This window comes from Adiantum capillus-veneris, chromosome 17 (assembly GCF_014529385.1).
Source record: "Adiantum capillus-veneris isolate H3 chromosome 17, ASM1452938v2, whole genome shotgun sequence".
Taxonomy (NCBI): domain Eukaryota; kingdom Viridiplantae; phylum Streptophyta; class Polypodiopsida; order Polypodiales; family Pteridaceae; genus Adiantum; species Adiantum capillus-veneris.
In genome coordinates, this window is record NC_140947.1 from 137,004,238 (window position 1) to 137,076,326 (window position 72,089).

At 42.0% G+C, this 72,089-nt stretch overlaps 1 protein-coding gene across 6 annotated transcripts; it reads left to right on the forward strand.

Annotated features, from left to right (window-relative positions):
• Positions 1-8,015: 8,015 nt before the first annotated feature.
• LOC147438152 (glycerophosphocholine acyltransferase 1-like) lies at positions 8,016-45,894 on the forward strand. Of its 6 annotated transcripts, XM_086487487.1 has the most exons (11): positions 8,016-8,290; positions 8,640-8,713; positions 8,820-8,883; positions 8,966-9,052; positions 9,380-9,437; positions 9,509-9,609; positions 9,949-10,044; positions 10,143-10,236; positions 44,653-44,890; positions 44,984-45,045; positions 45,131-45,894. In XM_086487487.1, the coding sequence occupies exons 2-11, from the start codon at positions 8,697-8,699 to the stop codon at positions 45,268-45,270; spliced, it is 957 nt and encodes a 318-aa protein (XP_086343613.1). In that variant the 5' UTR covers positions 8,016-8,290; positions 8,640-8,696; the 3' UTR covers positions 45,271-45,894. The 6 variants fall into 6 exon arrangements, with proteins under 6 accessions (XP_086343613.1, XP_086343612.1, XP_086343610.1 ...); XM_086487486.1 differs by having other exon boundaries at positions 8,018-8,290; positions 8,640-8,883; XM_086487484.1 differs by having other exon boundaries at positions 8,027-8,290; positions 8,579-8,713; positions 44,984-45,894.
• The last annotated feature ends 26,195 nt before the right edge of the window (positions 45,895-72,089 follow it).

The following is a 72,089-nucleotide window of genomic DNA, read 5'->3' on the forward strand; positions in this document are numbered from 1 at the left end:
CATGCCAGTGTTTCTTCCTTTGTTGGACAACTTCTTGTTGCAACACTTCATTTTTCATATCTCATCCAGTCGCAACAACTCGTCCAATCTCTGCTTCAGATTGTGGTTAAAGTCCATACCATGTTCAATTGCCAATCTAAGGAATTATCTTTGTGAGAATGGTCTTGATGGTTTTGTTAATGCTTTCTGCCTTACCATTGCTCTTGGGATAATAAGGAGTAGATTTTTGGTGCTTAACTGAAAAGATGTCAGTCAGTATTTGAATAATTCCATTAATGAAGTGCGTCCCTTGATTTGAGACAATCTCGATTGGGCCTCCATATCTGCATATGATGTTTTCATTTAGTGATCTGGCAGTGTTGTCTGGTAAAGCTTTGGCTTCAACCCACTTGTTGACATAACATGTGGCCATAATAATATACTTATTCTTCCTTGGAGTAATCTTCTTAAATGGCCCCATTAAATCCAAACCCCATTTCATGAATATACCCAATGGATGCATTGCCACCAAAGACCTGCTTGGAGGATCTTCTTATACATAATATCATTTGAGTTGTGAGCTTCAATAATAACTTGCATTAGTCCTTTCATAGACACACACCTTCAAAGTACACCATCAATGCCTAGTCTGTATTGGGCTCCTTGTTCTAGGACCAGTCTTCTGGAAATCCCCCCATTTGAAGGTAATTGTAGATATCTTGCCACTTTGGATCTAGTCCATCATCATCTACATTCTGGAAAAATACAACATCTACTGGTTCATCTCGTAGTGATGCTTCAGAATGGCCTTCTATGCCCTTGGAAAGAAAATCAACACCACTATGTGTTTTACCTAGTTTGTGGAAGATTTTGAATTTAAACTCCATCAAAAACATCATCCATCTAATGAGCCTTCTTTGAATGATCACTTTGTTAATTAGAAAGAGAAGTGCACGATGGTCCACATAGAAATAAAACAACTTTCCCAATAGATAATGCCCGAACTTTGTAGCACATGAATACCATTCCCAATGCTTCTCTCTCAATGATTGAGTAACCTTGTTCAACAAAACTAAATGTACAACTGGGAAAGTAGATTGGGTAGTCCATCTTCCCATTAGGTTGAGCCTGTATAGCCCCCATTGCCATTCCAAATGCATCAACATGCACATGGAAAATCACATCCCAGTTTGGCTGGAAAAGAACTGGCCCCCTGCTAATTGTATCCTTTAAGCACTAAAAGCTTTGCTCACATTCTGGGTCCATATGAATTTTTTTCCTTTTTGAGTTAGTTCATACAAGGGTAGAGCTTTTGCTGCAAACAAATGAATGAATCGTCTATAAAAATGAATATATTCTTAAAAAGAGCTTAGCTCAAATACTGACGTTGGTGCTCTGGCCTGCTGAACACACTTGAGTTTGTTGTCATTAGCCATTTCAATCCTGTTTCTAGAAACGATATGTCCTAGAAGTTGTCCCTTCTGGACCATAAATACTAATTTGAAGATATTCTCTTTTCTCTACACCTCTCGAAGAACGTCTCCAGAGATAATAAATGCATTTTTTTGGTGGAGAAAATAGTAAAGTCATCCACAAATATGGCCAAAAACTTATGAAAAAACTCACTAAAAGATTTCATCATGCATCTTTGAAAGGTCACTGGAGCATTACACAATCCAAATGGCATTACCAGATGCATAAATGCTCCCCATTCAGTGTTGAACGTAGTTTTGGCCGAATCTTCAAGTGTTATTCTTAGTTGATTGTAGCCACTATATCCATCCATAAAACTGTACATTTTGTGGTCTGCAATCTCATCTATATCATATCTATAAAGGGTAATGGAAAAGGATCCTTAATTGTATGTGCATTTAGCTTCTTATAGTCCACACATACCCTCAAGTTTCCATTGTTTTTAGGGACTACCAATAAAAAACAACCAGTGTGCTTTGCTACTTTTGTGATGAACCCCGTCTTGAGAAGATTATCTATCTCCTCCTTAACTTTCTTTCCATAAATGGGGTTCATCGGATACCTTTGTAATCTGACTAGTCTGGCATCTGGCTTCAGTGGTATCCTATGTTGACACACTTCTCGATCCACTCCTTTCAAGTCAGTATATTCCCACGCAAATACGTCTTTGTATTTATATAACAATGCCTTTGCTTTGTCTTTGATCTCTAGCTTTAGATGCTTATTGATTTTAATCATTGAAGGGTTTTCTTCTGAGCCGAGATTGAACTCTTCAACTTCCTGATCAGCTGGGAGTAACCAATTCGGGACTCCTCCCTTTTGTTTAGCCATGGATTCAACTTCTTTCTCAGTTCGGATACCAGTCACATAATCGTTAAAGGGATTACCTAGTTCTAGTGAACCATTGTGAATCTTTGCTTCTTTGATTGCCAAGTTTCCTTCATTAAAATTTGCTTGATTGTTATCCCTACTGGTCTAAAATCCATTTTGTTTGGTACTGGCTATTTTGGTGGCCGACCATCCAGTCAAACTGACCTCTCCGCATAATTCAACTCCATGAACTGAACTGTGGGTATTGTTTCCTTTGTCTTCGCATGCTCCTTGTTCATTAGCACAATGGTAAAGTCTATCCCTGTGAGTGGGAAGATGTTCATTGAGGCAAGCATCTTTTCTATCTTCTTTGTTCCATGCTTCTTGCATAACTCTTCAGGTCTCAAATCCTTCTTCTAGCTATGAACTGGTATGGGTGTTATTTCCTTTGTCTCTCCACCTGCTCCTTATTCATTAGCACTACACTTCATGTCTATCTTTGTGAGTGGGAAGATGTTCATTGAGGCAAGCATCTTTTCCATCTTTTTTGTTCCATACTTCTTGCAAACTCTTCAGGTCTCCCCCTTCTTCCACCTTCTGATCTTGTCAATTTTTATATGAATCCTCATGCTGGCTCCTTGAATTATCAGTGTTTGATTGGCGTAGTTGTGTATTGCACCAATAGTCCTAAGCCATGGTCGACCTAAGAGCATCCCATATGCTCCTTGAACATCCAATACCAAGAAGATGATTTTGAACTTTTCATTGCCCACCATGATCTGCATGTTTTCAACTAACCCAGTGGCCTGAACGACCATGTGGTCAGCTAATCTGACCATAAATGGTGTTGGTTTTAAGTCTATGATCCCCAGTTTTTGCTTTAGATGTTCTCCCAAAATATTAACACCAACTCCCCCATCCACTATGTCCCCTGACAATGTTTCCCATTGCTTTCTCAGTTTATAGTCCACCTGGATTACCGGAACCTCATCGTCTCAAATGGCTACTAGGTCCATTGCTCTAGCTATATCCTTAGCTTTTCTCTTCTGTTTGATGAGCTTCAAGGCCTCTAGTAGCGTACATCTAATGTCATCCAACTCTACTATTAATTTCTGGATGTGTACACATACCTTCACATAGACTTCATCTTGCATATTCCTAGAACTGCTATCTGAACTTGAAGATTTTTCTTCATGACTATCTTTACAATTCCATTCAGCTGGTTTCTCTTGTCTGGTTGCTGGCTAAATTTGAGATGGATCCCCTGATTGGTCCTTCTTTAGACCAGTTGACTCCAACCTCGACCAAGTATGATCTGACTTGCCATACCTCATTAATCAGACCTTCTACTGTAGCAATCACGGACTCATTTGGTCCAGATGGTGTCTTCTCACTCTGGTGTTTCTGTCCTTCTAAAGACTGGGGTGGTAGCTTATGAATCGTGTGAGATTTAGAACACTCTAGCTCTTGTGGCAGTTTCTTACCTAGATTCTCATTGATCTTTGTTGCAAGCTCACATTGTTCTTGCCATTCATCCACTACCTTTTCCTGCTCTCTGCTACTCCCACTTCCTGGTTGACAGATTTGTTCCCTTCTTAAAATGGTGGATTTTGATGCCACAATTGTTCCATACATGACCATAGACTTTGCAGTAGATACATTGTGAACACTCATCTGACCTATGATCTGTTCCCTTCTTAAAATGGTGGATTTTGATGTCACAATTGTTCCATACATGACCATAGGCTTTGCAATAGATACATTGTGAATGCTCACCTGACCTATGATCCATTTCCTTCTTAAAATGGTGGATTTTGATGCCACAATTGTTCCATACACGACCATAGGCTTTGCAGTAGATACTTTGTGAGCACTCATCTGACTATGATCTCTTGACCTGCACTTTGAGCACCAAATCTCCATCTTCTTTACTGATGGTCTTGTCTTGGCAATTTTAGCACCGTTTTGACATTTCTTCTAGTTTCCTGTTCCACGATCCTTTTTTCTTACCTTTGTCTTTGTCATCTGATTCACTTTCAGATGTACTGGAACTAATACTGGAGTTTGATTCGTCAGTGGATGATTCACTATCACTGTAATGTTTTTTCTTATGCCCTTTCTCCTTCTTGGCTTGTTGCTCAAGTTTCAATGCCCTTTGCACCAAATCATTAAACTTTTTAGTTGGTGCTGGAACCTCCAATCCCTTGAGCTTTTTACTTCTAAACCCATTTAGAAACCAAACCCCATTCAGAAACCAAGCCCTCATTCTTTTCTTTGATGGAGGCTCTTGCAATTGTCTAGTTAGTTCCTTGATTTTCTCTACAGAACTCCTAACTGACAACTTGCCTTGTTTAATATTATCTAACTCACAAAGGATATCTTCATCCCCCCTATTGTCTAAATGTTATAGTCTGAAAGCCTTGAAGAGCTTATTGTATGACCTGAGCTAGCAAGTGGGTAATGGTGGTACCATTTCCTTACTGCCTCCTTGAGTGTTTGGGGAAAGTACTCTCCCCTTTCATCTTCATCAATATCTTTAAGCTCAGCGTACTACTCAAATGCTTGGTGTGAACATAAAGATCATCCTTTTTGCCTCCTTTGAATAATGGGAATGAAATTTTCAGATTAGTGGAATGCTCGTGACTACTGGCTCTGATTATGAAAACTGGCTTATTTCCTTTTGATTTTTGTTTGTTGTAATGGTTCGTATCCACTTCCCCCCAGACATTGTTAGTTTCAAATTCAGTCACCATGTCTTTCATTTTTGTTCTTTGTCGACTTGTGTCTTGCAGAATGATGTTTTTCTTGCTTCCCTTGCTTTCGTCAGCACCTTTCTGGCTACATTGAGATCCATGAGACCGATTGCACCGTTCTGCTCTTTCTGCATGCCTATGCTTGGAACGAGACGAGTGTTGAGAATCCCTCGATTCATCAACTGTTCCTAGTCACGAAGGAACATTTGTTCATTCCCAGGTTCTCGCTCTGACTCTTTTGGAATTGTGTTGACGTGTTGCACATCCTCCATGAACCTCGTAGCTGGCCTCTGCCTCGTGCAATTCCTTTGGGTGGCATGATCAGTTGTGATGGCTCTAAGACGAACTAGGAGATAACTTGACTGTCAAGAGCAAAGTAGCTCAAGCCACTATGATCGCCAAAATGGAATGAGGTGGACACTTATAGTCAGCTATTCCAGGTTGGTAGTTAGAGTTAGTTCATACTAGTCAAGACTTCAGCTCATACAAGAGACCTTGAAAGGCAAGATTGAAACTCGAAATGATACTGAGCACTGGTCCTCGAAATGGAAATAGACACTGAGACTGGGAACTAAAATTGGGATTATGTAGTCAGATAAGAACAAGTACAATGTTGAGACGTAAGCTCAATGTGTATTTGAATTACAAGAGCATGTAGCTCCAAGAAGCACAAGGAATAAAATCAACCCAATATCGAAAGTCCACCAAGAAGTCGTCCCAAAATGATGTAATGCCCCCGTATTTATAGGCTTCGGGCTGGGCTCTAACTTCTTGCACACTGTATTAGTTATTGTGGTAACTGTCCATAATTACAATCTCTGGAAGCTTCTAATCCTGTCGCCTGTCCAACCGCCTGCTAATGGTCGTTCCCGCCATCTACATGCTTGTTTTACTTTAATACTACTATGAGAATCTGGAACATTGGCTTGGACTATTGATTCATTTATCAATCAAGAGGAAAAAAGTTTTGACTTCTGAAAGAGGTTCACTTTGAAAACATGGATTGCTTTTGATAGGAGGATCTTTGAGAATAAAGTGGGGCGATGTAGAAAGGATTCAAACAACCGTTTTTAATTTTAAAACATAATTTCTATAAATTATTAAAACATTCAAAAACTTCTTCAAAACTTAATTTATTTAAGGAAAGTAGCTAGTCTAATATTTTTCGATATTACATGGATCACAACTAATAGGTTCTTTTGACACGTGTAAAATGTATTCAAAGCTAATGAATCTATTTTCTTGTTTATATGGATGCAAGTGAGAATTCTATCTTTGCTTAAAGAGGTTCAGGTTTATTGCTGTCCGACCTTGAAGATGATCACATATTTCATCAATGGTTTTATTTCTTGTTTGATCACTAGAATGATACCTCGTTCAAGACCATATTGTACAGATGTTTCAAAGACCCAAAAGTTTTTGTACAAAATTATCTTCCTAATGTTTAAAGCTAATCATCTTTTGAACGAAGTGTTCTTTTAAGTATCATCTTTTAAGCATCAACATACAAAAACACCATTACATGGAGATTCGTCGAGTATCTCGAGGAATAAGTAAGATTGTCTCCATGTCTGGGAATACTAACAACCTTTCTATGAGGGATGTAGACCAAAAGACAAGGCAAGATATTTTGTCGATGATTAGAATTGCCACTCCACCCGTCCTCCCTTCCATGGATCCATTCCAAGATTCTTGATTCAAATCATATTTGATATTTTATAACAATGTGGAAGCTTTAGGATAATGAGATTAACGTTAATCATGTCGTACCAAACCAAATGTAGTTATTTTGGGAACAATTATTAAAACTTCAAGCGTTTTTAGAGCTCCTAAGAGTACATTTTGTAGCAAATTTTAAAACATGACAAGTTCTAGTTTATTGACATAGTATTTGTACACATATCTACTCCAATTATGGACGCTATCTTGAGTTATGTGTGGAAGTTTGCACCACCCATACTTTATTGAGCAGATTTAGTATGTGAAAACACTCTTAAAACATGATTGTGGCATGTTGTTAAGGACTTGTTCTTACCAATATTTGATTGAAATGCAAGAAGTCACTTCTCATAAAAGTAGGGATCATTGATTTGTTGCTCCTACCCCCCCTCCCTCCTCTCATTATTGTCTATGTATCCTTTGCTTACATGCACTTTACACGGGGAGAGAGAGAGAGAGAGAGAGAGAGAGAGAGAGAGAGAGAGATCACAATGTGAACCATTTTTTCATTTCCCTTTCTGTTGTACCTTGGGTGTTCATCCATTTGCGAAAGTGGAATTTTTTTGGTCAGTAAGGTAGTAGAGATACAAGGAGAACTAGATTTTATTGAGTAGATGATGTTATAGTCCAGGATGTTGTAGAATAGAAGGATCACTTCAAGTTGACTTGATTGAGTTCTATTTTTTGCAAGTGAATGTTGGTTTATTATCCGAGAGAGAGAGAGAGAGAGAGAGAGAGAGAGAGAGAGATTGTGGGGTGGCTCAAATGTAACTCTCCCTAATAACACACCACCTTTATACAAGACAACAAGGAGCTTTCATTACTTTGAGCGTCTTTGTGTGCCAAGTGGTATTGAGAGGTGGGGTTCCGCGACGCCACCATGGGAAACACCATGTTTGCATTGGACTTTGAGTGATGGATGACGGTTTGAGCTACCGCGTGGTGAACAAGAGTAATGTGGTGCCTTGCATGCCAAACCCGTTGACATACCCCGTCTTTGCCTCGGCCTACAAGCATATAGCTTAGCCCATTTGCTTGTTCGAAGATGCGCTTGATCAAATGTCATCCCGCAGAGAGGGCCGTCGTCCCAACAAGCTCAACTTGGGCTTCTTTGACCATAAGATAGTGTTTTACATATCCTCCACTAAGTGCGATGCTTCAAGCTTACTAGTTAACCATGAACATATAATTCTAACCATTCTGTAGCAACCATGGATAGATAATTCCGGCCATTGCAAAGTGTCAGGTCCCTTGGTAAGAGCAAGCAGCATGTTTCCATCAAAGCCAAAGAGAAAGAGAGAGCATCTCCCAAGGTTCCGAATTTTTTGACCGGATACACTTGCAGGAAAAAAAGGACGTCTTTTCGCTGGGGGTGTCAGACCAATACACATATGCACTGATGCAGAGTGCAGAATCTGCAGATGCAAGCGTAACCCCATCAGCATGCATATCTTTCGTGTAGGTATGTGCAAATTGTGCAATGCAGGGTGTATGCACGCACCGTGGCGTGAGGGCGCGACTCATCTTCAACTTCAACTACAAGCTTGCTCACAAAGGTACATCGACCATTTCCCTCTCTTATCACTCTTTGCCCACACAAAACACAGCACGATACCACACAACACACACACACACACCCAAAACGCATCTTTGCTTCTGTCTTTTTACCATTTTTCCCGCTGCTTGAAGCTGCTCTTCGCAAAAAGGCTAGATCTAGCTTGGCAAGTATGATGATCTCGATCGTTCCCGACTCCATGCTCATCTGAATGCTAACCCTCACAGATATACCTTCTCCTTCTCTCGTCAAAGCAATGCCTTTCTCTGCTGCTATTTATTTTGTACAGGATAATCTGGCCTTTGATCCAGCTCACGGTTGCTGAAAACATCCTCCATTTCGCTTTTCAGAGAGCCCAGCTAACTTGAGCTTGGCCCTTTCGAGAATGAAATTGGAACCTTTGCGCAATGGAGCAACTTTCAGGGTATGTGCTGTACCCCTAACATTGGCAACATCTTAAAGGACCAGTTTGTTCCAAGGAGGCCATCTCTTTTCCCATCGAATCAGTGCTGCTTTAAAATGGCTCCCAGGGAAATTGCAGATCAGCCGTATTATCAACTCCGTAGCCATGCACAACGCTCACTTCCTCCAAAAGTAACATCTGGGCATTGCATCTGCTACTTCAAGACTTCTTGGGGCACCTGCATTTTGCTCAGATTTCTTTGAATTTCTTCAGGTTGTATCAGAAACTAAGGAGGCTTTGAGAAGGCAGGCAGTGAGGATGGCTAAGCATGCTGATGAGCATGCACAGTTTATAAACAAGGTATCCCAAATTTCTTGTCTCTTCTGGAACCATTTGTAGTTTGACTTGAGAAGGGACCAAATTACCCTCGGAAACTTCTAGTTCGTTGAATTCTTTGCACAAACTAATGGTGGTAGATGCACTTATTGCTGTGCTTAGCATGCACTTTGTGTAACACTTAGCAAATACAACATTTTAATTCTCTCTGTAATTAAGTTGTCAAAATAAGACCACCTTCAATGTGGTGGTAGATGCACTTATTACTATTCCTCATATGTGTCTTACCTGTTTGTTATATGCGCTTTGTGTAACACTTGGCTACGTAACACTTCAATGCTTTCTATACAGATAATGTATCTATGTGGGGTTTTGAGCTTTGGGACTTTTTGCTTCCTGCTTGGTTCCAGTAAGTTGCAACATTTTACTGTTTCTTTTAATTCAGTTAATGCTCTGCCTTATGTATTGCTTCCGATACAGGACCGCAAGACATTCCTCTTCTGTACTGCCTGTTTTTCATAGTCGTAGTCCCTTTGAGGTGGATCTACTATCGCTCAAAGAAATGGCACTACTATTTACTGGTATGCATTTATCTGTAATGGAAAAACTTCTCAATGATGTAGATAGCATCCATCTGCATTTACTTTTGAATGCTCATGTAACCACTGTCGTAACATTGAGTGCTAAAGTGGATATAATTAGTTTATATGGCTATTCTTTGTCTTTATGCTACAAAGCCCCCCCAAGTTTGAAGATTCTTTAAGGTATTCAGGGTTTTGAATGCTCATGTAACCACTATCGTGACATTGAGTGCTAAAGTTGATCTAATTAGTTTATATGGCTATTGTTTGTCTTTATGTTACAAGGGCTCCTCAAGTTTGAAGATTCTTTAAGGTATTCTGGATCTTTCCTTTTTGCAGGACTTCTGCTATTATGCAAATGTAATTTTCATGACTATGCTTCTGTTCTATCCCAACAATGAAAAGCTGTTTATGGTCTGTTTTTCCTTTTCTGAGGTAAGGTCTCACCGCGCATTAGCTTGTGATCATGTTGCTTCTCTTTATCTTTGAAAGCCTGAACCTTTTTACAAACTGCTTAATATTTGATGCTGCAGGGACCTCTAGCATGGGCACTTATAATTTGGAGATGTAGCCTTGTATTCAACTCTCTTGACAAGATTGTAAGCGTGCTGATCCATTTGCTTCCAGGTATGTGAAAGCTCCTTGCTTAGATTCATTTCTTGTTATGTTTATGGTAGAAGTGGTACCTCTCTTGGATATCATAGTACAGTGTACATCTGCACATGTAATGTTCAGTTTTTGGCTCTCTCTCAGAGAACTGGCATTTCTGCTCCTCTGTCTCGGGTCTCTATCCTCAAGTGTTGTGATGAGGTACGGATCTGCGTATCCATGTAACTGGATCGGATGACGAATCCATCCGTGGACAGCTGAAGAAAGTGATTGGTAATGTGCCATCCTCGTGCCATGAGGGAAAGGGGGTGTGATTATGGTCCTCTCTGTATTCCGTCTGATTATGCTTTGGTGTGGCCCTACATGCTACTGTTGAAGGCACCACATTGTCCCTGCTGTCTCACGCTGGAGCGTGCTGCCTTCACAGCTGTTGACCCTTTGTGAAAATGGTCACTTGCCTTGGTTCTCGGGACTGTTTGCCACCCTCACCTTGTTGCGTTACAGGAACCCCCCCCCCCCCCCCCCCCCCCGCTCCTTGGTTTTGCGTGCTGTATTTTCTAATTCAGTTTTGATTCAGGTTTTGCGCTTTTCTTCTATCGTGACCCCCTTGGTCTCGTTGTTTCAGTTTGTTTTGTGTATGTGTGTGAGTTTTACGTGCTTGTATGTATATATGCCTAAGGTGTGCTTTCTTAATTGAGGGTGTGTGCAGTTATTTAGGTGTTCTTCCTCAAGCTTAAGCATGTCTTTGGTGTGTGATTATGTGTACTCTTGGTGCATGTGTGCGTGTGTGTTGGGTGCGTTTGTTGATGTGGGTGAGTTTGGGTTTTAGTCTGGTCAGATACAACACTCTCGCTGCTTCACCTTGGTCTACGGAATACTTGTATGGCCAGTGTCTCCTTGGTTGGCCACTCACTGCATAGCATTTAGGTTGCATCTCTGCCCAGCTGGCCACTTTTGGGCCGGTCACCTGTCTCATTTCCGGGGGCCCCTTCATATTCAGGGCGCCCCCATTTAGGTTGGCCACCCATTGCATAGCGTTTAGGTTGCATCTCTACCCAGCCGGCCACTTTTGGCTGGTCACCTGTCTCATTTCCGGGGCCCACAATAGGCCCTCCATATTTAGGGCGCCCCCATTTACTTTTTGTTGGGTTATTTGCCCTGCCTCCTCCTCCGACCCCTGTATATTTAAATTTTAGGGGCATGTGGGAGGGTGTGGGTTCATAGTGGTCTCGTACGGTCCCGTACGCTTTGTACGCATACGATGATGTGCGGTACTAAACGAACAAAATTTTTTAATGATGTACGATGCCGTTATGTACGTTCAAATTAAAAAAAAACAAATAATTCTCAAGTCTAAGGCTTAGGCTTAGGCCTTATAGAAACTTGACATTTGTATAGAATCTAGATTACAAGTTACAACACTACAATGTAAAGAGTATGAGCATTACATAAACCAAAATGATCATTGAAATTTGATAAGTAGAGACTCGAGAGTTAAGACTCAAGATGATACAAAAAAGCGGGGGACCAAGTGGCAATGGCTACAAAGTACTCAAAAAGTGGCACACCATAATAGAGAGACTATATAGTAAAGTCTAAAGTAACTAGTCTAAGAGCTTCTAGTCACTAGTCACTAGTGCTCTCATCATCTTCCTCATCTTCCTATTCTCCGCCTTGCTCATCAACATTATCCTCTTCCTCACAAGAGTCAAAGGATGACGGCTCATAATCTCCATCACTAGTGAGGTTGCCTTCATCATCATACTCTGGCTCTCTAGGCTCTCTATCCTCCATAGTGATGGCCGCCACACAAGAGCCTCTTCCGGAGCCTTGCCGCACATAGGTCCTAGGAGCCTCCGTGAGTGTTGTTGATGCTCTGTCTCTACCTCTTTGTCACATGACACATCTAACCCTGTGTGTCAGTGGACAAGCTACAGCATGATCAGGGTTCAGTCAGTCCTGAAGTCTAAATTAGCAGTGATCTGGCACTTTTGTGATTCTATTCGTAGACCGTGCATGCCCAGTCACTTAGCATAGATGCATATCCTTCGGTTGCACACAACGTGATCATCAGTATTCCCTTCAGAATCCATCAGATTCAGTCAGGTGAATTTTCCAGTGCATTTAGCCTATTTTTGATATTTTCACTTATTATTTTTAAGTGACTTTCCAACAAAAGTAGGTAGGGCGATTTTGCTAAGTTAATATATAAGCAAACCCAAGTTAGCACAATTGGGCAGATGAGCAAGGAGCACAGCAGGCTTTCCAAGCAACAGGTGTTCCCTCCCTCTCTTAGCAAGAACCTCGTCAAGGTCGCTTGGTGAGGCCCCTCACTTCAGCCCTTGCGTTTTTTGGGATCATCAGCCTTTCTCCATCCTTGGCGATTTCCCCACCTCAGCCTATCGCCAGCAGAGCCATCACCCTTGGTGTTGCAGAGCCATCACCCTTGGTGTTTTCCCCTACCCAAAGGCAGCCTTTCCCTAGCGTTTACTAACGCTAGCAACCTTAGCAAAGGATCAGCGTTTTCAGCCACAAAAACGCCAGCAATGACCTGCAACTCTCAGCGTTTTCAGCCAGCGACAGCAGCCCTAAAACGCAAATCTCCAGCAGTAAAAAACGCAGATTTTCAGCAGATGAAATAGCAGCAGATCAGCCCTAATTGGTAGCAGAAGAACCCCCAATTTCAGCCATAAAAAAGCAGCCAAAGCAGTCATTTTCAGCCACCGAAACAATCCCGAAAATCAGCAGTTAGAAGACCAAGATTTCAGCCATCAAGTCGTCGTCGTCATCACCGCCGTTGTCATCGGCATAGTCTAAGTTGCATCAGTCCATTGCGTACGCATTGTACCAATTTGTGCAATCATAAGTAGACCACTCTCGCCGACGAGAGTGGGGCCTTCGGAGGAGGGTTTTACGTCTCTGGTGTCGTATCTCTCTTCTCTCTCTATCTCTCAGTCGCATACACTTGCACGCACATTGTCCATTCACTTTGTTTGTGATCATAGCACTTTCCATTAAGAACGGAAGGCTCTCCCTTTCATAAGAACTAAAAAGAACCTTGAGCACAGTACGGAGCACTCATCTTGAGCAAAGAGCAACAATGATTCCGTTGCACCTAACATCGGTATCAGAGCTTTGGCAGTGTTTTGTATCACTCAAGGAAAGAACCACAAGAATTTTTTTGCTTGTTGAGGTCGCACAAACCCAAGTTCGCTTGGGCGTGTCAATTCCTAATCGTGTTTTGTTGAAGAGTGACAGGAATCCCAAGAAAGAAGGGCTTGTCCAGCCTCCCATTGTGTCTCTTTTCACTCATTGAGAGCGGACCGTGCACTTAGCGGCCGGCCAATCGACGTGAGCCGGGAAAAAGCAACCTTGGTGTGAGCGCAAGCCGCCAAGAGGTGCGCCCGTAGAAAGGAGTAGAACTCTTGTGAAGAGAAGATCCTTCTCCAACGAGATTTGCAAGCGAAAGAAAACCTCAAGAACCTCAAGAACCTCAAGAACCTCAAGATCCTCAAGAACCCAAGAACCCAAGAACCAAGACCCTCAAGAACCCAAGTTCCTCGTGAACTTAAGAACTAAAGATCATAGTGCATGGTCGTCACCCGAAGCGGAATGGATACTTTGCATACAGGTGATGAGCATGAGAGAGGCGGCGAAGATTTTTCCCCGCCTGGAGACTTTTTCGACCCTCCCCCTTCGCCATCTACGCCACGAGTTGTACTAACTTTGATGGAGATGATGGTCAAGTCAATGATGGACATGATGCTGGCACAATAAGAAGCGACTTGCGTCACTTTAGAAGCGAATCGTGTTGCGGTGGCACAACAAGAAACCAATCGCCTTGCTTTCGAACGCGAGCGCAATGAACGAAAAGCAGAAAGGGACGCCGAGCGTGAAGCTCAAAGGGAGCTATGCACTCGAGAATTTATTTCCCAAGTGCTAACCTCGAAGACCGAACCACCCAAAGATCGTGGGAGTTCCTCAAGTGGTGCAAGCCACGATGCGGATTCCAACGACCCAGTCACCAAAAAGTTGATCTTCAGTAAGTATGATGGTAAGATGGATGCTACGGTTATTCATTCTTGGTTGCATCAATTTAATGCTTATTTTGCGACAACTAAGAAGACAGGAAATAGCAAAGTTTTGACGGCAGCTATGTATCTTGCTGGTGATGCCATCAATTGGTACCACGCATGGCACGAGGCATAGCTAGCCGCACACCTAGAGACAGCCGATGGATTCACGTCCCTTTCCTTCGATTGGGCTGATTTCCAAGACAAGCTCAAGGCGCGTTTTATGCCACCTCAGTACCTCGCACGATTGAAAGACGATTGGCGCTCTCTCAAGCAAAATGGTATGCCAGTCATGTCCTTTTCTAATCGTGTTTTGCAGCTAGGCACTCAATTACGAAAATCGGATGATGAGCGTAAAGAAGCTTTTCTCTTTGGATTGGACGAGTATATCAAGTACGATGTCGAGGTACTCGATCCAATCGATCTTAACAAGGCGGTAGCGATTGCTCTCGCACAGGAGATGAAGCACAACAAGGGAAAGCCTAAGGAGAACAAGACTTCCACAAGTACCTCACAGACTTCTCAGAACCCTCAAAACGGTAAGAATGGTAAGAATGATAACTCTTCTAACCAATCTTTCAACAGTCTCTCATTAAAGAATTCTTCCAATGAATCTAAGGGTAAGGCTAATACAATTGCTAAACCTAAGCTTACTCCAAATGAAAAGGTAGCACAAGGAATTGTAGGAGGATATATCACGTCGGAAGAGCAAAGCACTTATTCTAAGGAAGGTCGTTGTTTTCATTGTCACATTAAGGGTCACATAAAAAGAACATGTCCTAAGCTTGAGTCAAATGAATCTAAAGAACCCACAGTACCCACTTCCTTGTCAATGCAATGAATGATAACACGAGTGTGCCCCAAGTTTCTCAAGACCCTTCCATTGATGATTCTCTCATTAAATGTTATGGTCGTACGTCGGGGCACCGTTTTGTCATATTGTTTGACCCAGGTAGTATGCATGATGTGATCAGTTCCTCTCTTGTTGAGAGAGCCCGCCTCGAAGTTAGTCCGAGATCTCCTATCGAGGTCTCTAGCTTTCGTCCTGGTATGGACGCTCTCATCACAGAAGAGTGCCTTGATGTGTTGTTTACAATTCAACAGACTGCCTTCACTAGAAGATTTGTTGTTTCTCCTCTCTCAGGATGTGATATGATTTTCGGCATTCGATGGTTTCGTGAGACTAACGCTCTCATTGATTTTGAGGCTAACACTTTAACTCTCAATGCCAAAAGTGATTCTCCTACTGTCATTCATGGAGAGGACTTTGCTCATTCTCCATCTCTCATTGCTAATATGCAGGACAAGATTGAAAGTATTCGGGATAAGGAGACACTCTCAGTCTCTTTTTCTCCACAGCATGACACACAGAACTTGCATGATTATGAGAAGCATGATGATTTGAATGATAATGATTTGCATGATGGTTTGGATGACAATGACAAGCATGATGATTTGCATGATCAAGATGTGATTTCTCACAAGCATGATGAATTGCATGAAGAAGATGTGATTGTTCACAAGGATGATGTGTTAGTGGATGCTTTTTCTAGCGAAGCTAACCTCGTTGTAGATTCGATCAATCACGAAGAATCGATCTTGGCTCTCGAATCGAGGTCCAAATAACCCCCATAGGACGATTCGATCATTCAAGAAGCGATCTTGGCTCTCGAGCCTAGGTTCAAAGAACCATCACAAGAAGTATTATGTGTTCGCATGATTGATACGCACGCATTGTTCGAATGTTTCATTCGTGATCGTTTCCTGTATTTTAGTCAACATCGTTATGTGATCCCTTTTCCTAGGCATGACATATTGTATGTTGAACACGTTTCTCTCATGGATGAGCACGAATGTATGCGGGTTTTTCATGAAAAGCTGAAAAGTATGTATGTAAGGAAGTCACATTCCATGTCTCTTCCTTTGCATGACACAGTTGTAGACAGAGCACATGATAGTATGAGCACCAAGCATTGGCATTTCCATTGTGATTTGCCACAGTTGATTGATTTCAATCAAACAGAAAAGATGCGATCTCATTGTTTGCATGTGTTTGATGAACGGGTTGTCACTCCGTCTCTTTGTTCATCTACATTGCATACACAGTCTTTAGAGAAGACAATATTTTTTTCCTTCACTTTACATGGAATGGGTATGTTCATGGTTTTGTGCTGGAGATGGTTTCAGGAATTTTCAGCCATGGAGATTCTTGAAGACGGAAGAAGCAGGTCTCTAGAAGAAGTTGAAGCAAGGAAGGAGCCACAGAAGACTTTGCGTCGCTTTCGGCGCGGCCCAAAGAAGCAAGCGTGGCAGACCTTTATGAAGTTCAAGCACCGCACGACCCACACATCAGAGTGGGCCGGCGAAGAGTCCCTTCCAGGATTCCGGATGCTATTGGCGATCTCTCTCGACGCCATACAATTCGGTACCAATATCTCACTTTGAAAAGGAGGGGATGTCACGTGACACATCTAACCCTATGTGTCAGTGGACAAGCTACGGCATGATCAGCGTTCAGTCAGTCCAGTTAAGTCTAAATTAGCAGCGATCTGGCACTTTTGTGAGTCTATTCATAGACAGTGCATGCCCAGTCACTTAGCATAGATGCATACCCTCCGGTTGCACACATCATGATCATCAGTATTCCCTTCAGAATCCATCAGATTCAGTCAGGTGAATTTTCCAGTGCATTTAGCCTATTTTTGATATTTTCACTTATTATTTTTAAGTGACTTTCCAACAAAAGTAGGTAGGGCGATTTTGCTAAGTTAATATATAAGCAAACCCAAGTTAGCACAATTGGGCAGATGAGCAAGGAGCACAGCAGGCTTTCCAAGCAACAGGTGTTCCCTCCCTCTCTTAGCAAGAACCTCGTCAAGGTCGCTTGGTGAGGCCCCTCACTTCAGCCCTTGCGTTTTTTGGGATCATCAGCCTTTCTCCATCCTTGGCGATTTCCCCACCTCAGCCTATCGCCAGCAGAGCCATCACCCTTGGCGTTTTCCCTTACCCAAAGGCAGCCTTTCCCTAGCGTTTACTAACGCTAGCAACCTCAGCAAAGGATCAGCGTTTTCGGCCACAAAAACACCAGCAATGACTTGCGACTCTTAGCGTTTTCAGCCAGCGACATCAGCCCTAAAACGCAGATCTGCAGCAGTCAAAAACACAGATTTTTAGCAGATGAAATAGCAGCAGATCAGCCCTAATTGGTAGCAGAAGAACCCCCTATTTCAGCCATAAAAAAGCAGCCAAAACAGTCTTTTTCAGCCACCGAAATAGTCCCGAAAATCAGCAGTTAGAAGACCACAGATTTCAGCCATCAAGTCGTCGTCGTCATCACCGTCGTCGTCATCGGCATAGTCCAAGTTACATCAGTCCATTGCATACGCATTGTACCAATTTGTGCAATCATAAGTAGACCACTCTCGCCGACGAGAGTGGGGCCTTCGGAGGAGGGTTTTACAACGTCTCTGGTGTCGTATCTCTCTTCTCTCTCTATCTCTCAGTCTCATACACTTGCACGCACAGTGTCCATTCACTTTGTTTGTGATCATAGCACTTTCCATTAAGAACGGAAGGCTCTCCCTTCCATAAGAACTAAAAGGAACCTTGAGCACAAATCGGAGCACTCATCTTGAGCAAAGCGCAACAATCATTCCGCTGCACCTAACACTCTTGTAGCCTTGGCACCTCTGCCTCTTGTAGCCGATGTAACTCCATGGATGACGACCTTCTTGCGTGATCGTGTGCGAGAAACCCGGCGATCAATCTCCTCAAGCTCCAAGTAGAGCTCACGAAATATCATTTGCTCTCAAGGTCTTGCTCTTTTTTGACACTCTTTAGAGTGTCAATCGTAAGTGTGAGCTCATCCACATTGACCTATTTGACATTTACAACATTGGACAATGAAAACATAATTAATATATTCAAATTAATTAAAGACTAGAGTATAGAAAATGGAGTGAGTCGTGATTATAATTTATAATTTATACTTGTCGAGCCATAGGCATCTCATCATAGAGCGCAACATGCGTAAATTGGACCAACAATAGATAAGTCGCTATAATTGCTTCGTTGAGGGCTTGTTTTGGATTTTGGTGTGGATGAGGGAGTATGTGGACCAATTCCGCTCACATGCTCCCGATGAGCAATCCTAAAACACATCAAGAGAGGCATAAGCTATAAGAGACTATATGTAACAAACTTGGACACTCCAAGTCAAGAATCAACCGCGACAGCACCAAATAACCACTTCAAAACAATTCACAGATCACAATAGATTTGCACTGGCCCGGCGGAGTTCCGTGCCTAGAGATATTGGCCCCAAAGACTGGCGCCCCTTTCGGTATTTCTTTTTGTATTAATCAATCATCAAAGTACAAGAGAGCGGTTAGGGTTTCACTCTCAGACTCTGCGTCCAGATGCTCTGAGAAGTGAGGCCCTCACCACTAATTTAAAGGTTACAAGGGATGCCCAAAAGCAGAGCCCCAAAAGTTTTTAAAATCAAAAGCATCAGTTCTCTCTCTCTTTTAGAGAGTCTTTTCTCTTTTTTTTTTTTAATAAAAAAAAAGCAAAAGCAAAATTCGCGTTTTTAGGATTTCCGGAATTTAGGGTTTTTGGCAAAAATTAGGGTTTGCAGGAATTTTAGGGTTTCTGGCAGAAATTAGGGTTTCTGCTGTCCGCCACGTCATCACTTTGTGACATACCCCCCTCTTGAAAGCATTGTAATCGACCGCGATTACGCCTGCAAAACCGACAAAAGCCATAAACCGTCTTAGCAGACACTGACTGTTAGTACCTACGTACTAGGAACACACATCTAGCACATGTACAAAATCGACAGTCACATCACACGACATCACAGGACATCACCAGACATCACAGGACATCACATGACATTCAACATTCATTCGGATCGTAGACCATGATTTATCGGCAATGTAGCTAGCAATCACATCTAGGTCCAATCGGGACCTCATCGATGTCCGATTGACTAACCCCTATTGCAACCATGTCTATTCGAGATCAATCAGACCAAAATGCTGCAGTCATTTCGTCTATCAGTTCCTGCACTCACAAGAAGTCAAGAACAAATCAGTATCATAATCAGGAATTCCATTTCATAAAGTCATCCAGCAGAATACTGTCAGCTCTCAGTATCCCTGAAGCTCAAAGAGACATCAGTGACTTTAGTATCAAAATCGAGGCATCTGTTGACAAAGGAGTGGAGCGACTCCCCTCTTGTGCATCCCACTGCACCAGATCTTCGGCCAAGCTGAGTTTCTGGGTTCCGTTTGGAGTAGACTATGCTAAACCAAAACATCGAGGTAAAGTTTCACAATCCGAGGAGTATCTGCTAGGTCCTCCTCCTCCATCCACTTCGCATCAAATGCAGGAAAGTTCTTGAACTAAACCAAGAACCGCCTTCGGACTTTACCTTTCTTCGTATCAATATGTGCCAAAATCTGTTCAGGAACAAGGATCTCCTCGTTTTCTTCCACTTTGGGTTGCTCATCGGGCTCCCCATCATCAGGCACATCACCCTTAATAGGTTTCAAGAGACTCACATGCAATGCATTGTGAATCCTCCAAGTATCTGGCAGTTTCAATCGGAAGGAGACATCATTTATCTTGTCAGTAATCTGGAAAGGTCCGTAGTATCACATACTAAGCTTTGGAAAAAGCCTCTCCTTTCCCTTTTTCTTTCTTAGGCGTGCCTTCTCAAAAGTAAGAGCACCCAATCATCCTCCTTCAATTTCCAGTCGCGACGATGGCGATCCGCTGCCTTTTTCTGTCGTTCTTGAGACTCCTGCAAAGTCTCGCAAACCTTGGCAAAAGCCGTATCCAAATCTCGCGAATATTCATCCGCTTCAAATTTCTAATCTTTCGTGCTCAGGAAGGATGGAACCTTCGCAGCAGTTTCAACAATCTCACATGGCGTCTTCCCCGTCGAAGAGTATCGTGTTATTGTAGGCAAATTCCACCAAAGGTAAGTTCTTTTCCCATTGAGTCTTCTGATGCGAGATAGAAGACTTCAATAAATCTAAAATCACTGAATTGGCAATCTCAGATTGCCCGTCAGTCTGCAAGTGGAACGATGACGAGAACTGCAACCGCGTGCCAATGTTCTCCCAAATTGCCTTCCAAAACAAACTCATAAATCTGGGGTCTCTGTCGAAGACAATCGTCTCAGACGTGCCATGTAATCGGAAAATCATCGTGATCATTCTGTATTCTCGGGAGATCAAAAAAAAAATGAAATCCATTTCAATATTTTCCCAGGGGCGGGTGGGTATGGGTAAAGGCTGTAACAATCCCTGTGCCTTATGCCTGTCAAACTTGACCTTCTGGCATACCAAGCAACTGCGCACAAACTCTTCCACATCCTTCTTCAGTCTCCGCCAAAAGAAATCTCTCTCTACCCCTTTCATGGTGGTAGCAATGCTGCGGTGACCCGTAAAAGGTGGACAGTGGCAATCAGTCATAACCTTTTCCCTCAACGGCTGTGTAACGCACAACATAGTCTTTTTCATCAAGTAGCCTTCCCGAAGGGAGTATCCAGCTACTGTCTCCCCATCCCGTATCCGTGTGAAAATATCTGCAAAATCTGTATCTGTGGCACACTGATCGACCATATCCTCGAAGCTCCTATGATGTATCGCGGAAATAGCCAGAACCAACGGTTTCTGAGACAAAGCATCTGCCACCACATTCTTCTGTCCCTGCACATGGACAATCTGGAAGTGAAACTATGACAAGATGTTCGCCCACCGCATCTGCTTTTCCGAAAGCTGCTTCTGTGACAAGAAGTAGCGCAAACTCTGATGGTCTGTAAAGACAATAAAATCCGCTCCGAGTAGGTAATGCCGCCACTGAGTAAGAGCATGGATAACCGCCAAAAGCTCTTTCTCATAAATCTGTGCTGTCATCTCCGGCCTAGAGAACAAACGGCTCTCGTAAGCTATGACATGGCCTTCTTGCATCAAGACCGCACCCAGACTACGACCACAAGCATCACAATATACTTCGAATGACTTCTGCCAGTCCGGCAAAGTCAAAATAGGTCCCGTAGTCAATTTCTCTTTCAATGTCTGAAAGGCAGTCACCTCTGTGGGTCCCCACGAAAAAGGTACTCCTTTCTGTGTCAAGATATGCAAAGGGGAAGCAACCTCTGCAAACTTTCGTATGAACCGCCTGTAGTACGAACATAGTCCTAAGAAGCTTCTAACTTCATGGACATTCCTCAAGTCGGGCCAATCACGGATAGTCTCTATCTTGGCCGGGTCCATTTGCACTCCTGTTGTGTTGCTGACACAATGTGTCCCAAAAAGTGTATCCATGGTAGGAAAAAATTCACTTTTCGTTGCATTAATCACTAGCGTGTGATCTCGTAATGCCTAAAAGACTTGAAGCAGATGATCTCTGTGTTCTGCCTCATTCTTCGAGAAAACAATGATGTCGTCAAAGAAAGTGCCAACAAATAGCCTGTACTCTCGAAAAATCTTGTCCATCATCCGGTTAAATGTCGCAGGAGCATTGGTTAAGCCAAAAGGCATCACCAAAAACTCAAATAACCCAAAAGTCGTCCGAAAAGCTGTCTTGTAGACATCTCCTGGCGCTATCCTGATTTGATGATATCCACTCTTCAAGTCAATCCTGCTAAAGCACGAGGATCCCTGTAACCTGTCGAGTATATCATCGATCCTAGGAATCGGAAATCTGTTCTTGATGGTGATTTCGTTGAGAGTGCTATAATCGATGCACATTCTCCAAGATCTGTCTTTCTTCAAAACCAACAACATTGGAGAGCAATACGGTGAAGTACTAGGCTGGACAAGACCCTTTTCCAAGAGGTCTTTCACTGAGTTCATAATCTTTTCATTCTGTACTCGGCTCACACGATAAGGTGGCCGATTCGGTGGCGTGCTTCCAGATATCAGATCAATGGTATGATCTTTAGGCCCTCTCAAAAGCAATCGGCATGAGCGTGGAGAAAAAAAATCTTGGCGTTCTTTTCTTCAGGTCAAAACATATTCAACTTTTATCCATCGTTCAGTTCTCCCAAAAGAATGAGTAAGAAAACTGAAGTTCATCAAGTACAATCTCTAAGCCCTTCATTTATCAAAGTCGCTTTCTCGGCCCGGTAGTCAACCACGGCGTAGTTCTTGTGGTACCAAGGGATCCCGAGTAGAACGTCACTTGCGTGCCCTGAACACCCCTGTCATTGCAAACGAAGTTTGCCAATGCTCGGTGTAATGGCAACATCCCATGCGGGTGCCAGTCGAACTACCTCCGCCTGTGGCGTCAGTCTGTCGGGCGTAGTTCCAAATCGAGCCGCCAATTCCAAGTGAAAAGAAGTTGGCCTTGGCTCCTTCAAAAGAGCTTCTACATCCTTCACTTTGCCCCAAAAAAAAACGGCAAAGTTTGTACTTTCATTCATTTGATTCGGTGCAAGTCCCACGCCATGTGGTACCAGTTCTGCTTTTCTATCTGCCTTTTCTGCCACATTCCTCAGCTGCTCTCGAACTCTCAGACCTGTCGTCGTCTTTATCATTCTGTTCTTTCTGTGCCTTATCAGGGCACTTTGCGGAAATATGTCCATGTTTCTCGCATCCAAAGCACTTCCCCTCTCTGATGAAGCGAGCTCTCTCCTCAGGAGTAAGCTTGGGTCGTGCATCCTTTTTTTTTTTCTCTGGGTTGCTCTTTTTCATTCTACTTTCATTCCCAGAAGTCTGTTTGGCTCGTTGTGTCATGGCCTCATCTGTGGGGTAGGTCAGACTGCCAGAGTGAATGGCAAAGCCCCGCTTCGCATGACTCATCAACTCCTGAATAGAAGCTGACTTCTGTTCCAAGCAGTGATCTCGGATCTCTGTAGGTAGACCCAAGGTAAACCGCTCAATTTGTTCTCTGAACGAGATCTTCTTGAATGAAGAGGCGGGTAGAAAAGAGCTCCAGAATCTTTCACAATAAGAATTCACTGTATCGCTCTTGGTCATCCGGAGATGGTTCCAAGCAGCTCGTATATCTCGCTCAAACTCTTGAGTCAACCAAGAAGAAATAAAAAGCCTCTTGAATTTCAGCCATGTAACTGGCACAGTCTTGCTTAATAGAAGCGTGGACCACCAAGTACGAGCATTCCCCTCAGAGTAAGAGGCAGCTCTCCGAATCTTGGAGTGCTCTGAATAGCGTCCTCCCGCGAAAGCGATGTCAAACTGCTGTATAAGAGACAAAGCCTTCGAAGCATCTGAGTATCCTGAAAAGTATCAAACTTGATCGAGTGGCCACCTTCCTTAAACTCTCGGACTTTCTTGCTGTTATCTTCGAGAAAGTCATACTGGTTGGCTTTGTAAAAATTCTTCTTGTTTGCATAAAACTTTCCGTCATCGGAATCTGAGCTGTCTGTAGACGAGTCCTCAGTAGAACTGTCAGTCTCTGGGCGAGATGTAGCCTTCTTTGCCTTTTTCTTGCCCGTTCCGAAGCTTTGTGTCTTGCTTCGCTTTTTGCTTTTTTCTGTCTTCTTCGCTCTAATCCGAGGAGCTAGAAGAACTGTCAGAAGAAGAAGAAGAAGAACTGGGTACTCCTTCAAATCGAACACGCTTCTTCCGTTTCTTTGCTTTGTCGAATGTCGACTGACGACCCAAATATCCCGGGAAGTCAGTACCTTTGTTCTGCTTTTTGCCGTGCTTTTTGCCTTTCTTTTGCACGTCGAAAAGCTGAGCAATCCGTGCATCAACCACGTTCTCCAGTTCCTGCTCCGTATATTTTCTTGGAGGCAGAAGGTTTCTTGAGAGCGGGTTTCGGGAGTGGTGTTGTGGTTCTCTGCCACTTCATCTGTACCTCTTCCAAAGAGATCTGGTTCATATATTTTGCCATCTTCGGGTCCTTGGCAAAATTGAGCATCATCTTTGTTGCATCGCTGATCAACTGGCGACGCTCTATCTCTCGCCGCTCCGCCTAAGTAGGCCAAGGCGAGCCATACTCTCTGCCTGAATCTTCGTTGTGATCCCAGCCCGCATCTCCAGATGCAGAGGGAGTCGACTGATCATTGCCTGAAGCCATAGGTGCCGCGGAAAAAAAAATTTGGAGATCGGATTTCCCGTAGAAGAGAAATCGGCCGTGCTCTGATACCACTGTAACAAACTTGGACACTCCAAGTCAAGAATCAACCGCGACAACACCAAATAACCACTTCAAAACAATTCACAGATCACAATAGATTTGCACTGGCCCGGCGGAGTTCCGTGCCTAGAGATATTGGCCCCAAAGACTGGCGCCCCTTTCGGTATTTCTTTTTGTATTAATCAATCATCAAAGTACAAGAGAGCGGTTAGGGTTTCACTCTCAGACTCTGCGTCCAGATGCTCTGAGAAGTGAGGCCCTCACCACTAATTTAAAGGTTACAAGGGATGCCCAAAAGCAGAGCCCCAAAAGTTTTTAAAATCAAAAGCATCAGTTCTCTCTCTCTTTTAGAGAGTCTTTTCTCTTTTTTTTTTTAAATAAAAAAAAAGCAAAAGCAAAATTCGCGTCGCTCATCATTTTCCAAAAAAAAATAAAATTTTTTTTAAAAAAAATAATCCGCCTCCGCGATTTCCGGAATTTAGGGTTTTTGGCAAAAATTAGGGTTTGCAGGAATTTTAGGGTTTCTGGCAGAAATTAGGGTTTCTGCTGTCCGCCACGTCATCACTTTGTGACACTATAGTTGAAGACATTAAGCACAAAATGTGAAAGTTTAAGGCTTGCCGCTTACTTGGCCAAGAACCCTCAAAGCAAGTCTTTTGAGAGTGAGCAATTGATAGCCATGTTGGGGGTAAAGGCCCCCTGTGGCCCCTTCTTGTATAGTGTACACATACTTTTACTTAAAACTCACTTATAAGTGAGTACACACATTTTTTATTAAGTGTCCGGCCACTTTGGCCGGACAACTTATAAGTGTACTTAAATAAAACAAAGAACCCTAAAAAATGACAAGGTGGGTTTCTTACGCTCTCTCTCTCTCTCTCTCTCTCTCTCTCTCTCTCTCTCTCTCTCTCTCTCGATCTGCTGCGCATCCTACTTCTTGCAGTGTGTGCCCATCTCCTCCTGCTCTCACACACTCCCTGCGCTCAACAAATTGGTATCAGAGCGAGGCTACGTGCCTTGGGCGAATCTCTCGCGCGTAGGAAGGAGTTTCTCTCTCCTGTGCATATTTTCTCTCTCTAGAAACAGCAGCGCAGCAGCTTTCTCTCTCTTCTCCAAGTACGGTACGTCGACTACCATTGCTTACACGCTGAAAACAGAGAATTACACGTCCAAAATAGGTGTTTTTGGGTTGTTTTTGACTATAAACAGGCCATTTTTTGCATATTCAGGTGTAAAAACAACAAAAACAGGTTTACATGCTGTCACAGGGCACTTTGGGAACCCAATTTCATGTTTGGAATTGGAGCTTTCTACCACTTTGCTGAAATTTGTCAAATTTCAGGAATTATTCGTGACAAAACTTGGGGCTTTTGCTAATTTCAGCAAAAACTACCAAGTTTACTCCTTACAGGTGCAGGTGGCAAAGCTACAGTGGAGAATTGAGTAGTGAGAATTTGGGGTTCTTGCTGAATTTTGAAAAATTCGGCAAAATTTCACTTATGTACTTACATTTGTGGTCAATTTGAGCAGAGAGATTGAGGCTTGTGGAGCCTACAGGTGTTTATTCAATTATTTGAGCAACTTTCACCTCTTATGTGTATTGCCAAATGTACTTTATGCAGTGAAACTGTGGCATGTACAACATTGGGGTTATTGCAAATGCATTTGGTGATGTATACTTGATGTGAGGTTGTTCTATGCGTTGAGTTTGACATACTCAATATGTCATCTTGCTGAAAATTTTACTTTTGAAGTAAATTACAGCATTATATTTGCTCTTGCAGACACTTTTACAGTGTATATTTGCATTTGCTTTTGCGGTACAGTGATTGTACTTCTTGGCTGAAAATTATCAGTTTTTGTTTTGCCTCATTATGGTTGACACTTCGTTATCCTCGGACTCTAAGAGCCTCTTTGAGATCTCTAGGTTTGATGGTACAGGTTTTGATTTGTGGAAGGATCGCATACTGGGCATTCTTTTCTTGAAAGAGTGCGATGATGCATTGTCTGCAAATAAGCCAGAGGGTATGTTAGATGCAGATTGGACTAAGCTTAATAGGAAAGCCATTACTTACATCAAGATGGCTGTGATTGATGATATCCTTGTTGACATCAAGGGACTTGACACAGCTATGGCTGTGTGGGATAAGCTTAAAGCAACTTATGAGAATACGACTCCTGTAAATCAGGTCCATCTCATGAGGAAGCTTGTAAGCTTAGAGCTTGATGAGTCCAAATCTGTCTTTGATCACTTGAATGCCTTTGGTGGGATTTTGAGTCAATTGAGTTATTCAGGTTTGCAGCCTTTTGAGGATGATAAGCTCAAGGCTATCTTTCTACTTATGACACTGCCAGAGTCTTGGGAAGCATTGGTTGTTTCTTTGAGCAACAACTCCAACTTGACCTATGATGGTGTGCGTGGTTCTATACTCAATGAGCGAGATTAGACGCAAGTCAAGTGGGAGTGGCAGTGGATCAGCCTATAATGTGCGTGGATGCAATGAAAAAAGGCAAAATGTTGCAAATAAGCAAAGAAATCGCAGCAAAAGCAAAGAAAAACAGCAAGACATCACTTGCTATCAATGCAAAGAAAGGGGCATAAAAAGCCTGATTGCAGGTATCTTAAGAAAGAGCAGGAGCGCAAGAAGCAAATGAATGCAAAAGGCAAGAAAAATGACAAAGAGGGCAGCTCTAACCCTAAGGAAAGTGAGCCTGAAAAGGCAAATGTGATCTCTAGTGTTGTCATTAAAGAGATTGATGAAAATGAAGACACTAGTGATCTTTATGTTGCATCTTTAGATCCACATGTCATGAGTGTTGAGGATATGCATATCACTAAGCATGATGTGATAGATGCTTTGCTTTCTACTCATGATGGCCTGTCACAATCTTGGATCGTTGACAATGGTGCCTCTTTTCATGTAACTCACTCTTTGGAGTGTTTTGCCTCATACAGTGCAGGAAACCTTGGAAAAGTGTATTTGGGCAATAACTATGCTTGTGACATTGAGGGAGTTGGCACCATACACCTGGCTCTTGATAATGGCCAAGAACTCACTCTTCATGATGTTAGATATGTGCCTGGTATGAAGAAGAGTTTGTTTTCAGTTGGGCAGTTGGATAGCAGAGGCTTCTTCACTACATTTGGTGGTGGCATGTGGAAAATCCAAAAGGGATCTATGCTTGTGACTAGAGGCAGTAAGAAGGGTAGTTTATACTTTTTGCATTGCAAGGCATTACTTGGTCGTTTTGTTGCAATTGCAGAAGTGCAATCACACATGGAGCTTTGGCATAAGCGTCTTGGACATATGAGTCATAAGGGATTGCAGACTCTTTCCTCCCTTGGTAGGATTGATGTAAAAAGCTTTAAACTTGATTTTTGTGATGATTGTGTACTTGGGAAGCATGTAAAAGCTTCTTACTCTCATGGAGCCTCTAAAAAGGCTAGTATTTTGGATCTTGTACATTCTGATGTATGCACAATGCCAATAAAAACTCACGGTGGTTCTTGTTACTTTGTGTCTTTCATTGATGATTGTTCACGTAAGCTATGGGTTTATTTGCTCGAGGACAAGAGTGAGGTTTTAAATGCTTTTAAAAAGTTTTATGCCTTTGTTTGTACTCAAAAGGTTTGAAACTTAAATGCATACGTACAGATAATGGGGGGGACTATGTTTCTAAAGATTTTAATGTTTTTTGTGATGAGAATGGGATTAAAAGGGAGCTCACTGCCCCTTAGAATCCATCTTCAAATGGTGTGGCTGAGCGTATGAATCGCACGTTATGTGAGAAGATTCGGTGCATGCTGTCTACAACTAATCTCTCACAATTGTTTTGGGGAGAGGCACTTAAAACCGCGGTGCATATATGCAACCGATCTCCACATTGTGCACTTGATGGTGGCATCCCTGAAGAGGTTTGGTCTGGCAAACCGGCTTCATATGACCACTTGAAAGTCTTTGGTTGTGAATGCTATGTACATGTGCCTGTTGACTTGAGGACCAAACTCGATATGAAATCCTTGAAAGGCATCTTCTTGGGTTATGGAGATGAAGGTGAAAGGGGATATAGAGTTTGGATTCCGGGGTCACATAAGGTAATTCGCAGCCGGGAGGTGGTATTTAATGAACCTAAGCTACTGAAAAATGCCACATCTAGTGACTTTGATAAGAAAAAGGTGAAATTTCAGCATGATCAGTCACTTTCACAGCCATTTTCTATGGAAAATTCAGCTCCTTTTGATGCTGGTCATGAGGGTCAGCGTGTTATCATTGAGCCAGATGATAATGGACAGCAAGGGGATGCTGAAATTCAGCCTGAGGGTCAAAATCAGCATGCTGAAAATCAATTACAGCAGCCTGAAAATCAATTGCAGCAGGGTATAAATGCTGAAAATCAGCCTCTAATTGATGGGGTTAATGTTCCGCATGATGTAGAACCCTGCCAGTTAATGTAGATCATTGGGTGAGGCGGTCTACCCGTGTAAGAAGACAACCAGAGAGGTTTCAGCCCTCTTTGAATTGTGTCTTGTTGACGGATGAGGGAGAGCCTCTTACATACAAAGAGGCCCAGTCAAAGATAAGAGTAAGTGGGAGCTTGTTATGAAATCTGAGATGCAATCATTGTATGCAAATAATACATGGGAGCTTGTGCCTTTGTCCAAAGGAAGGAAAGCTATTCCTAACAAGTGGGTTTATAAGGTCAAATGTGTTGATGACAAACCCAAGTACAAAGCACGTCTAGTTGCTAAGGGTTATGCACAGAAGGAAGGCATTGATTTCCAGGAGATTTTTTCACTTGTGGTGAAGATGTCCACTCTCCGTGTGCTGTTTGCTTTATGTGCTATCTTGGATTTGGAGCTGGATCAAATGAATGTGATCACTGCTTTCTTACATGGTGACTTGGATGAGGAGCTGTATATGCAGCAGCCTGAGGGCTTTGTCATTCCAGGGAAAGAGCATTTGGTATGCAAATTGAAACGTAGCTTGTATGGGTTGAAACAATCCCCTAGATAGTGGTACAAGAAGTTTGATACTTTTATGCTCAACCATGGGTTCAAACGCAGTCATGCAGATCACTGTCTTTACACTAAAAAGGCTGAGGATGGAAGCCTTATTGTGTTGGTCCTTTATGTGGATGATATGCTACTTGCAGGAAAGCATAGAGAGACATTAGATGCATTGAAGAAAGAGTTGAATTCAGCCTTTTCTATGAAGGATTTGGGTGCAGTTGAAAATATTTTGGGCATGCGCATTAAGCGAGATAGAAAGAAACGATTGTTGTTTCTCTCACAGGACAAGTACATCAAGAAAGTACTTGAACGTTTTCATATGGCTAATGCTAAGCCTCTTGGTGTGCCTTTATCGCCACACACAAAGCTTAGCAAGCTTGATTGCCCAAAAGATGATGTTGCCAAACAAGTCATGAAAGGGATTCCTTATGCATCCGCATGTGGTTCTTTGATGTATGCCATGGTTGCTACACGTCCAGACATTGCTCATGCAGTGGGAGTTGTTAGCCGGTTTATGTCCAACCCTGGCAAACCACATTGGGAGGCAGTGAAATGCATCTTTAGATATTTGAAAGGTACACAGGACATATGTATATGCTATGGTGGGAGTACACTTGCGCTGCGGGGTTATTGTGATTCGGACATGGCAGGTGATCTTGACACTAGGAAATCTACCAGTGGGTATGTTTTCACACTTGCTGGAGGTGCTATTTCTTGGTGTTCAAGGTTGCAAAAGATTGTCGCACTGAGCACTACAGAGGCTGAATATATTTCAGGCACAGAGGCTTCTAAGGAAGCCATATGGCTTGGCAGGTTGGTCAGGGATTTTCGTCTTCCTGCATATGCTCCAGTGCTTGCTTGTGATAGTCAAAGTGCTGTATGCATGGCTAAGAATGCCATGTTTCATGCTCGTACCAAACACATAGATGTGCGGTACCACTTTATACGACAAGTCTTGGATGATGGTCTTGTCTCATTGACAAAGATCAAAACACAAGACAACCCTGCAGATGTCCTCTCTAAAAGTCTTGCAAAGTCTCAACATGAGCATTGCATACGCTTAGTGGGAGTTGCTTAAAGGTACCACATTGGGCCTTTAAGTGGGAGGTTGTTGGGGGTAAAGGCCCCCTGAGGCCCCCTTCTTGTATAGTGTACACATACTTATACTTAAAACTCACTTATAAGTGAGTACACACATTTTTTATTAAGTGTCCGGCCACTTTGGCCGGAAAACTTTTAAGTGTACTTAAATAAAACAAAGAACCCTCAAAAATGACAAGGTGGGTCTCTCTCTCTCTCTCTCTCTCTCTCTCTTTCGATCTGCTGCGCATCCTACTTCTTGCAGTGTGTGCCCATCTCCTCCTGCTCTCACACACTCCTTGCGCTCAACAAGCCAAAGCTCTCCCACCAAAATAGAGGCTTCACCAAGGATTACCGCTTCCAACACAAGTTGGAAGTAAATGCGGTGCCTCCTTGGTCGCTATAGTTGATTACCTCTTGGAGAAATGCTCCAATGTCCTCTTCTTTTAGCACCTTAAAGAGGTAACTGTTACGCTCCTCAATAAGCTCTTGATTTGCAAGGAGTTCCGGCTTCTTGTAAGCCGGATGCAAGAGAGCCGCAAAGTAATGGATAGGTCTCTTCATCCAATCCCACCGCTTTTTGATTAGGAGGAGAATGTCGTCTCTCTTGGGAGAGTCCTCGAGGTAATCACTGTCACAAAGTGATGACGTGGCTACCGACAACAGAAACCCTAATTTCTGCCAAAAACCCTAAAATTCCTGCAAACCCTAATTTTTGCCAAAAACCCTAATTTTTGAAAAAACCCTAATTTTTGGAAACCCTAACCCTAACTGCTGGTTGAAACTCTAAGTGGTTGAAAAACAGTAAAAGTTGGCGCTAGTGTCACGTGTCAGTAGTTCCCGGATTTGCGGAGAAGAAAAGCATCAGCATGGGCGGCGCTTTTGCAGCTTTTTGCTCCACGCTGATTTGAAGAGAGAGAGAGAGAATGAAACTTGCTTTATTTTATTAAAGCCACAGAGAGAGAGAGAGTTTGTGAGAGAAACTCTTTGCTTTATTTACTTGCTCTCTTGAGATAGAGAGAGAAACTGCTTTTGATTTTAAGCTTTTGGGGCTCTGCTTTTGGGCATTCCTTGTAACCTTTTTATTAGTGGTTTAGGGCTCACTTCTTAGAGCTTCTGGACGCAGAGTCTGAGAGTGAAACCCTAACCGCTCTCTTGTACTATGATGATTGATTAATACATAAAGAAATACCGAAAGGGGCGCCAGTCTTTGGGGCCAATATCTCTAGGCACGGAACTCCGCCGGGCCAATGCAAAGTTATTGTGATCTGTGAATTGTTTTGAAGTGGTTATTTGGTGCTGTCGCGATTGATTCTTAACTTGGAGTGTCCAAGTCTGTTACAGTGGTATGAGAGCACGACCGATTACTCTTCTACGGGAAATCCGATCCCCAATTTTTTTTTCCCGCGGCACCTATGGCTTCACACAAGGATCAGTCCACTCCCTCTGCATATGGAGATGCGGGCAGGGATCACAATGAAGATTCCGACAGAGTATGGCCCGCCTCGGCCTACTCAGGTGGAGCAAAGAGAGATGAAGCGTCGTCAATTGATCGGCGATGCAACAAAGATGATGCTCAGTTTTGCAAGGATTCGAAATTGGCAAAATATATGAGCGAGACATCTTTTCAGGAAGTGCATGCGTAGTGGTAGAAAACCACTACACCACCCCTGAAACCCGCTCTCAAGAAACCTTCTGATCACAAACAGCATTCAGAGAAGGAATTACAAAGGTGGTTGATGCACGGATTGCTCAGCTTTTTGACTCGCAAAAGAAAGCCAAAAAGCACGACAAAAAGCAGAAGAAAAGCACCGACTTCTCGGGATATTTGGGTCGTTAGTCGACTTTTGACAAGACGAAGAAAGAGAAGAAGCGTGTTTGATTTGAAGGAGTACCCAGTTCTTCTTCTTCTTCTTCTTCTTCTGACAGTTCTTCTAGCTCTTCAGATTTGAGCGAAGAAGACAGAAAAGGTAAAAAGCGAATCAAGAAACAAAGCTTCGGAAAGGGCAAGAAAAAGGCAAAGAAGGTTACATCTCGCCCAGAGATTGACAGTTCTACTGAGGACTCGTCTACAGACAGCTCAGATTCCGATGACGGAAACTTTTATGCGAACAAGAAGAATTTTTACAAAGCCAACCAGTATGACTTTCTCGACAATAACAACAAGAAAGTCCGAGAGTTTAAGGAAGGTGGCCACTCGATCAAGTTTGATACTTTTTCAGGATACTCAGATGCTTCGAAGGCTTTGTCTTTTATACAGCAGTTTGACATCGCTTTCGTGGGAGGTCGCTATTCAGAGCACTCCAAGATTCGGAGAGCTACCTCTTACTTTAAGGGGAATGCTCGTACTTGGTGGTCCACGCTTCTTTTAAACCAGACCACGCCAGTTAAATGACTAAAATTTAAGAAGCTTTTTATTTCTTCTTGGTTGACGCAAGAATATGAATGAGATGTACGAGCTGCTTGGAACCATCTTCGGATGACCAAGGAAGATACAATCAATGCTTACTGTGAAAGATTCTGGAGCTCTTTTCTACCCGCCTCTTCATTTAAGAAGATCTTGTTCAGAGAACAGATTGAGCGGTTCACCTTGGGTCTACCTACAGAGATCCGAGATCATTGCTTGGAACAGAAGTCAGCTTCTATTCAAGAGTTGATGAGTCATGCGAAGCGGGGCTTTGCCATTCACTCTGGCAGTCTGACCTACCCCACAGATGAGGCCGTGACACACCGAGCCGAACAGACTTTTGGGAATGAAAGTAGAAAGAAAAAGGGAAATCCAGAGAAAAAGGATGCACGACCCAAGCTTACTCATGAGGAGAGAGCTAGCTTCATCAGAGAGGGGAAGTGCTTTGGATGCGGGGAACATGGACATATCTCCACGAAGTGCCCTAGAAAGGCACAGAAAGAACAGAATGATAAAGACGACGACAGGCTTGAGAGTTCGAGAGCAGCTGAGGAATGTGGCAAGAAAGGCAGATAGAAAAGCAGAACGGGTACCACATGGCGTGGGACCTGCACCGAATCAAATGATTGAAAGTACAAACTTTGCCGCTTTTGGGGCAAAGTGAAGGATCAAAAAGCTCTTTGGAAGGAGCCAAGGCCAACTTCTTTTCACTTGGAAACTCAGCACGCTGAACTTTGTGTTGATGTATGCTCATGCGTGTGTACGTGTGGTGTGTGTTGTGTTTGGGAGCATATGTTAGTACCTAGTTCTACACCCACTATTGGGCATTGACGACGTTAGTGGGGATGTCGTGGTATTTAGTCAATACTATGCATGATGGAGCTGATGGTTATATTGTCTTGTGGGTGACTACCATGGGTCTATACCTTGCACTTTCCTTTAAGGGTGAATCTAGGCTTATCTTGCATTCATCTAGCTATATTCTTTTTACTTGGAATTGGCGGCTCGATTTGGAATTACGCTCGACAGACTGACGCCACAGGCGGAGGTAGTTCGACTGGCACTCGGATGGGATGTTGCCATTACACCGAGCATTGGTAAACTTCGTTTGCACTGACAGGGGTGTTCAGGGCACGGGAGTGACGTTCTACTCAGGATCCCTTGGTACCACAAGAACTACGCCATGGTTGACTATTGGGTCGAGAAAGCGACTTTGATAAATGAAGGGTTAGAGATTGTACTTGATGAACTTCAGTTTCTTTACTCATTCTTCTGGGAGAGAACTGAACGATGGATAAAGGTTGAATATGTTTTGACATGATTAAAAGAACGCCAAGATTTTTCTCCACACTTATGCCGATTGCTTTTTAGAGGGCCTGAAGATCAGACCGTTGACCTGATATCTGAAAGCACACCACCAAACCGGCCACCTTACCGTGTGAGCCGAGCACAGAATGAAGAGATTATAAACCAAGTGAAAGACCTCTTGGAAAAGGGTCTTGTCCAGCCTAGTACTTTTCGTATTCCTCTCCAGTGTTGTTGGTTTTGAAGAAAGACGGATCTTGGAGGATGTGCATCGATTATAGAGCTCTCAACAAAATCACCATCAAGAACAGATTTTCGATTCCTAGGATCGATGATATACTCGACAGGTTACAGGGATCCTCGTGTTTTAGCAAGATTGACTTGAAGAGTGGATATCATCAGATCCGAATCCCACCGGAAGACGTTTACAAGAGTCAAGACACCCTTTCGGACGCCTTTTGGGTTATTTGAGTTTTTGGTGATGCCTTTTGGCTTAACCAATGCTCTTGTGACATTTAACCGGATGATGGACATGATTTTTTTAGAGTATAGGCTATTTGTTGACACTTTCTTTGATGATATCATTATTATCTCCAAGAATGAGGCAGAACACAGAGATCATCTGCTTCAGAGATACACTTTTTGGGACACTTTGTCTCAGCAGCAGGAGTGCAAATGGATTCGGCCAAGATAGAGACTATACGTGATTGGCCCGATTTGAAGAATGTCCATGAAGTTGGAAGCTTCTTGGGACTGTGTTCGTACTACAGGCAGTTCATACGAAAGTTTGCAGAGGTTGCTTCCCCTTTGCATGTCTTGATACAGAAAGGAGTCCCTTTCTCGTGGGGATCCACAGAGGTGATTGCCTTTCAGACATTGAACAAGAAATTGACTACATGACCATATTTGACTTCGTCGGACTTGCAGAAGTCATTTGAAGTATATTGTGATTCTTGTGGTCGTAGTCTGGGTGCGGTCTTGATGCAAGAAGGCCATGTCATTGCTTACGAGAGCCGATTGTTCTCTAGGCCGGAAATGACAACACAGATATATGAGAAAGAGCTTTTGGCGGTTATCCATGATTCCATGCTCTTACTCAATGGCGGCATTACCTACTCGGAGCGGATTTTACTGTCTTTACAGACCATCAGAGTTTGCGCTACTTCTTGTCACAGAAGCAGTTTTCGGAAAAGCAGATGCGGTGGGCGAACATCTTGTTACAGTTTCACTTCCAGATTGTCCATGTGGAGGGACAAAAGAATGTGGTGGCAGATGCTTTGTCGTAGAAGCCGTTGGTTCTGGCTATTTCCGCGATACATCATAGGAGCTTCGAGGTATGGTCAATCAGTATGCCACAGATACAGATTTTGCAGATATTTTCACACGGATACGGGATGGGGAGACAATAGCAGGATACTCCCTTCGGGAAGGCTACTTGATGAGGAAAACCATGTTGTGCGTTACATAGCCGTTGAGGGAAAAGGTTATGACTGAATGCCACTGTCCATCCTTTTACGGGTCACCGCGGCATTGCTACCACCATGAAAGGGGTAGAGAGACTTCTTTTGGCCGAGACTCAAAAAGGATGTGGAAGAGTTTGTGCGCAGTATGCCAGAAGGTCAAGTTTGACAGGCATAAGGCACAGGGATTGTTACAGCCTTTACCCATACCCACCCACCCCTGGGAAAGTATTGCAATGGATTTTATTTTTGATCTCCCGAGAACACAGAATGATCACGATGATTTTCCGATTACATGGCACGTCTGAGACGATTGTCTCCGATAGAGACCCCATATTTATGAGTTTGTTTTGGAAGGCAATTTGGGAGAACATTGGCACGCGGTTGCAGTTCTCCTCATCGTTCCACTTGCAGACTGACAAGGTAATCAGAGATTGCAAATTCAGTGGTTTTAGATTTATTGAAGTCTTGTATCTCGAATCAGAAGACTCAATGGGAAAAGAACTTACCTTTGGTGGAATTTGCCTACAATAACACGATACACTCTTCGACGGGGAAGACGCAATTTGAGATTGTGGAAAGTGCTGCGAATGTTCGATCCTTTGGGAGCACGAAAGATTAGATATTTGAAGCGGATGAATATTCGCGAGATTTGGATACGGCTTTTGCCAAGGTTCGCGAGACTTTGCAGGAGTCTCAAGAACGACAGAAAAAGGCAGCGGATCGCCATCGTTGCGACTTGAAATTGAAGGAGGATGATTGGGTGCTCTTACGTTTTGAGAAGGGACGCCTAAGAAAGAAAAAGGGAAAGGAGAGGCTTTTTCCAAAGCTTAGCATGCGATACTACGGACCTTTTCAGATTACTGAAAAGATAAATGATAAATGATGTCTCCTTCCGATTGAAATTGCCAGATACTTGGAGGGTTCACAATGCATTGCATGTGAGTCTCTTGAAACCTTTTAGGGGTGATGTGCCTGATGATGGGGAGCCTGATGAGCAACCCGAAGTGGAAGAAAACGAGGAGATCCTTGTTCCTAATCAGATTTTGGCACATAAGGATACGAAGACTAAAGGTAAAGTCCGAAGGCGGTTCTTGGTTAAGTTCAAGAACTATCCTGCATTGGATGCGAAGTGGATGGAGGAGGAGGACCTAGCAGATACTCCTCGGATTGTGAAACTTTACCTCGATACTTTTGGTTTAGCATAGTCTATTGCAAATGGAACCCAGATTTCAGCTTGGCCGGGGATGTGGTGCAGTGGGATGCACAAGAGGGGAGTCACTCCGCTCCTTTGCCAACAGATGCCTTGATTTTGATACTAAAGTCACTGATGTCTCTTTGAGCTTCAGGGATAGTGAGAGCTGACAGTATTCTATTGGATGACTTTATGAAATGGGATTCCTGATAAAGATACCGATTTGTTCTTGACTTCTTTTGAGTGCAGGAACTGATAGACGAAATGACTGCAGCATTTTGGTCTGATTGATCTCGAATAGACATGGTTGCAATAGGGTTTCGTCAATCTAACATTGATGAGGTCCCGATTGGACCTAGATGTGATTTCTAGCTACATTGCCGATAAATCATGGTCTAAGATCCGAATGAATGTTGAATGTCATGTGATGTCATGTGATGTGACTGTTGATTTGGTACATGTGCTAGATGTGTGTTCCTAGTACGTAGGTACTAACAGTCAGTGTCTGCTAAGACGGTTTATGGCTTTTGTCGGTTTTTCAAGCGTAATCGCGGTCGATTACAATGCTTTCAAGAGGGGGGTATGTCACAAAGTGATGACGTGGCTACCGACAGCAGAAATCCTAAAATTCCTGCAACCCTAATTTTTGCCAAAAACCCTAATTTTTGGAAACCCTAACCCTAACTACTGGCTGAAACCCTAAGTGGCTGAAAAACAGTAAAAGCTAGCGCCAATGCCACGTGACAGCAGTTCCCGGATTTGCGGAGAAGAAAAGCATCAGCATGGGTGACGCTTTTGCAGCTTTTTTGCTCCACGCTGATTTGAAGAGAGAGAGAGAGAGAGAGAGAGAGAGAGAGAGAGAGAGAGAGAGAGAGAGAGAGAGAGAGAGAGAGAGAGAGAGAGAGAGAGAGAGAGAGAGAGAGAGAGAATGAAACTTGCTTTATTTTATTAAAGCCAGAGAGAGAGAGAGAGAGAGAGAGAGAGAGAGAGAGAGAGAGAGAGAGAGAGAGAGAGAGAGAGAGAGAGAGAGAGAATGAAACTTGCTTTATTTTATTAAAGCCAGAGAGAGAGAGAGAGAGAGAGAGAGAGAGAGAGAGAGAGAGAGAGAGAGAGAGAGAGAGTTTGTGAGAGAAACTCTTTGCTTTATTTACTTGTTCTCTTGAGATAGAGAGAGAAACTGCTTTTGATTTTAGGCTTTCGGGGCTCTGCTTTTGGGCATCCCTTGTAACCTTTTTATTAGTGGGTTAGGGCTCACTTCTCAGAGCATCTGGACGCAGAGTCTGAGAGTGAAACCCTAACCGCTCTCTTGTACTTTGATGATTGATTAATACATAAAGAAATACCGAAAGGGGCTCCAGTCTTTGGGGCCAATATCTCTAGGCATGGAACTCCGCCGGGCCAGTGCAAAGTTATTGTGATCTGTGAATTGTTTTGAAGTGGTTATTTGGTGCTGTCGCGATTGATTCTTTACTTGGAGTGTCCATGTCTGTTACAATCACTACAAGAAGAGAGAGGAAATGTACTAAGTAGAGAAACAAGCATGTAGAATCTAGATATATAGAGTATGTAGTATGTAATAATAAATTATAAATATGTAGTTATACCGTGTTCCATCGAGAGCCCCATCTAGGATTGTAGACTTCTCAATCTCCTTGTAAGCTTCCTCCAGGAAGTGCCATAGAAGCCCAATAGTTGTCCCCTCCATGTCGGTCATGCGGAGAGCCTTATACAAGTGCAAGATCCCAATGACAAGTTGCCAAAACTCCTCTCGCAAGCAAAGCCGTTGGATGGCTTTTGCATCTTGTTGTGAAGCAACGGACTCTCCATTCATCCATTCCTTAAACTCATCGGAGACCATGGTCTTTTGTATTTTGTTTTGCACATCATAGAGCCGCTCTAGAGGTAGCCACATAGCGGCAAAGCGAGTGGCCGATGGCTTCTTCAACTCAAGGTCGGAGTAGGTGCGGAAAATTGCAAGCACCCTCACTTTGCCATTGGTGAAATTGATGATGGAGAGTGCTTGGTTGAGGATATCTTTCATCCAACCTAGCTCCCCTATGTCTTCAAAGAGAAGGTCAAGGCAATGAGAGGCACATGGAGTCCATACTATGGATGGAAATTCCTTCTCTAGCCTCTTACTCATTGCCTTGCAATTTGAAGCATTGTGGGTAATCACTTGCACGACATGCTCCGCACCAACCTACATAAGAAGCATTTGTGACAAAAAGAGTTAAAACTTAGAAGTTAAAACAGCGGACTCATTGGCAATTGCTCAAGACATAAAGGCTCGATTTACGGTTTAACCTCAAGAATGGCTTGACGGATGTGCTTCCAAGTGAATGCCTCGATCACTTTCTTCCCTCTCGAACCCGCATCCACCACCCGCAAGAAGTACGTGCCAAGAGGGCAAGAAACAAGAATGTTGATGATGCCCCTCTTCTTGCGGTCGCTCCATCCGTCGGAGAGAATAGAGCATCCATACTTTGCCCAACCCGCACGTACGGGCTCAAGTGACTTGTCAATCCTTGCCCTCTCTTCATCAAGCTTCTTTGTTCTCATGTCGTGGTATGATACACCTATCCACCCTTCGCATGGACAACCGCCGCAATTGCTATGATCATCCTCTTCCATCGCTCCAACCAAAGAATGTTGAAGGAGAGATTGCATTCAATCACCGTGCGGGCAATCTCTATTTCCGCGATTCTTTGTCTCTCCTTGAGGAAAGACAATGGGCCGGAGCATCCACCCACCGATTTAGCAAGAGGAGCTTGCTTTGCCATCTTCGGAGGCCGGCCACCATCACCTGAAGACCCCTTGGACTTCTTAGACTTCTTGGAGATGGCACCACCATCACATGAGGCCGCGGTGGCACTGGTAGCCATGGACATATTTGGAGAGGCCTCTTCCTCCGAATCGGAGCTATCAACATCCGGCGACACGAACTCATTCGAGGTGACTCTACCCTTGCGTGTCTTCAATGGAAGATACTCTCTCTTGCATTCCGCAAGGATACCTCAATGCATAGAAAATCCTTGCTGTTCATGCCCCATCAGTTGTTGTATGGACTCGGACTTCTATAGAAGGCAGTAATCTCAGATTTCTTTGGAAAGTCCACATCAAAATCGCTCGATTTGTGGCTTAAAAATGACGTTCTTAAAAGAAGAGGCAGGTAGAAAAGCATCCCAAAATTCTCACAATAAGCATCCAAATTGTCGGCCTTGGACATTCGAAGATTCCAAGCAGTAATCACATCTCGTTCGTACTCCTGAGTCAGCCAAGAGGAAATAAAGAGTCGGTTGAAACCCGTAGTTACCCGGAACACAGAACGGGAATGGCAACGGGATCCCCCGCGGAACGGGAGAACGGCGAGGGGTCCTGAACGGGAACGGCGCGGAACGGGAGGCATAAAAACACCCAAATAATGCATTTTTAAGCTCTGTGTGATTGAATAATAGTAGTGTCAGAGTCCTTTGACTTTAATACTCACAAAAAACTTGATTTGAAGACCATTCAACCTTACTATGGCCAACGTGTGTCGTATAGACTCGAGAGTTTGAGAGGGGGGAGGGACGCGGAGAGAGAGAGAGAGAGCTTAATAGTTGAGAGAGGGAGAGCTTGAGAGAGAGGGGGAGAGGAGAGAGCCTTGTCGACTCTAGAGTCTAGAGTCTAGACTAACGAGGCTAGAGCTTGAGAGTCAAGACTCGAGACTCGAGAGGGTAGAGCTTGAGCTTTGGCCCTTGAAAGCTTGTGTGCATTGTGAAGGTAAGGGATGGGGGAAGGGCATTTAATAAGGGGAAGCCTCACAAGATAAAGCACATAAATCTGAAAATTTGCCTTTCCTAGTTGTTCCAAGCTGGTCGTTCCTGTACCAAATGCCTGGCCGGAACGTTTGGCTGTTCCGGACGGCTCCAGGCCATGAAACTCTCCGAAACGCTGTTTCAACGTTCCCAGCCCACAGGGTGGTGTTCCTCGATAACTATGCTTTAACCACTTTGTCGGGGCTGCTTTCCTTAAGAGAAGAGTGGACCACCATTTTTGTGCATTTTCTTTTAAAAATGATGCTGCCCTCCTAGTTTTGGAGTGCTCTCCAGAGAACACTATGTCAAACTGTTGATTAAAGGCTAAAGCCTTGGGAGCATCTCAGAGACCTGAAAAGGTTTCAAACTTACTGCGTGTCCACCCTCCTTGAATTCCTTGGTCTTTTTGCCCTTGTCTTGGAGAAAATCATATTGGTTGGCTTTGTAAAAGTGCTTCTTCTTTGAATAAAATATGTGGTCATTGGAGTCCGAAATCTCAGAAGAGGATGAATCCTCGCCAAAACTGTCAAAAAATTGTCGAGTTCTGCGGTATGGTCTGCTCTTCTTGGCCTTCTTGTTCTTTCCAAATCTCTGGTTCTTTCTTCGTTTCTTGTCCTTTCTGTCCTCATCACTTGAATCAGAAGAAGAAGAGCTATCCAAACTATCAGAAGAAGAAGAGCTATCCAAACTATCAGAAGAAGATGAGAACGAATTGGACACTCCTTCAAAGCGTACATGCTTCTTCTATTTTCTTGCATTCGCAAAAGGAGATTGATGGCCCAAATAACTAGGATAGTCAGTTCCCTTGTTGCTTTTCTTTGATTGCTTCTTCGTCTCCAAAAGTTGGTTGACTCGTCTTTCGACAACGTCATCAAGTTCACCTTCAATAAACATCCTTGGGACATGAGGTATCTTGAGGGCTGACTTTATTGGGAGAATCGATGGCTTTTTGCCAACGAGTATACGCTTCATCAATCGGGTGCCGGGGCAAAAATTTGGCATATTGTGGATCCTTCGCAAATTGGAGCATTTGCTTTGCGCAATCATCAACTTGCTGCTGACATTGCATCTCTATTAGTTGATACTCCGTAGGCCGAGGTGCTAGTATTCTTGATCTGTTGATCCATTCGAATTTCCCGTGGTGCCTCCCGTTCCATAACTGTCAGGAGGGTTTGTTTGATTCTTGCAAGAATCCACGTGTGTCGCGGAAAAAGGGATCGGATTTCTTGGTAGAAGAGAAATCGACGGAGCTTTGATACCACTATAACAGACTTGGACACCCCAAGTTGAAAATATGGCACGACACACGAGAGAGTCACTTTAAAATATTTCACACTTAAATCACAGCTCAATTGAGTCGCGGCCCAGCGTAGTTCCGTGCCCAGAGAGGTTGGCCCCCCTTTCGGTATTTCTTTTTGTATTAATGCTTGAGCAAAGTACAATTGCTCGCGGGACCTTTGCTCTCAGACTTGTTAGACTTACACCACTCTACTGCTTCACTCACGTCTAGGGCATACATGTATGGCTAGTATGTCTTTGGACTGGCCACTCACTTCACTATCCGGCTGCCCACTCTGGGCCGGCCGCCCACCTTTGTCCGGGCGTCCATGCTATATTATTTTCATGTTGGGTCGTGAAAGTGGCCCGTGGTGCGGTAGGCTTTGGCTTTACACCCGAAATTCTTTACTTTACTTTAGAGAGAGAGAGAGAGAGAGAGAGAGAGAGAGAGAGAGAGAGAGAGAGAGAGAGAGAGAGAGAGAGAGAGAGAGAGAGAGTACTTTGCAAAGGTAACCTGCGACGGGGATTAACACTTAAAGCACACACACGGCTCGGAAGCTAGAATGCTCCGAGCAGACGTCGACAACCTGTAGGCCCCCAAATTGGTGCCCCTTTTGGTATTTCTTTATTCTTTAAGAGGGTATTTACAAAGAAGAGTCTTGGGAATTCTTTGCCTGTATCCGGCTAGATACCACTTGTTGTAGCAAAATTTCGGTAGCATAACAGCCCCCAAAACTTGCCCAAAACCAATTCCCCTGCTAGAACTCACTTTCATTGGCATAAACCCTCTTATTTCTGCCCAAAAACAATAAATTCAGCTTGCTGTATTTACTGGTTTTTACCCTGTTTTCAGCCCTAAACAGTTCCCAAACTGTCCTTTATCAGTGGGGCACTGTTCCCAATGGTTATGGCGCCCGTACGGCTGAAAAACAGTCAAAATACATCGCATAACCAACGCTGAAATCGCACCTTTACGGTGAGGTTATCACCTTCACCGGTGCTTGCTTTTGGAGTAGGAGTTAGCTACTCGTGTTCCTGCTCAGAGAGGCTCTTGCCTCAACAAAAACGCATGTAACCACACAGCTGTACATGAGTCAAATGAAGAGCCCTGTTGTGGGCCATCACATTACTGCACGTAGGGAAGAGAGAGAGAGCAGTGTGAGGTGTGCAGAACATGACTTCTTGCACCACATTGTACATGAGAGGGAAAGCTTGCAGTCAATAGCTCTTAACGTGTGGCAAGGTGCAAATGAAGTCTCCCCCAGCTAGAAATGGAGTGCCCCCCTCTTGTGCATGAGGCAAGTTCACCAGTGTGTGCCACTTGCCACATTTACATGCCATTTCCCGTTTCGTGCTTGCTGCTTAAAAATCTCCCGATTGGTTGCCCGGTTGACTTTGCAGCAGAGTTCTAAAATGTTCCCCTTGTCATTCCGGAGGTAATGACGCGAACAGATTTCTCTCTCTCACAAAACTCTACGTCGGCCCAAAGGGTCTATTTATTCTTACAAGGGATGCCCCAAAAGCAGAGCCCCAAAATCAGTTAGTTCAAAAGCAATAACTCAAAAGCATCTAATTTCCAAAAACTGCCCAAAAAGCAGTCAGCGCAATTGGTGGAAATCCGTACAGCTGTCCACGTGGCATGTCAGCGTTAAAAGCGGCGATCCGCTGCCATGTGCGCGCAATCCATGGAGATTTGTACAATTGCCACATCATCTAGTGGTCTGGGTGGTCATGCCACGTCATCAGTTTGTGACACACAGTGGCCCACTCCTCAAAGAAACATTTGAAAATCTCCATGGACCACACACAAAGAAATGGTCTGGCAAGATTATGGATAGAGGCATCTGTGGGTGATGCAAAACCTTCTGAATAGTCAAACTCCTTAGCCATCGGAAGAGACTAACTCTCTTGCTCCACCCCAATTGTGCTTACTGTAAGAGGCACTTGCGACTGGATCTCCAAAGAGGCTGAAGTCTACTGTCTGCTGAACTGGCGTGTCCCGGGGCACCTCAGGTTAGGGTGATCCTGAGCTCTCTCTCTCTCTCACACACACACACACACACACACAAACACACAATTTTTCTTAGAAGAAGGAATCAAGTAAAACGGATTGTGTTTGTGTGATACGAGATCTTTGTCACATTTGTCAGTCTAGGAATAAAGAAGGGATTCTAGTTTGACCTCGCTATTGGCCCATTCCAAATTTGGGAACATTGTTGACTATGAAAAGGTGGTGAGGTGTCAACAACAGTAGTATCACAGTTACACATTGCATTGAGTTTAAGCATGCACAAAGTTTTGGTGAAGAAGAAGAGTTTGAAGAGGCCAAGCTGGTCTTAGACAAGTTTAAACTTCAAATCTTGTAGTTATGAGAGAAATGCACTACCTTATCTACAGATTTTGAGGGCTGTAATCCCCAGTGGGAACAAAAGAGAAGGTTCTTGGGCCTTTATGTGGACTTCACTAGTTCAGAAAGCAGTTAATCAAGAAATCCGTCAATGATGGAGAGTATTACTTCTTTTACAGCACCCTTGAGCACTGAATTGTGTTACATTTTGTTTTCTAGTTACAAACCTCCCTTTTACCAAATTTTGGGTGAATGCTTTGAGGTTTTTAAATTGGTGTGATTTTGTTTCATCACTTCTAAGACAAAAATATAGAGAAGCTTCATTCTTATGAAATTTTTTATGAATGCTGAGGTGGTGCTTGCAGGTACAGTTTTCTTTATCATTCGCTGGTGGGATCCGACTACATTCTCTCATCACCCAGCAGATGACATGGGGCCTTGGCCTGCATGGCCAGTTGAGAAGAACTTAATGGCTGACTGGACTTGGCTGTTCTTGATACCTCTATTGGTATATTGTGTCTGGCAAGCATTGTATTTTCTTATTGTGGAAGGCTTACGGCGGCAGAGATTGCTCGATGATCCCGAGGTTATGACGTCATACCGGTTTGTTGCTTAAGGATTCCTTTTTTAACCATGTTTGATATCACTGATGGCTCGAAGATGACTGGAGAGTCTTTTTGTGGCTTGTCTCTGCAGAGAATTGAAACGAAAAGCGGAAAGAGCAAATAATGTGTGGTGGCGTTTGAGCGGATTGCTAGGTAATGAGCGGCGTGTTGTAATGTATGCAGTGATTCAGGCTGCCTTTACTGTGGCTACGTTGGCGTTGACGGTTCCTTTGTTTAGATCATATTGGCTGCATACACTGTTTGAGATCTTCAAGCTTTCAACGACAGTATGGAATGGGGGCAACTACTTGTTTGATGTCATGCCTAGGCAGATGGCTGCTGCAAAAGGGAAGAGGCGTGGAAGTGATAATGCAATAGCCGCTGCAAGCCATGTGGCTATGGAGAGGTCTAAGTTGCTCAATGTGGGCAATGATCTTGGGGTGCTGATAGGAATTGGCGTCAATGCTGCAAGTGGCTAGTTTCTCTGGTGTGTGCAAAAATCTGAAAGGTGCACCTTTCTCCGTCCTTGACAGATCCTCATAGTTCTACTTAGCTGACCAGACAATATGGTATCTCTCGTCACACAATTTACACACATGGGAATGGAATATGGACCAAAGATAGTTTCATTTCAGTGTCGTCCATACTCGATCATCACCGCCAGCAAAGAATTGATTAGAAAGCTGAGGTGCATTTCAACGTTGCTGCCATAGTATAGTGAATGCTCGTAAAACATTTGCAGGTTGCGGCAACTTGAACCCTCGACCGTTGCTTCAAGCTGAGTGATTGCCTTCATTGCATTCATTTGCATAGAAGGCCTTGGAAAATGCAATTATGAATGTATACAAATTTTTTTGGGTAACAAGAATTGTGAAGGTTCGTCTCATTATTTCCCGTACAAATTGTAAATTCCAAAATTCTAAAGTGAGAGGCTCCCCAACCTCTGCTTTTGTTCTTGCTAATACTGCTGTTTGGTAATTACGCTACCATTTGGCACCCTGACATTGATATTGTTCTGCTACTACCCTGCTAAAAACTTCATACTGCACACTAGCTTGAGCACTAGCCTCCCACGCATAATCACTCCTTTGTAATGCTAGTGTAGGACCCGTCATTTCTACCACACTTTTGAATATTTATTGATGAAGTAACCGAGTGGCTAATCTTTTGAATTGATAATATAAACCATTCTGAATTGATAAAATAAACCTTTCTGAATTGATAAAATAAACCATTCTGAATTGATAATTGCAAAATAGTCTTTAATGTACGGACTTGATTGCGTTGGATTAGCTGATGAAGATCCCATATGTTGGCCACATCTTTTTGTGGCGTGAACACTTGCAGGTCTTTGGGGAGTGGTTATGGTGGCATCCATTCAGGTCTAATGAAGAATATATCAACAGATCACAGCACTCAAAAAACATGAATCTCAAGTACTGCACCAAGAAAACTTTGTGCGGTACTTGGGTCTTTACATGCTAGTATTGTCTACAAATCATAATGTGGAAGGCCTATTATGTGCGTGGCATCAGAAATTCAATTCTGAAAAATGTTGAATTACAAATAGATTAAGGGATGAAAGCTCTAAGCTGTAATCTCCTCACATTTCTTACTAGTAAGATATATACTTTTTTCTCTCTTCTTGCATCTCTTGCTCATTGCATGTGTGTTATGTAGGTACTCTCCACATATATCTATATCAACAGCTACAAGCCACCTTCTTGTCCGCAATCCACAAGCTTAAACGATTGTCTCCATGCTATAAATCACAATCTTTTCAACCCACGTTGATTTAACACATTAATCTTTCTACTTTGTATAACATAATCTATAATATAAATAAAGTTTTGAATTCACAAAGCAATTGAGACCAATAAAAGAACATCTCATCAAATTATGTCACAAAACATGGCAAAGCTTTTGCACTTGCAGTCACAAATTTTAAAGTTCTAGCCCAAATGCAACTGGACCTTTTCTATCTCCATGTCTAGTACGATCTTTATGTTCCATTATCAATTTTGTCCTCAAGGAAAGTATTGGAAACTAGAAATAGTTTGCATAACTTGTGAAATGAAGCACTCAACATAACACTTACCTATTATTGTAGCCAAGTATGGAACTACCAAATGTGCAAGTTGTCGAGTAATAGAAATGTGATAAGTGAGCTTGGAGAAAATTGAAGTTTGAAGGATGACCCAATCGTCGGAAATAGAGTACGCTTCGTATATTGCAAAACACTAAGAATCATCTTTTAGTTTGCAAGATGCACATTTCTTTCTATAAACATTATACTTGCCCTTGGAAGACTAGGCCACTATATGCAAGATAAAGTTATCGATGGTCAGAAGCATTTCATTGTTAGAAACACAAAAAAAAAAACCCATTAATTAACTCCACCATATGATAAGTCACACAAGTTGCATGTGCACACCTCTTCTTGTAGTACTCATGCATAATCCGTACAGTCTTGTTGTGCAACAAAGATGCACTCTCAAGAGTGTATTTTAACATGTCACAATGGTTACTTATTTGCAGAGCCCCTTGACATAATTCTAGAAACCTCATTGCTAGCATGTCTCCAATATAAACCGAAAGTACTTTTATTTGCACAAAATTTCATTCATGTAGCATTCTTGAAACCATTTGCATATGGGTAACATGATTGCATCATTTCTAACAATGCTTTACGACTGGAAATATCCAAACCATCCAAGGTATACATTTGATTTTGAGCTTCGTGCACAATGTCATTTCTAAATACATTTGCGGAAATTTTGGCACCATTGCGCTGTGTGAAAACAAAGAAGCAATGAAATGCAACACACCCCAATGCATGCAAAAGCTAATGCACTAGACCTGCCAATCAATGTCTTGTAGATGCTAGCTCCAAGAGATGAAAATGTGACAACACTACTCTTGATGATAGGACTCAAATCATCAATATTAGTGACTAGCCTCTCCAATACCTTTGGTGGACTTGCAAGGTTGACAACTGCCCACCATTGCAATAATATTTTCCTGTGAACTATATAACTCCATCATTCATTTCACACGAACAAAATTGTCATTTCAAAACTCACAATAGGAGGACATGTTCTCACCATATGCAAAGAACACCTCTAAGTGATGTGATGTGCACATATAGAGTCTTCTCCTTATTTTGATCACATATTGTACGATAGAAGTGGTGTTGTGTCGATGGTACTTCTCTCTTTTATAGGTGCATTGACTTACTTGTCATCCATCATAGCTCTTGATCACATGTAAATGTGACAAAGTGTGTTGTCTTTGTTACTTTAGGTAGGATAGTCTGTAGTGATTCTAGCATCATACACCACAGGGATCCTCCATGGATGGAGAAGGGTTCCTATTCTTCCCAATTCTTTGAGCCTTGGAGGGAATTTCTTGTCAAGGACATCCTACGTTGGCTAGAAAGTTGGCATTCCTTGTTGTGTGCATACGTGCACCGACATTTGAGCAATGATTTGGTGAGATACATAGAGGAAGGCACATGTGATACTCATAAATGCCTCTACCAAGAATAAAAAAGGACAAGTTCTTAATTTTCATGTTTAGCCATAAATTTTCTTTCATTTATTCCACAATGAACGCATAAAAGTCAATCAAAAACATTAGAACATTAGTAGGAATGGCACTCAAGGGATGGAAGGCAGGTTGCATTTGACTGCAAGGCCACATGAGCAATGAAAAAAGCTTCGTTTTACTAGGTTTTGAATGCACTTTTTTCATCTTCTAGTCTAAAAGGCATTGAGTTTTGAAAGTATCTTCGATGAAAGCCCCAAGATACATAATAAAGCATAGATTCTTCAAAGAAGTTCAAAATAAATCATGACACATTGTAAATAAAAATTAAGCATTTTTCAATTATAAATATCTTTTGGCTGAGCCCATTTGATAGGTACATGTATTTTAGATGGCTTCCTTGAGAGTTTTAAGAGCAAAGGAGGTTTTGGATAAAGCTCCATCTATACTGCACTTCATTGTTAACCTCTTGAATGAACTCAAAAGATGAAAAAAGAAAGTCATCATATTCACCGTCAGAGAGTCTAACTAGAGCTTCTTGCTTAATGCCTATTTTACACATAATAACCACAACTTGACTAGAAATTTTTGGGCCAAAAATGTGAAAGTGGTTATTGAGACTTTGTATCCGACACGCATTCCCCATAAAAGATATTTAGCTTTGCATGAAACCAATAATTTCAAAAAATCTTAAAAAAATCTTTTATGAACAAATTCTCAAGAGAAAGGGATATATCTATCAGAAAACAAATAGTAGTCTATACATTCCATAAGACTTTAATGGCATCCAAGGGTTATTAAGAAGAGGACAAATGTAGCAAAAATTAGGAATGGAAAGCGATTTAACAGATAAGTATTGGGGTAAAGGCCTATGGCCACCCACCCATGACTAACACCCTCCACCTACTAACTCACTAACACTATTTTACCCTTCTCATATATACAAAAAAGACAACACACACTCTCTCCTTTTAGTTTGCTGTTTCTCCTGATTACTCTTTTCTTCTTCTTCCCCTTCTTGCATGCATGCGCATGGGCACACCACCTCCCTCACAAATGGTATCAGAGCCAGGCGATCTCCTTCCCGCTTGTGACACGTGTACAACTAGCCTACTCCATAGCTAAGGTCCAAGGTGAAAGAAAAAAGGAAAAATAACCAGCTGGTTCCGTTTTTTTGAAGCTTTTGGGGAGATCCATTTTAGCAAAGTCTTGGTGGCTTTTGGCTTGCAAATGTTGCAATATGCTTCAACCTTAGTAATTAAGGTTTCTGTGTAAGAAAGTAAAAGGTGAAGAGTGGGATAAATGGGGAAATCTTCTTAGATATTACTTAAACAAATTGACCCAAAATCGTAGATACATACTTTGAACCTTTGGAATGCTAAAGCTTGGAAATTAAAGCATTGTTGGACATCAACCTTATGAAATTCTGAAACTTGAAACGCTAAGACTTGGAGAAATTAAATAGATCTGGAAATTGCAGGGTACCTTTTTTTTTGTAAAGGTGAGCGCATGGTGCGTGTAAAAAGCGCACACGCACACGCACGCACGCACACACACACACACACACACACACACACACACACACACACACACACACACACATTTCTCATGTGTATGGGTTTTGCATCGACAAGGGAGTGCAACATGGTGAGCACATAGTGTACGTAACAACACACACACGCACGCATGCACGCATGCGCATGTGCGCGCGCGCACACACACACACACGTGAGTGAATTTTGAGTTTCGAATTGCACAGAGAGAGAGAGAGAGAGAGAGAGAGAGAGAGAGAGAGAGAGAGAGAGAGAGAGAGAGAGAGAGAGAGAGACACTATCTCTTCCATCAGCTTCTTTCATTTTGACATTGACCTCGATGGCAACATCAATCTTGGGTCGACTTTTTGGATTTTTGGATTTTTAGACATAGCAAGAGTGAGAGATGTGAGTGCGCGTGTGCGCGGTGCAGTACGTGCAGAGAAGGGGAGAAGCACGAGACCGGTGTGGATGGAGCAACCTCTAGAACTCGGTGAGTGAGGTGCTCCTTATTCATTATATATGAACTCGGTGAGTGAGGTGCTCCTTATTCATTATATATATATATATATATAATGAATAAGGGCATGTACAAATGGTGGGGCGAGTGATCGGACACCGGACGTCCGGCTCGGGCAAAAGGCGTAGCGTTTTTACCCTAACAAACTCCCACCTAAAGGTGATGCGCCGATAAGTGAGAAGGGGAAGAAGTGATAAGTGCGCTACGGGCTCCTCTGGCAATCACTATTGAACCGCAATGCATCTGGAAAGACTGGTCTCTAAGCAGTATCCGACAACGAAAGTTTTCCAACCATCTCACTGAGATCAAGCTCTATCTTAGCCGAGGAACACAGCGCACATGCGGTAGCATGTATGATGCACCATTCGGCAAAGACAAACAAACGTCTCTTGCACCCTCTATGTCAAACGTCGAATCATTGGCCAAGTGTAGACAACCAAAACTCCCACTAGAGAAGGTGCTAAACCAGTCATGATGCAGTGTGACATGGAAAACTGCATCTTCATCTAGCAACCAATGTGGAGAAGTGTCACTTCTCAAATACATGTAATCAGGAGGAACGCTAAAGGCAAATGTGACATCACCGTCGCTGGCGTATCAAGCCACTTCTCTAGCATGTGTTAGAACCTCATGTGCACCATGCATAGATCTCCACTGCTGTCTCATACGCCTGAAACAACGACACCTATGTCAACATCATAGATATGGGTAAGAACGAGACCGTCGTCTCTCACTGTCACACATGTCTGCAACCATAAGTGTATGGCAAAAAACTATGGTGAGAAAACCTGGGAGAAATCTGGTAGAGTCTCCCCTGTAGAATGAGCAAAACGTCAAGTACAATCTCAACCATAAACCATGCCAACTGGTAACAAAGTGGGAGGTAACTCATGACTACACAATCATCAAAACTATGACCAGTATCATCAAAATTGATGCTCGCATATGCATAAAATATCTCCACAATCTGTTATCTGCAAGCATAATCTGGGACAAACTCCTCAATCGAGCGTAAAGCGCATAACCATATACGCAAGTAGAGAGCAAACTAGCTCAAAACGCATCCCACAAGAGAAACTGCCTAGAAAAGCCTTTAAAAAACGTGTGAAACTTGTGAATGACAAATTCTGTAGCCACACAAGCATACACAATCCTCACTCTTGTGAGAGTGGGTACAAGAACACCAAACTGTGTCCAAGCTAACAAAACCTGTCAAAGCGAGAATGAACACTCAATCACAGTCAAAGTGGGAATATATCGACCACGATAAAGATGGCATAATACGGCAAATTTTTATGGTGAGAAGACGGGGAAAAACGAACAAAATTTCCTTTGCAAAATGAATCAAAACTCAATGTAAACCGCTAGCCAAAAAAATTGTTGGTTACTGCCATAGTGGGAGTCAACTCGACCACTAAATCATTAAAGAGTAAATTGTGAATACGCATAAATCATGGCGAGAATCAGGGAAAAATTCGACAAAGTTTTACCTGAAAACAGAAAAAAAACTCAAAAATCTCAACAAATATTCATAAAAATAGACACTCAGTGTTTCACTAGCAAAATCCACAAATGGCATACATAGCATTGTCAAAACCCAGTCAAAACAACTTACTCCTGACTGAGTGGCTCTATGGACGTATACTTGTCCAAAAACACCTGTAAACCTGCGAACCTACTACCTACGAGCTATACCAAGCTCATGGTGTATCCACATAATGCATATATAGCATGAAACTGCACAAGATCGTGCCAAAAGCTCTCTGAAATGGTCCACATAGTCGTACATGAGCACTACATGTGCCGCGTAAGCTATACTGCAATGAATGTGTAACCTGTGAGTAAAAGTGCTGGAAAATTGGTGCACACTACCTCATCGATCGGTAAACACGTCGGTAAAAAACACCTGCCAAGAGCCAAGTGCGCTCGAGGAAAAAGAACCCTCTCTAGAATGGGCCGTCGGAGCCGTATGTGTCGTCGAAGCCAAAAACTGGGAAGCTGTCGAAGCCGTAATGGCCAAGGAGAGTACGCCGGACCCAAATCGGCTCTAGAATGGGGCTAGAGAAGAGCCGATGTTGCTATCGCTCTATCATCGTCTGCTGTGCGAAGTCAGAAAGTTGTCGATGCCGTCTTCCACCGTCAGACAGAAGTACGCTAGCCGAATAGCCACTTGATCGGTGTCGAAATCGATGCGCCGAGCCGTCAATGCTCAAAGCTGGTGCTATGCCATCGATGCCGAGAAGAACCGCCAAAACTGGGGTCGATTTAAAACTGGTGTCGAAATCAATGCCGAGCTGCAAATCAATGTTGAAAATTGATGCCAATAGCCGATGCTCGAAGCCGTAGAGGAGGAATGCTGAGAAGATCGTTCAGGAGAAGTGCTCTCAACCGGGCCGCTACGAATTGCCAATGCCGGGCCAACGCGAATCGTCGATGTCAAGGTCACCTCCCGCCACCGGACGGGAGTCTCCGATGCCGAGGAGAATGCCAAAATTGCGCCGATGTCGGGTGATGTTTGGGCTTACTCGCCGAAAACGTGTTTGTAAAAACCGCAAATCCATGCTCTCGCTCTCTCTCTCTCTCACACACACACAGCTTTCTATCTCACTCGCTCGCTCGCTCTCAAGCTTTCTCGGGCATGTATGTGAGCTGGGGTGGGGAGTTGGGGGCTCCGTGGGACACAAGGAGTGTGTAAACAAAATTTTTGTTTTAAAACAAAAATCAAGTCTCTGTCGAGACTGCAACAAAGGCGAGATGCACTGGGCGAGGGAGTGTGTGTGTGTGTGCTTTGCATTGCTCACGGAGGCCGAGTCTGTTGGATGCCCTCGAAATTCCCAACCTGTAGCGCTAATCTCTGTTCTGCCGACCTGCCCGAATCACAAGTCTTCAAGGTCCCCGCTTGCTCATGAGCTTTTTTTGGTTGCTTTACTTGGCTTTAATATACCTTGTAAGCTTGCCTTTCACTCTCTTCAACCAAGGCTCTGCACTTTTCACAAGCTTCAAATATGCTTACAATTGCAATGCTCCTCCTTAACAAAAACGTATGTAATGGATGCATTTACAACTATTTGATGGAGGATATCAATTACACAAGGATAGGTAGTTTATGGATAGCTCTTTATGAGCAATGGTTATTTTATGGCTAAGAAAATAGCTGCAATTAGTTTTGAGTATTAATTGCTACCTATTAGTAAACACGTGCCAAAGGGAAATGCTTAGTCTTGCTTGGAGGGAGATTGTACCCAGTGCTCCATGTGTCTCTCTTCTGCTCTCCTCTCACATCTACCTTCTCATGTATGCACAACACTCCACTTTAGGATGTGCACATGCACATGCTTCTGTGCTCTCCTTGGCTCTTTATCTCTCTCATATTGTGTATAGCTCCAATCGTATGTGTGTGCTTCCTTAGGTAGGGAGGATAGTCGATTATATTGCTCATATGCTATGCTACTTGTGTATTTGTAGGGACTTTACACATCCATTTTGTATCAAGTCTTGCGTATGAACTTCCTTATTTTTGTATATGGTGATGCTACGAAGTGTAGCTAGGAAATGTGGTATGTTTCCTCCTAGTTATAGTGGAAAAAACTACCTACCTACCCCCAGGTGGCAATCTCTATGAGATTATGGTGATAACTAGAAAACTGTGATAAGCATGGTACATATTTCATGGCTATACCTTCAAGCACATAATCAATGTGGATTAAATGAACGAACGTAAACTTAATTACTATTGATTAAGTATGCATGCATGATCGATAATACTCTATCTATTGCCAACAAGAGCAAATGGTGTTCATTAACTATGGATGAGATGTAGTGCTTCGTTGTCCTAGACTGCAGATGACCTACGTAACACATCATCAACAAGGGATAAATTTCCAAATTTAGTAGCACAATAGCTTCCTACCTAGCCTTTTGAAGTTGGATACCATACCTATTCTTGCTCCTTTTCTTACTCTCTTGCTCTCTTTCATGCACATATCACATGCATTCATGGCATACACTTGCCATAGAGATGGTAGTGTTACAGTGAAACGTTTCATCCTCAAAAGGTGGCGTTGAATCTCAAAATGTTTCACCCTCAACCAAGGTCACACCGGAAAAAAAGTCCGACTAAAATGCCAGTTTTGTGTATTTATAGAGTTGAAAAGTATATAAAATAAATGCATGTGATGTGTGCATGAAAGAGAGCGAGATAAGAAGAAAAGGACCAAGAATAGCTGCCAAGTAGAGACACATCCTATGGTAACTTGCAATAACTTATACATAATAAGTCATTAACTTTTTGGGTGCCAAATTCTCTCATTACCAAGTGTTTCACCTGAAGGGTAAAAAGTTTTGGTCTTTTCACCCATTTCACGTTTCAAGCTTGCTGAAATGCATTTTGTGATGACATTGATTTTCAGGGATAGCAGTGGTTAAAAGTCTAGTCCCTGACCTTGTCTCTTAGTATTTAAAATGATACACCATGGAGGAAGTGGAGAAGGAAAATGCAAGCTTTGAATGTACAAATTGTGGGATGAAAAGAGAATAAGAGTCCACAAGACGAGGCATTGGCCTTCTTTGCAACAATGGAAACAAAAGAAAAGTCTCCCATAAATGCATGGAAATTGGGGATGGATGCATCATAAAAGAGAGGTCTACAACCCTCAATGACTAAAGAACAGGGGGCCTTCAATGAAGACTTTGTCATGGGATCTACTGCGGGGAGCTAGACGCAGAGAGGTAGACTTGATCGTCCAATTTTAAAGGGTCAGTCTAAGTTTATCATTTTTTCCTAGTTTACTTCCCCTGCAAGAAATTACTTTATAGGTTTTTTTTTGGACTTTGTGGACAAAAAAATGCACGCTCCTATGTGGTTAGCTTGTTGTGTTGCCACAACCCAGAAGGTGGTGGGTTCAAATCTAGGGGGCGTTTATCGATGCAAAGTTTTGCTTCACGTCCATTGTTGTCAATTTTTGTGCATGCACATGTGGGCTATTGATCCCATCACAGGGTCTTCTTTAAAGACCCTATGCCTTTAGTCTCATGGAGCTATGTCCAGGTTGAAAAACACGCTGAAAAACAAAAACACCAAAGTAGGGGCAACGCACCTTAGCTGATAAACACAAGTAATGGCCTTCAGAATTAGCAATTGTGAGAGGGGGGAGGGGCTATCTTTATAGGGGAATGCCATGCTAGAGCTTCAGAGCCTCTGGTCTTAATCTATTTAGCACAAAAATGCGCAAGTGTGCACAACTAGTTTGGGTGCTATGTCAGCTCAATATCTTTCCACCTAGGTGTTAAAGTTTATGCATCTCAAGTGAATGGCTTGATGTGAGCCCATTAGTTATTTTGCACGTAGGTATTTACTTTACTTATTTGACATGATTCTGGGAGAGCACATGCATCAAGGGGACTATAAAAAGTAGTTCACTCCATGATAGGGATGTCTACTCTTTCTTATCTTTTTGGTATGTATAATGATGAGGTATTAGGCTATATTGATAAAGAGAGTGATAGAGTTAAAAAGTTAGCAGCACTTGGATACCCTTGTTGCTTTATGCAGATTATAACTCGCTTGCAAGGACAAGATAAAGATTTCTCCTTGAACCTTGGCATGACAAAGGTGATGATAATTAATACCACAATAGAGTGGGTGAGGGCATGACATGAGGTTGTTAAAGTGACATTGGGAGCTACACCAATTGTGGTTGCTGCATTACTAGATCAAGTTTCTTACATAATGGCTTGTGGGAGACTCCAGGGATTCATTCTGCTAGATTGGCCCTCGAGGACTCGAGTCGTCTCGACAATAGCCATAAGGGAAGACTCTAGATGCTGGTATGCACAAGTTTTGACCTGGTTTCAATTGCATGGTTTTATTATGGACAGATGGGCACCCTTAAGAGATTCATGAAGACTCTCAAAGACTTATGGGTACTAGGGTCATGGAGGTCCTGTTGATCCCATGGTGTCCTCCGGCTTGGCTAAATGGAATGGCAACAATTGTGCCCTCACAGATGTAGATGACATTGAGCCTAAAGTGACAGGAAAAGATATCAAACTAACTCCTCAAATATAGAGCTAATGAATATTTTAAAAAGCTCCACTTAACAGAACATCAATCCTAATTACACACTCCTGATATAAAAGCATCCCATATCATCATCATCAATTTCAAGATGTAATAGTTTAGAAAGCGGTTTATGATCAAGAAACACATAAATTCCTAAAAAATAGATATCATCTTAAATGATCAAATTTGCCAATACTACTTATGTTCTCATCGGTCCTAGCAATGCCCACAACACGACATTTCTTGAGTCAAGCACTTTGGATATGCTTCTGATGATGACTGGATGTAAGGAGAAAAAAAGCAACAATGACCTTCAAAACGATACTTATTCATTCCACAACTTCCATTTAAGAAAGGACAACTCTGAGCTTGATATGCATGTGGTGAGAGGTTGAACATACATAACAAGAGGGATATTATGATACATTTGTGCAAGAGTAGATACAATACATGCCTCCCAACCCATCACATGAGCATACACTCGTGAAAATAATTTGTCTCACATCAATTGTTTTACACCCCTTTCACTAATCGTCACATTATAAAACACACAACACATCAGCATCTCCTCCCTCAATTCCCCTATAACAAGAATGTACCTCTTCCACTACCAATTGAATCTTACAACAACCCTTTACCCTTCATGCAATTAGAGCACACATACATACACAAATATGTACATATGTGTATATATAGACAAATACAAACACAAATACATATATGTGCATATATAGGTACACATAGATGTATATGCATATACATATATATGAATATAAACATCTATAATTTCTCTTAAAACACACACACACACACACACACACACACACACACACACACACACACACACACACACACACACACACACACACACACACACACAAATCACTTTCTTTTGTGGCTTACTAGTGGTCTACCCTAAACTTGGCTACTCCTATCTCAGACCTTTAAACGTAGCACTAATTGTGACTTGACCCTGTCCTTTGGGTGGCCATCCACTCGATGCTTAAAAAAATCTTTGAATCTCTCCCCTCCTATGGAACGAACCTCTTCCTATACTCTCTCAGTATGAACAAAATGCTATGGTTTGTATTCATCGGTGGGAACTCACCCCTAAACTCACTATGTGAGTTGGTATTTCTCTTGGGTAGGAACTCACCCCAAAAACTCACTTTCAAAGGGTAAATTACCCGTGACGTATTCGGTACACATCCTTAAGGATGACCTCCTCCTGAGCGATGAAGACTTGTTCTGCATACACGGCCCTAGGTCGGGGCCAACTGTTTCTGGGTACTTGTCTCCTTTCCCGTCTATTGCATATCTCTGTCTCCTTGCCGCGTGGTGATATTTAAGCCCTATACCCGAGCCGACCTTGCATGTTGGTGATCCCCCCCCTATGCCGATGCTATGGAAACACTCACATACCCTGAACTCCTGGATACTATACGACTTCTCTAGCTGGTGTACCAGGATTCTGTGCAAACCTCGAGGTTCATCTTGCTGGCGAGGAATAATGCTTTGCTGGTCTCAAAGTTGCTGAACTAGACTCCACTGGCTGATGGGTCGCTCACTTAAGAAAGGTGAGGGAATTTTTACACCCTCACTTAGCCTTGCAATACTACTTTTTCTCTACAATACTGTGAATGGATTGCACTACATGGTTATGTTTGTGTGCAAAGAGAATCTTGGATTTGTGTAATCAACCTTCCATGTCTCATGTCTCTTTCTTTACGGTTTCAAATTTATTGAAATCTACCTATGGTTCATATATATTGGCAATATATCACCGATCAAACTGTCTTAAATGATCTCATATTGATTTAATCAATTGCATTACTATGAAAAATGATTAAAAAGCGGGGGTCATTTTGTTTTCAACACAAGATACAACATGTTGTCTTTTATAAAACCAAGGTTGTACACTGTCAATTGTTGTAACCTTTGATATGCTACCATTGTGCTTTTTGATGATATGTTTTTAATGGTTTTTGTTGTGGCAAAATTATGAGAATTTTTGGGTGGGTTTTTTTGCTGATTAAAGTATATCTGACCATATATTAGGGGTTTTCCTTTTCTTGGATATAAATTACCCCATCTTTGATACTTCTATGCAACCTTGCTTTTTTAGGATTGTTGAAAGGATTTACTTGCTTTTTTTCTTGCTAGGACTTTGCATCTAGTTGATGTTATGAGACATATCCTATTTACATGAGATTTTCCCTGTGATTTATTTCAGAATAGACGCTTAACTTGTTGATTAGCAATAGCATCTGTTTTTATTCCTATTATGGTAAGTGGTTGTTTTACTACAACAATCTCTTACATTTCTTTTTATTTGATATAAATATGATAAAATTACTTTGGGAAGCTTTGAGCATGGGGAGTATGACATAAATTAGTTTAAACTCCATAAGTTGAGCCTCGATACGATACAACATGATCTTGTGCACCCTGAGAGTGATTGAGAAAAATTATCCTTCTCTGGTGCCCTTTTACTGATGTGCATAACAACAAAATATATTTGTTTGCAGTAAGAAAATTGCATAACATATCTGATTAATCATGTTTTGAATATAAAAAAAGGGGGATGTTTCTGACACTTGGATTAGAAGGGGTGGTGGCCTTCTGATCATGATGAATAATCTTTAAAATTAAGGGGATCTTTGACACTTAGAGCATAAGAAGCGGTGGCCTTCTGATCATTATCACAACATGTGGATATACACTTCTTTTGGATTATATACTTACAATTATTTAAGGGATCTTTTTGACACTTGGATAAGAAGGGGTGGTGGCCTTTTGATCACAATAAATAACTCTTTAAAATTAAGGGGAACTTTTGACACTTGGATCAAAAGGGGTTGTGGCCTTCTGATCACTATCAAAACATATGGATATGGATAATATACTTACTAAGTTCAATACAACAATACATACATCCTAAACATAAGGTTCTCCCAGAAAGCTGGGAGATAAGGACACCGTCTTTAGAAAATTCTATCTATAAGCTTTGATTGACATGCAGTCAATAATTCCTTGTTAGGTTGACATGTGTTAAGTAATTTCTCCTTGTCTATAGATTGGACTCCTGCTCATAGATACTATAGTCTTTGACTCAGCTTGTTTTAGGTTGCAGGTTAATAAAAAAATACTTACTTATATGTAATTTTTTTTATTCTTATGATTTCAAGAACATTTTACCTACAAATGGACTAGTCTTGGATGGATGGTTCGTTTGAGGAGTATCCATAGAAATTGGTAAAAGCATGGAAAACTTCTATGACTCACTACGACAACATCCATACAATTTTCTATTGGCTAACAAAGCCTTAAAACTCCGACTGGAGTATAATCCTCTGTCATAAAATCTACTTCATTTTCACTTTGATGTAGAAAAATGAATATGAGAATAAGTCATTTTTGTGCTAATCTCTATCCTTTGTCTAAAGCGAGATGTCTTTTGAATTTTTATGCTCGCTTGTGTATAGGTATAAGTTCAATACAACAATACATACATCCTAAACATAAGGCTCTCCCAGAAAGCTGGGAGATAAGGACATCGTCTTTAGAAAATTCTATCTATAAGCTTTGATTGACATGCAATCAATAATTCCTTGTTAGGTTGACATGTGTTAGGTAATTTCTCCTTGTCTATAGACTGGACTCCTGCTCATAGCTACTATAGTCTTTGAATCGGCTTGCTTTAGGTTGCAGGTTTATAAAAGATTACTTACTTATGTGTAATTTTTTTGATTCTTATGATTTCAAGAAATTTTACCTATAAGTGGACTACTCTTGGATGGATGGTTCGTTTGAGGAGTATCCATAGAAATTGGTAAAAGCATGGAAAACTTCTATGGCTCACTACGACAACATCCATACAATTTTCTATTGGCTAACAAAGCCTTAAAACTCCGACTGGAGTATAATCCTCTGCCATAAAATCTACTTCATTCTCACTTTGATGTAGAAAAATGAATCTGAGAATGAGTCATTTTTGTGCTAATCTCTATCCTTTGTCTAAAACGAGATGTCTTTTGAATTTGTATGCTCGCTTGTATATAGGTATAAGTTCAATACAACAATACATACATCCTAAACATAAGGTTCTCCCAGAAAGTTGGGAGATAAAGACATCGTCTTTAGAAAATTCTATCCATAAGCTTTGATTGACATGCAACCAATAATTCCTTGTTAGGTTGACATGTGTTAGGTAATTTCTCCTTGTCTATAGATTGGACTCCTGCTCATAGCTACTATAGTCTTTGACTCGGCTTGTTTTAGGTTGCAGGTTAATAAAAAATTACCTACTTACGTGTAATTTTTTTTATTCTTATGATTTCAAGAATATTTTACCTATAAATGGACTACTCTTGGATGGATGGTTCGTTTGAGGAGTATCCATAAAAATTGGTAAAAGCATGGAAAACTTCTATGACTCACTACGACAACATCCATACAATTTTCTATTGGCTAATAAGGCCCTAAAACTCCGACTGGAGTATAATCCTTTGCCATAAAATCTAATATCCAACCAACCCAAATGATTTTCTCATATTAAAATGATCATTTAATGTGGGAGAATAGACGGGAACAAGGGTTAGAATATACACATGTACTTTTGGGTCTATCTCGACACCTGGCCAATGGTAAAGGGGCCCAAATGAGAGTTGATCTCTCAAAGAGCAAGGTTATCTAATGGAGCTTAAAGACCTTAGGGTTAGCTTCATTAAAGACCTCCAATAGCTAGTGTTAAGAGTCCTTTGACCTTAGGTAATCTAGGGTTGTTCTTGAGGTGGGAAACCCAACCCAAGCTTGAGGTGCTTGTCGTGCTTACTGACTAAGGTGCTTAAGGTGCTTGAGGTGCTTGCTGACTAAGATGCCTGAAGTGATTGTGAGGAACACTACCCAAGCTTGAAGGGCTTTTGTCGTGCTTGTTGACTAAGGTGCTTGTGTTCCAAAAGTCAACATACTCTCTACTCATGAGGGGGCGAGCCCTAAAGCTAGGGGGACGAGATCTCTCTCTCTCTCTCTCTCTCTCTCTCTCTCTCACACACACACACACACACACACACACACACACACACACACACACACACACACACACACACACACACACACACACACACACACAAGGTAATCCCAAGCCTCAAGAGGTAGCAAGGACACATGCCAAGCCCCTACCCATGCTGCCCTCATGGTGTGCCTAAAGCCTATTGGTTGGCATTCCAAGGGGTCCAATGATAAATTAGCTAATTTAATTAGTTTTTTTGTATTTATCAAGTCCTCTCTCTCAAAGGGGAAAGGGGGACACTTGTCCCAAGGCTAGCCTTTTTTCTTGATATGCCTCTTGCATGTGATTGGCTAGGACTGGAGGGGTCCAATGAAATTCAAGCATGAGCTACAAGGGGGTGTCGATCAAAGCAAGAAGGGGGTTTGCTTGGGGGGTATACTCTCCCACACACTCACACACACTCTCATTGTGTGAAAGTGCAAAGTGCAAGAGCTCCATCTCCTTCTCCAAGCTAGTAGAGAAGTTGAGAGTCTACACCAACACTCTTGGCTATGGAATGAAAATCCAACCAAGAGCCATGCTTCAATGCTTAAGCTTGCCATCTTATCCACCTTCATTACTATGCTATTATGTATGCTAGGAAGAAGAGTGATGATAAGTGAGGAACTATTTATTTTCCCTATGAATGTTTCTTCTTCCTCTTCCTTACCCTCATTCCCCGTTAGCTCTCTCCACTTTCAAAGGTGTTTGAGGCCTTGGGACTGAGGCTTGGGATAGTTAATGCTTTTTGCAAAGTTTATGTTATGCTCGTGATGCATGAAGCTTTCCATATTCATTGCATCACCCAGGTCACAAGGAACATAAAGATTGTATTGTACCAAGTCTGTGTTGATGGGAGAATCTATAATACAAATGCCTATTGGAGGTGGGATCGGCTCCACATAAATCCGGTCCTCAACTATTGTCAAGTTATCTAAACTCTTTCCCTTGCAAAAGTGTTGTTCATGCCAAGTTAATTAAGTACTATGTTTATGTTGCTACCATCAATTAAGTTCACTATCTATGCCCTCAAGGTAATCTCACAAAAATGTTCCCTCTAATTCTCTTTATTTCGGTATTCTCAAAATTCATAGGCCATTTCCATTACATTGGTATCAAAGCATTTGGTTTCTCTTTTCTTGCTTAAGAAGAGAGGTCCTTAAGTAGCCTATTAATGGTTAATTTTGTTAATTACATTAGGATAAGTGGGACTAGGATCTATTATCAGTTTTGTTGAGCCCACTATGTGGGATATGGTGCACACCTTGGAGCTTTGGTCTTAATAATGGAGTTTTTTTAGACTTGCCTACAAATTTACCATTATTGAGCCATAAGAAGTCTAAAAGGGGCTATCCCTTAGCAACTCTAGAATATTAGACCCACTCCACTACTCTCTATCATTAAGAAATTTGAGCCGTGGATGTAGATGCTTAAGTGTTGATTTTCAAAGGCTAAGAGGAGTAGCAACTAAGGTTTTGAATTGCCAAAGAATACACTAAGTAAACACACAAATTCTGTTAGGATGGCTGACAATAACCAAGAGAGTAGAATGAACATTGATAACTTTGATTTTGCACATGAAGGTGCTAATGATGATGCCCCCATGTTTGTCAATTATCTTGTTACTAGGTTGCAACAAGCTATGGGCAACTCTGCTTTGCAAGCTAAAGTTACTCAACAACTTTACGCTTATGGGATTTCCCTTCCTCTCCAAGAGGAGAGGAGGCCTCTTTATGAGACCCCCAAAAGAAGACTCTCTCCCATACAAGAGGAGGAATCCAAAGAACAAGAAAGTAATGAATCCCTAAGTTTCTCTGAAGATGTGGCTCCACGAAGACGATGGTCTAAACAATGGCCAACTCCTCCCAAGAGGAAACGGTCAAACCCATAGTCCTTCTCCTCATCACTCCAAAAGGGAAGAGAGAAAACAAAGGAAGAAAAGGGCAAGAAAGAGGTCACCCTGTTCTCTTTCTTCTTCACCTTCCTTATCTTTCAATGAAAGCTATGGCTATTCTCTTAGAGAATACAAAAGGTGAGGACCAGATTTATGTGGAGTCTGGTCGTACTATACAACTTGTAAATCCTCTTGCTTTTGATAAATCAATGAAGAGCTCAATTTTTGCGTACATGATTTTTGTCAAAGAGTCCCTAAAAGATCCTAATGTTTTATCAAATGTAAATGGTAGGAATCAAGAAGAGTTAGACTTGTTTATTTTTCTAAAAGGATTCCAAGATGTGTTCATTGATGATATCCCTATGGACTTACCTCCAAAACGAGGGGATGCTGACCATCAAATTGAGCTCCTACCAAGAAGATCACCTCCTAACAACAAGCCTCCTTATCGAGTTTCCCAAGCTCAACAAGAGGAGATCATGAGGCAAATACAAGAATTGGTAGGAAAAGGGATGGTGAGGCCTAGGTCCTCTCCCTTTTGTTCTCCAGTCCTTTTAGTGCAAAAAAAAGATGGTACATTCCGTATGTGTGTGGACTATCAAGCACTAAACCATATCACTATCGATGATATCCCTATGGACTTACCTCCAAAATGAGGGGATGATGACCATCAAATTGAGCTCCTACCAAGAAGCTCACTACCTAAAAAGCCTCCTTATCGAGTTTCCCAAGCTCAACAAGAGGAGATCATGAGGCAAGTACAAGAATTGGTAGGCAAAGGGATGGTGGGGCCTAACGCCTCTCCCTTTTGTTCTCCAGTACTTTTAGTGCAAAAGAAAGATGGTACATACTGTATGTGTGTGGACTATCAAGCACTAAACCATATCACTATCAAGAACAAATTTCCCGTGCCTCGGGTAGAAGATCTGTTTTATAAGCTACAAGGCTCTGCCTACTTCAATATAATTGACCTTAAAAGTGTCTATCATCAAATAAGAATAGTGGATGAAGATATCCTAAAGACCACATTTTGTACAATGTTTGGTCTTCATGAATATCTAGTCATGCCTTTTGGCTTAACTAATGCACCAGGCACATTCAATCCTCTAATGAAAAAAATATTTAGACCCTACCGCAAATTTAGTGGAGTGTTCTTTGATGGTATCATCATCTACTCTAAGTCCTTGGAGGAACACAAGCAACATCTCCAAGTGATTTTTGAAGCATTGAGGGAGAACAAGCTCTTTCTCAATAAAAAAAGTAAATTTTTCCTTCAAGAGATTCAATACTTGGGTCATATTATCTCTCAAGATGGTATCCGAATGGATCCATCAAAGTTGGAGGTAATAAAAGCATGGCCTAATCCAAGGAATCTACATGAGCTAAGAAGCTTTATTGGTATGTATGCATACTATAGAAGCTTCATAGCAAAATTCTCTCAAATAGCAGGACCATTACATGACTTAACAAAGAAGAACTTTAAGTATTCATGGACTGCTAAAGAGCAAAGTGCTTTTGACAAGCCTCCCAACCAGTCCTCATGCTTCCGGATCTCTCAAATCCATTTGATGTCCAATTTGATGCTTGTGGTGATTGCCTTGGAGCAGTCTTGCTTAAGAAGAGCATGCCATAGCATACGAGAGCCGAAGGCTCAATACGGATGAACGGATCTTAGGCCTTTATGAGAAAGATCTTTTAGCTATTCTACATGCCCTAGACACATGGAAGCACTATCTATTGGGAACTCCATTTATTTTACAGACATACCACCAAAGTCTCAAGTACTTCATGATGCAAACCAAGCTTCTTGACAAACAATGAGGTGGGAAAATTTTCTTTTGCAATTTAATTCTCATATTTCTCACATTGCTGGTAAGCACAATCAAGTGGCCAATGCACTTTCACGATGACCAAAATTTAATGCGGTGTCTATAGCTACTCACAGTGATCTATCTTCTATGTTAGATGAGTATGCCACTGACCCTGACTTTAAAGACGTAATATCTATCCTTGCTTTCGGGAAGAACGAAGAACCATTCACCTTGCACGATGGTTATCTTCTCCATGGAAATAGGCTATGTGTTACTGACTCCTCCCTATGTGGGGCATAGAGGCATTCAAACTACTCTTCAAGGAGTAGAGACATACTTCTATTGATCTACAATGAAAGTGGACATACAAGAGTATGTTTCAAAATTTGTAGTATGCCAAAAGACTAAGTATGATAGAGGGAAGCAACCCGGATTACTCCAGCCATTGCAATCCCCAATTCACCATGGGAGAGTATATCCATGGATTTTATCTTTGGATTACCCAAGTCTATCCATGGGAATATGGACAATAGTCGACAGGTTTAGCAACCAAGTACACTTTATTCCTATCAAAAAGACTATTAAGGCACACCAAATGACAACTCTCTTCATATGTCAAATTTTCAAACACCATGGATTGCCAACATCCATGGTGTCAGATAGAGATCCTAGAATGACCAGTAATTTTTTTGAAAGGTCTCTTTGAAAATCTATGTACAAGATTGAATTTCTCTTCAGTCTATCACCCACAAACGGATGGCCAAAGTGAGATAGCCAATCTTACGATACTCAATCTACTAAAGACATGTTACAGAAGTAGATCAACCCTCATAATGGGAAAAGTACTTACCTCTTGTAGAGTATGCGTACAATAATACTGTACATACCTCTACGAGAAAAGAACCTTTTGGAATCATTGAGGGAACACCCTGAGAAATCCCTTAAGGATGCTATATCCATCTCTCAACAAAGGCAAAAAGGTACTATTGACAAGCACAGAAGGAACTTAAAGCTTAAAGAAAATGATAGGGTCTTACTTAAGTTTCCCAAGGTTCAATTGAGGCAAACGACAAGCAAAAATCCTATGGGCCATCAAAAGTATTATCCTAAATTAGCAAAAAGATATTATGGTCCTTTTCAAATGTTGAAGCCAATGAATGAGATGGCTTATCAACTCAAGTTGCCCAACCATTGGCTCATACACAATGATTTTCATGTGAGCATACTTAAGCCCTACAAAGGAGATCCACCAAGTGAGCCAATTATTGAAGACTCTCCCGAAGTCGAAGACAAAGAAGAGGTGCTACAACCCGAAGCTATCCTTCGGCATGAAGACAAGGTACTATGACATGGTAAGATTATCCTACGGTATCTTATTAAGTTCAAAGATTATACTTTTGAAGATGCTAGATGGATGCAAGGAATACATCTTAAGGATAGTATGGACGTTGTCAATGCTTACAATGCTACTTTAGAGTAAGCAAATGTACAAATTTATTTTGAATGACCAATGCTTTTGTCTTATAAGACTAGTTCTCTTTTTATTGTGCACAAATTTAATTAGTATGCATACTTGGAATCATGTTTGGGATGATGACGTCTCTCAAACACCAAGTAGAGTTTGTCACTCTACTTGGGAGAATGAAATGGAATAAAGAGCAGACATGCTTGCGGCAGCTATGTCTCCCAAGCACCAAATGGATTAATCATCCATTTTAGAATGATGTTGTAGGGTAAAAAGGGATCCTCTACCCACTAAGAAACATTATTAATGACTATGGATTTATCTCTTCTACCTCATAGTTGAGGACCACTATGATTTCAAGAGAGAGGTAATGTCATAAAATCTCATATCTAACCAACCCAAATGTTTTTTTCATATTAAACTGATTATTTAATGTGGGAGAATAGACAAGAAAAAGGGTTAGAATATAGACATGTTCTTTCGGGTCTATCTCGACACGGGGCAAATGGGGTAAAGGGGCCCAAATGAGATATGATCTGTCAAAGAGCAAGGTTAGCTAGTGGAGCTGAAAGACCTTAGGGTTAGCTTCATTAAAGACCTCCAATGGCTATTGTTAAAAGTCCTTTGACCTTAGGTAAGCTAGGGCTGTGCTTGAGGTGGGAACCGGGCCCAAGCTTGAGGTGCTTGTTGTGCTTGCTGACTAAGGTGCTTGAGGTGCTTGCTGACTAAGGTGCTTAAGATGCTTGAGGAGCTTGTCGTGCTTGTTGACTAAGATGCTTGAGGTGCTTGTCGTGCTTGCCGACTAGGGAGCTTGAAGTGGTTATGGGAACACTACCCAAGCTTGAGGTGCTTTGTTGTGCTTGCTGACTAAGGTGCTTGTGTTCCAAAAGTCAACATACTCCCTACTCATGAGGGGACAAGCCCTAAAGCTAGGGGGATGAGAGAGAAAACACACACACACACACACACACACACACACACACACACACACACACACACACAGGTAAGCCCAAGCCTCAAGATGCAGCAAGGACACATGTCAAGTCCCTACCCATGTTGACCTCAAGGTGTGCCTAAAGCCTATTGGTTGGCCTTCCCAAGGGTCCAATGATAAATTAGCTAATTTGTTTTTCATTTATCAAATCCTCTCTCTCAAAGGGGAAAGGGGGACACTTGTCCCAAGGCTACCCTTGTTGCTTGATATGCCTCTTGCATGTGATTGGCTAGGCCTAGAGGGGTCCAATGAGATTCAAGCATGAGTTACAAGGGAGGTCGACCAAAGCAAGAAGGGGGTTGCTTGGGGGGTATACTCTCCCACACACACTCACACACACTCTCATTGTGTGAAAGTGCAAAGTGCAAGAGCTCCATCTCCTTCTCCAAGCTAGGAGAGAAGTTGAGAGCCTACACCAACACTCTTGGCTATGGAATGCAAATCCAACCAAGAGCCATGCTTCAATGCTTAAGCTTGCCATCTTCTCCATCTTCACTACTATGCTATTATGTATGCTAGCCAGAAGAGTGATGATAAGTGATGAACTATTTCTTTCTCCTATGAATATTTCTTCTTCCTCTTCCCTACCCTCATTCCCCGCTAGCTCTCTCCACCTTCAAAGGTGTTTCAGGCCTTGGGATAGTTAATGCTTTTTGCAAAGTTGATGTTATGATCTCAATGCATGAATCTTTCCATCTTCATTGCATCACCTAGGTCACAAGGAGCACAAATATTGTATTGTACCAAGTCCCTATTGATGGGAGAATCTATAATACAAATGGCTATTGGAGGGGGGACCGGCTCCATATGAATCCGGTCCTCAATTGTTGTCAAGTTCTCTAAACTCTCTCTCTTGCAAAAGTATTTTTCATGCCAAGTTAATTAAGTCCTATGTTTATGTTGCTACCATCAATTAAGTTCACCCTCTATGCCCTCAAAGTAATCTCACAAAAATGTTCTCTCTAATTCTCTTAATTATGCTATTCTCAAAGTTCATAGGCCATTTCCATTGCGTCCTCTATGTTGACATTGGCACTTATAGCTCCAATGAGAGTCATGGATGTTTTGATATGATACATCTCTTTGGCTTCAAACTTGTCTATTCTACTCTCATCAACTTGATGAGGCAGTAGGCCCATACTCAATGGGCCTACTGCCTTAACATTGAGAATGGTGCGTAGGTAAGGGTGGACACACACACACACACACACACACACACACACACACACACACACACACACACACACACACACACACACACACACACACACACACACACACACGGTCACTTCATCTGATTATTACTGCTGCATCCAACCACACAACAAGCACTTAAGATAATATCTTGGATGGTAGCCAGGAAGTCCATACCTTGCTATACTTTCATCCTCATAGAAGTGATACATCTAGATATACACAAACTGGCACTTACAATTGTTGTTGATAGCTATTGTACCTTAGGGGTGATTACCTTGTAATTGCCTATTACCACATCTAATTAGGATTGTTTCATCCCCAACTACAGAAAGAATACCTAAGTTATTGATATGGAAAGTAAATACCTCGATCAGTGAGTAAAAATCTTGAAGTCTAAACCTTGCCGTACTTCATTTACCTAAGAGTGATACATTTAAAAATACACAAGCTTGCACTTACTGATAGAAGCTAAAAATAAAACCCCCAACCCACCCTAAACCAACAATCCCCCCTCCGCCCCCTGCACCTCTTTTAGAATATGCATAAACCTATGGCCATAGGCCCTATATCCCCCTTCTCACTTGGGAATCTGGACCTCTTCGAGAATATGAATAACCTATGGCACAAGCCCTACACCCCCCTTCACTTTGGAATCTTCACCTCTTCTAGAATATGAATAACCTATTGGCACAAGCCCTACACCCCCCTTCTCACTTGGGAATTGACACTTCTTCTAAAAAATTGGAATACCCTATGGGCACTTGCCCTTGTGCTTGGGTGAGAATTAGGTAATAAAATTTTCTAATTTACCTTAACACTTCCATGGCCGTCAAGGTCATTCTCTTGTCCCAACCACGCGTGTTAGTGATCTTTTTCCCTCTTGTTGTACCACTTACCTGCCCCTTCACTTCGTTTACCCCTGTAGTCTAAGGATGTTCTCAAGCATCTGAGGCATCAACTCCCTTCGCTCACTCTATGTCTCGGCCTTGGGACCAACTATGGTGGCTAGTCATGGGAGGCTCCCACTCTAGCTCTCGCCTATACCTAAGGGTCTGCATAGTATTGGTTGCTGTCATTCTTTCTCTCTCTAAGGTGTATTACACAAGCATGAAATTTCTAAAGCTATTTCCCTAATAATATTGCTATGTGTAGTTGGTTACCTTGGGTACTGATCCAATCTTGGAAGCATGAATGGTGGAATCCTCTCCGCTCTGGTTTAATGCTTCTACAGCCCTCAAACAATATAAAAGGTGGAGGATGCCTTTCCCCTCACTTAGCCTTGGCATACTTGTGTGTGTGTTCTCAAAAGTTGAGTGAGTAGTGAAAACTTGATGCTGCACTGTTGTTGGGTTGAACTAAAGCATTATGGAGTTGATTGAACAAAATGAGTCATCACAGGTTGGTGCCACATTCACTACGATAGCATAAAATGGTTTTTTTAAAATATTGTCATCTGTTTTGGTATTTCCTGTAGTTCAAAAATGATTGTATTTTAAAATAAAAAATCTATGTATATATATTGGAGGATAGATTGAGAAAATGCAGCTCCATCCCCCTTATTTTATTACAAATAGCGCTTTTGAGTTAATTGAAGTTTTGTGTTCTCACTAGGGCCTAAAATTGACACCTATATTTCTTGTCCGTGACTATGTTGCCTCTCAAAATAGGTGCTTTTGAAAAAAATCTTGTCATTTGACATGCAAGAATCTCAAAATTACTTGGCATTTTTCATGTTTGTGCCCTAAAAGTTATGGAAAATTATGTAGGCTGGTCACTATACACAAAGCATAGGAAAGGGGGCTTGAAAAATTGCCTATCAAAAGAAATTTCTACTATGCCTGTCAATTTTAGGCCCTGGTTCTCACTCCCATGAAGGGTGTGTCACGGACTTGACATCGCTAGCCTGCATTGATATGGTTAAATTTTGGCCCGGTGCCATTTGGGTTTTTTTTTGACACGACATTACTTGTGCCTCGCATTGGTTTAGTTTTTTATAAAAACTTTCATAAAGGTTGATTAGGTCCTCTCGTGGAGCATTCAGAATGAACTCATGGATTTTTTTTTTTAAAAAGGGGGAGAAGGAAATCTTGTTGGTTGTTAGTAGACATGTATTGTTGCATTACCTAGGGCCCTTATACTACATTCTTAACACTTATTTATGGAAAGACTCTCATCACATGATTGGTGTCTGCACTTGCATAATACTTGTAGATAAGGCATAGAGCACTTAAATGTCCTACTTGATGTTCTTGCATTAAGATACAAAAATTATTTATTTTTTGCCTTTGATTACTTACCTAAAGTACATCTTGTGACTACCATATTTAGGGATAAGTCATCTTGGCTTATGCCATGCTTTAACCTAAAAACTAAACGGTTTTCTTTGACAAAAAAAACTTTAACTAGTTCCTTTTTAGGCAATACTCTCTACAAATTTATGACAAAAGGTTTTGAAAAAACATGTTTTTACCTTGATGGATTCAAAATAGGACAAAAAATCCTGTAGACAGTGACTTTGGTAAGACATTTTTTTATTAGAAGGGGTAGTGGCCTCCTGATCAAAATTTAATTAAATAAATATAAATCTTTTTCTCAAAAATTGAAACATTTTGTAGCATAATAGAGGCAAAGAAACCTGGTAGGACAGTGATTGTGGGAAAGAAATTTGGGTTAGAAGGGGTGGTGGCCTTCTGATTAGAATTTTACTTTATTTAAATAAATAAACTCTTTTCTAAAAAAATGGGACCACTCACTATCTTTATTTATAACCTAACATTTCATTCCAAAATGAAAACTGAAGGAGTGATAACCTTCAGTGCATAGGAGTAAAAAAATGATGATAATTCCCTCTCAGATAAGTCATGTAACAAAAAAACAAACAAATCTGGATGGTAGGTTTAAGGTAAAAAGAATTCAAGTAGGACATGGATAACAATTGATAAGTTTGTTGACACTTATAATACGTATTCAAAGCTAACAAATCTATTAACTTGTTTATATGGATGCAAATGAGGACTCTATTCTTACTTAGAGTTTTTTTGGCTTAAAGTTGTAGTGTGCTATTGGTGCACCTTAGCCCTTTCTACTATAGACATCACTACTTGTGACTATTCCATCTACAAGAAAA

Excerpts from the sequence above, each read along its gene's own strand:
- LOC147438152 (XM_086487481.1), top strand. The coding sequence starts at position 8,716 with ATGTGCTGTACCCCTAACATTGGCAACATCTTAAAGGACCAGTTTGTT. Across the intron at positions 8,884-8,965 it reads AACGCTCACTTCCTCCAAAA|GTTGTATCAGAAACTAAGGA; the intron begins GTAACATCTGGG and ends GAATTTCTTCAG. Across the intron at positions 9,053-9,379 it reads ATGCACAGTTTATAAACAAG|ATAATGTATCTATGTGGGGT; the intron begins GTATCCCAAATT and ends CTTTCTATACAG.